Consider the following 72,089-nt stretch of genomic DNA (forward strand, 5'->3'; position numbering starts at 1 on the left):
TGTAGTCTTATTTTGAAACTTGTTCACAATGGTAACACAATACAATGAAATAAATTCCATGGATATCTTAATCTAGACCCGGTGTATTATCACAATTCTGATGAAGTAACTTTTGTCCGATTCCAATAATTTGCCCCACTGGTTCATCACTGCATTTATATGAAGATTAGATTCACAATAAAAAGGAATATTCCTCGATTTATTCATTCATTATTCATTTTTGGCCTCAAATGAATCCAACCAATCATCACTTTCTATCACACGCGTGTCTCAGTACACAGTTCTGATCAGGATGCCAAGTTCAGCAGGCCTTCATTACACAGACCAATACGATCACATTGAGAGAGCAGTTCAGATGTGTGTATTAAGCGGTTTCCATTAGGTTCAAATTAAACTTACATTCTTGGATACAAAATGATTTTGAAATAGAAATGTTATAAACTGTAAATGAGCCTTAAACATAGGTCGTAAGCACTTTAACTTTGCTTTAAGTGAGACAGCTTTAAAGTTTATCACGGCTAAATCACTTTACAGCCACAAGAGGGCAGCACAAACCCATGCTATGTATATTCATGTACTGTGAGCGCTACATGGGTTACACTGACTCCAGACTGAAGATCATACTGCCTCAATTGTTATTATGAGAATTAATGATACAACAAACTTCACATAAATGTATGACAGTTTTAAATCCGTGTATATATAGTTTATTTATGTATATATAAACATGAATGCTTCACAGTGAGTCTCAGTGATGTATGCAGTGAAAGGAAATTCAAGTAGTACATGGACTTTTTTGAATCCCTGTGATTTCTTTGTCTTTCCATCACAATATCAGTGACTTGTCTCTGGAAAAAGTCTTGAAACATGACATAGCTTTGGAAGTGAGACAGGTCACCCTACCTGACTGGCTGCATACAGAAAGAAGAGAGATCAGATTTAACACCAGAATAAATCTTGTCAGGACAGGTACTTGCTGTGGTCCTCATCAGGACACACTGTGTGGCTCTAGCTCCTGGCAGCACTCGTAGCTTTTCTTGTCAGCCTCATCCATCTGTCAGGTCCAACTGTTAAATCACTCTTTGGCTAATAAAACTCCACATCAAACTCTGAGCTTTCCTGACTCTGGACTCACATATGAATGTGTATTTGTAATGTGATAGCTGTAGTTTTAAACTGGAGATATATTATTTTATTACTGGATTTGTGTGCCTGGTTTACAATATGAAAAGATGTGTGGTTTTACAACAATGACAGCACAAAAAGATTTCCTGTACATTTGTTCTCTGGCATTAGAAGAGGAAACATCCCCACCCCTTCCTGCAAGCTACAATAGAAAATTATATCTGTACACCTGCATCTTTTAGCTTTAATACAAACTCTGTGGAGCCCTTTAAAATTCATGTTAGATAAATAATGGCTGAAAATCCCCAAACTTCCTCCCAGCTCACTGTCGATGTGTCAGAATTCAAATGAGCTCAGTTTCAAAATGTCAAAAGGGGCCTAGAGAGGAAGTTTCGGGGTCCTTATTCGGCGCCATAATAAAATCATGTGTGTGTTTCATTAAAGTGTCTTCATTCCCCACTAGCACTTTGCAGTAGCTTGGCTGAAATCAGACATCAGTACAGAAGAAATCATTTTGACAAAGCACCTGTATAATAATGAAGCTATCCACATACACACTTTTCCATCTATGTTGCACAACCATTAACTGAATTAAGTCCTGTTGTACTCTGACATGATTGAATTTAGAGTAAAAGAACTCATAAATTGGAGGGAAAAAAAAAAAAAAAAAGTCCTGTGAGATTTGTAAAAACGCAGCATCACAAATCACTTTGACAAAGTAGTGACAACATATTTTCTCCTAGAAAATTTTGGAACATTAAACAATTGTGAAATTTGTTGAGGAAGTATGGAATCATCATCATCATCATCATCATCATCATCATCGCTTTGTCAACATTTCCATCCAGCTTAGATTCTGCTGCATCAACACATGCCAAAACTGAGCCTGTGTGTGAGTGAGGAGAAGTAAGAAGTGAGGAAAATAATAAAGAAAGAAAGAAAGAACGAGAGAGAGAGAGAGAGAGAGAGAGAGAAAGAAAGAAAGAAAGAAAGAAAGAAAGAAAGAAAAAGAAAAAAAAAGAAGGGGAAAGATCTGGAGGCGTGGAGCTGTGTCTTTCAGCTTCTGTTTGAAAGGTGGATCGACAGCTCAGTTTAAATGGCTCTAATTTATGATGGCGGGGTCTCATGTGGGCTGTATGTTAACAATTGTCTGGCTGGTCGGTGGGAGAACACACTGGCTGTCTGGCCTGGGTGCCAGCCAAACGCTATTCATCACACACTCCCAGAGAGAAACACACATTCTCCTCCAGCTGAGCTCCTCACTGTAAATTTACCAGACGCTAAAGACATCCAGAATCAGCCTGTGTGTGTGTGAGTGTGTGAGTGTGTGTGAGTAGACTGCATATTTTAGTGCATGTGAGGAAGACTGTCTCTATTCTATATCTATATATATATGTTTGATGCATACATTTCAGCCTGAGCATGATGCACATATCTTGATTCGACTGAAGATTCAAAGCCACAATAACAGGGCCTTGTATTTATTTAATGTCCCAGTATCTCAAATCATACATATTTATTCATTGTTTGTGTTGTTGGGAAGTTTGTTGTCCCTAAAACGACCTCAGGAGAATGTTCTCACTATGGGAATCAAGCACCGGCTTCACTTTCTTGGATTTGTTGCTCACCCTAAAAAAAACAAAAAACAATAAAGTTTTACAATCTTGGTTTTTCTTTTTTTTTTTTTCATACAGGTAATTCTTTCAAAGGCTAAATCATGTTCAGACCAACTATATTTTCATTTCCACTCAATATAGTTTACAAGACTTGACTCTTTGACATTCTGTGCAGGACATCCAGACTTTTCCATCTGAGGTAATGGCACAGTAATAAAATGGCATCTTAGTTTTCAGTTTTAAAGTCAATATAAGCAGGTTACTGCTTCTGGGAATCATTGGAACAAGCAGATAGGGCCTACAGAAGATATGTGATATCATCATGCTGTGTGGAAAACAAGATCTTGTCTAAGTTTTTTGGGGTTTGTGAACTCCTAAAAGTAGTTTTTATTTATTTATTTATTTATCTATTTATTTTTAATAGATTTTTGCAGTCATTGCCCAGGGGTTATAATGATGATTTAATGATTGTTGGTTGCCATGAAACTGAACTGTTTAAGATTCAGAATTAAGATCATTTATATTTTCTGAACCGAATATTTTTGCAGCAAAACTAAAAGTTAATGTAACTGAAATGTTTAATTGTAAAAGTGTATGCACGCACAATTATGGAAAGTCCTGTTTTAGACCCAGGGGTAATTATACTGTACATTAGGTATGGAATTATTCATTTTCATGAGTGGTTTGGACAGTATGAGTATATAGGTCCACCTTATGATGACTCATATGAAGGATGGCTGATAAAATGAGAGAAAGATCTATGTTGTAAGATTCTTTGCATACAGATTTTCTTTTATGAAAGTGTATGCGTGTGTGTAAATCTCCAAAGCTCTAATGCTGATCCCTGCAGACGAGAACTGTTGGAGGCTGTAATGTGGATCAATACGCTGCTGGTTCTGGCTCGCTTTGCAGCTTCTGTGGATTAAGCCCAGACCTTGTGATCTTATTTTTTTTTTTCAGGATTTTAGAAAAACTATGGACTTCTAGAACTCTGGTCCTGCTGAACTTACCATAACCTTAAGAAACTAAATAAAAACAGATTGAGGATTTGATCTCAGACTTATTTTCTTGATTAGTGGCAATAATAGATTCAGATTCTCTCCTCGAGCCCTACAAATGACCCCAGTGATCCCCCGCTCAGGAACCTTGTCCACTGAGGACAGAGCTGTAGCTGGCTGTAGAAACTGCACTTGTGGTATTTCTAAGCACCAAAGATCTGTTGCCAGATTAAAAGCCAGCTCTGGAGGTCATCCAGAATGGAGGCAAATAGGAAGAAGCCCGGAGGTGCTGTTGCGTGGTCGCCATGGCGCTGGTAAAAGTTCCCCGGTTGCTTAGCATTTTGGCTTCCATCTGTTAACTCCTACGGTCTGGCTTTTAATTACAGTATTTCAGCCATGGCGAAAGGTCAGAGCAGATCAGCCACCGGGCTCTCATGGTTGAGACAAGAAGATGGCTACTTTCAGTCACCAGGTCAATAGAGCCCTCACTGATAAAATACCAGCTGATCTGTGGGTTCAATCTCGCTCTGAGTTCACAGAGATGGGTTACAGCTGTTGGATGCTGGAGCAGCCATCAGTAAACCAAAATGGGGGGGGGGGGGCTCAATCACTGGGGGAAAACTGAAAGCCACTGAGACTGTTATGTGTTCATGAAAACAGTTGTACAGCCAGATTTCTTTTAACAATGCAAAATATTGCCATTATTATATCCTCCAAAGATATATGATGAACTTGATATAATTTTTCATGAATAAACATGTGGGAAAATAGCCCAAATATGAGGCTTGTTTTGTGACAATGACCTTGACCTGAGTTTAAAACTAGAGATTTGACATTTGCAAACTTGTACAGATTTTGGTGAAAAGATGTAATTATATATATAAAATAATAAAATAATAATAATCTAAATAATAATTGTAATGTTTTAAAATGAAATTATATTTTTAAAAAACATAAAATAATGTTTAAAAACTCCTTTCATTTTTTCAATCAGTCAGTATTAAGGCCTATCACTGGGATAAGCTAACGATAGGAACTTTCATGTTGCTGCCGCCGCACCACATCGTAGACTTGTTTGCTATCTCCAGTCTGATTGCGTACTAAAAATCTAAATCCAGGGCAAAAACTGGAGCACTAAAATGGATAGCTGGTTAGCAAAACAGGGAGAGTCAAGAGATACTGTAGATAGTGAATTGACAAGTGAGCTCTCTCCCATCAAACAAAATAGAAAAACTCAGCCTCCCCCTCCTTTCAGTTCAGTCCTAAATGTTCCATCGTTATCATTAAAATAAAAAGTGGTCTGAGGCATTATTTGGCCTCTGTATTGTTACGGTTAAAACGATTATTTTCATAATGATACTTTGAGGGAAAAGTCCTTTAGCCAGATGACCCAGGATTAAACCCTGCAAACATCTGTTCTGCTGAACTCTTTTTGAGCATGGCACCAAAAAAAGGGGCATTTTTCAACATGACTTGAAACTTTTCGCTTGATGTCTCAATGCTCTCGCTGGTCTCTGCTTTGCAAGTCCAACAGGTTTAATTAAAATATGTTCTGTGGTAGAATTGCATAAAAAAGCAAACATCTAACTGGAATTTCTGGGAGGAAAAATGCCAAGAAAAAGAAAGGAAAAATTCTGTTTTTCCAAACCGGGATCCAACTTGGATCCCACCAGCCCACAATTAGGAAGTTATAATTACGTTGACAGTCACATCCTCTAATTGCTAACCAGAAACAACACAACTTCAAACTTGTGCCAAACATAAGGAAAATTTGTACTTTCGTTGATTTTGTTTAGAATCTCGCTGCACATACGCCCTGCCCACTTCACATAGTGTTTACTCAGCTAACCAACCCTGACTGAAAACCCAGCCCGAGCAAAACAACTTCTGCACGGCCTGCAATCTTCAGCTTCTCATGTGGTTTCAGCCGCACAGCTAGCCACGGGCTAACGGGGCATGCTAGGCTACAGAAGGCGCAAGGAGCGAGTGTGTGCCTGCGAGCGCTTATAATTAGAAAAATGTTCCGCTCGCTTGCAATTACAAGGCCCTCCGCAGAGTGTTATTAAAGACTCATTTTGTTTGGTTGTGCCCCTGAAATGGCTCCCATGTGGTGTTTGTTTTCCTCCGCTACACGGGCTGGTGTGGACGGCACAGTTTGCTCCTGCCAGCAAAAGAAAGCTCTCGACAAAACGTTAACCTGAGGATTAGCTTTCTTTAGCTAAGGGAGGGGAAAAGGGGTCACCGAGGGTACAGAGGCTGTCACAGCAAATTAAACATGTATACAAGTATGTGTACGCATACTCATGAAGGCAGCTCTTCTCCTTCAACACTCAAACAAAATACATTTAGTCTTTCCATCCCCTTCTAGACATAACAGCACAGATTTATCAGTGGTTTCCCTTCTTCCAATCCAACAGTCTTCCTGAGACAAATCAAACTGAGACAGTTTTCAGATGAGTTCATCATACTCCTGTGTTTAAGACCTTTGTCCCACAGCCATGTAAAAATAATCCACGTACAGTAATTTTGCACAGAACAATTACAGAGGCGAGGACTGACCTTGTTCTGAGTAAGGAGGCCAGTCCAGTCAGCCGCCATTCAGGAAAAGTAAAAATGCCGCCTTTCTCTATACACTTCTGTCAAGCGGTTACGGTAAAGACATAAGTTCATTTTCTCTGACATATTGCATCTTTCAGAAGAGACAAATTAGAGGAAGTTGTTCCACTTAACCTGTTCTACCTTTTCTATAGAGTAACATATTAAACATCCCATATAGTATCAGTCTTCTTCTATCATCTTTGATTATAAAGCAGGTCTAGGTTCTATATTAATACTGTGAAAGTATCAAAATGCTCAGTCCAAAGAGAAATGCACACAGCCTGTATTTAGAAACCAAACCTTAAAATGAGCCGTCAGGACTTCTGGAACTTTGTGATGTCACAACAAAGCAGTCACCGTTCTCAGCCATGCCCCAAGGCCCGCCCACCTGGAACCACCATCCATCCTAGCAGGATTTGGTTTTTCTGAGTGTTTACCTGAAATCTGCCATATTTTTTATTCAATCACTCAGAAAACAGTCAACCACCGACCTGTTGTTACTGGAGCTGCAGAGAGAAGCCTGAAAGACGAGATGTAAAACTACATTGAGATGGTTTTTGGTTCTTAAAACCACAAACATATTTTCGTATGGACCAACACTTCAAATAAAACACAGGAGAAGAGGGAAATATGGGCCCTTTAATAAAAAGAAGTTTACCTATCACTTGTCTTTTCCTTCAGAGGACGCCCATTGCTGTGTGGCGGATAAAAAAGGTGAGAAACAACAACATTGTAGGTCAAGACTTTATCATTTTGTTTTCAGAGAAGCCTTTCAATCTTTGTATCACACCAGTGAAGCAGGAGACATTTTATTTTCTGCAAATACGTAAAGAACTCTGGGAACAGCTTTTATTTATCATCTCCTCATCTCCTGGTACACAAAATGTGCATGGATGCTCTTTTTGAGAAACAGACAGTTGTGTTTACAACAAACTAAAGTGTGCAGGTGTAGCAAAAGCAGCAGATCAACAGCAGCTGCAGTCCTCCATCAGTATATATATATATACTCAATGTGTTCAGCCACTGTGCTACTGTGGGTTCAAGCAATCTCTGTAGTTACTCACTAAGTTGGAAGAAAATAGACTTAAAAGTCTAAAAAGCAGCAGTTGAGAGTGTCAGTAACAAGAGAGTCATTATGTGGTAAGACGACTGATTATAAGGTTATCTGTTCTGTCAGACACTGGCTGAAACGTGTCCTTTTAATAGCAAAGAGAGGCCGTTAGAACAAAGACACGCAACCACCTCAGCTAATCAATGCCACAAATTGCAACGTGGCAACTTCATAACTGATCGCTGTCCTGCCTTTTTTGGCCCCTTGCTCATAAATGTGTCACTTTTCATTCAGCACGATGCGAAGCCTCGATCTGACCCGCAGAGCAGGCCCGATGCTCTGACATTTATACACCCCGTGTGCCTGTCAGCAGTCACAGCTTAATCCAGGAAGGTGATAATGGAGCCTCCAGCTCTCAGCCTGTGAAAGGAATCACCATAAAGTGCTTTCCTCCAGGGGCCCAGAAAATTCATGGGTACGGATCCTATCATTTCCCCCTCCTGTTTAATGTCTTCAGCAGAGCAATCTGTCTTTCATTAACTCACGCACACTTGTTTATTATGGAATAAATCTGGAGTTTAAACATCTGACAGGATGTAGGATTACCCTAAAAAGAAAAAAAAAAGCGGGGCTCCCTTGCTGAGAAGGTGAAGGCAAAATTAATTTCACCACACTATAAACTTTCACGATGTGGCATTACTAGTTATTCATGGTGTGATTTTCATTTTCTGATTTCAATTATGGATAATAACCTGTGTGTAAATTGTTCCAAATCTTCAATACTGAGCTTTATCTAGAATATAACCACTAGGGGGTGCTGTATGACAATATAATGACCACAACAAAAAGTGTGTGCTCATCTTTCCTATTTTACCTCCTGTAGTTGGTGTCTGTAAACTTCTGCCTGTTGTCTCTGACCTGATGCAGACTTACAGCTGATGCAGACGTCCCACTCACTACTGACCGCCCTGACCCCTCTCCTCTCCTTAAGGGACTTAATTACACCGGATAATAGTCAGCTAACATCGCAGTCCTCTGAGTTTACATTTCTCTCCCGCCACAGCAGCAGCAGCAGCAGCAGCAGCAGCATCTGTTTCCCCGCTCCTCGCTGGCCGTCGAGGGTCACAGTCTGCACAGTGTAGGATTGTTTTTGTCCAGCTGTGGACCGTCACAGGGCAGTGGGAAAGAGTGAGTCAGTACAGTTGAGGCTGAGGTAAGTGTCGGGGCTCCCCTTGTTTCTGTGTGTTTAAGTGTGGAGTACGGGGTGTGAGCAAACTCTGCTACACTATTGTTTAAACCTTTATTGAACTAATTGTCATTTAAGAAAAAGAATGTTCTGCCCCACACTCACACAGTTACACACTTCAACACCTGAAAAGGCAACTACAGTCTGACCTTACAGCCACTAAGCAGCTTCACTGTAGCAGTTGGAGGTTAAGGGCCTGGTTCAAGGGCACCTGAGGTTTGGTAATGGTTTACCTGCAGGGAAAGCTATTTCTAATCTTAAAAGCAGTGCAATTTTATCTCTTTATCATCAACAAACATCATAAAAACACCAATAAATCCTATAAATTAAATGCTGATAGTGCCTGGTCAGAGAGCAAAATTATTTGACCATCCTCACAGTGCAGCTTATAGGCTGGAAGCCTATAAAAGTAGTTTCTGCTTGGGGCGACTTCTGTTGGTTGCAAACCTTTTTGTTTAAAATGGTTCTATAAAACTGGATGGTGTGAGGCACCCTGGTGGTTCACCTGGTAGAGCACATACCACTTAGGCCCCTTTGCTGCATTTCATCCTCTCTCCCAGCTTTCCTGTCACTCTCTCATAGTCCCTATCACAATAAAGGCAAAAAAGTAAGTTTAAAAAATTGGATGGTGTGACACAACAATCATGACAGCTTTGGATGCTCTCTATTCACTCAAAAAAGATCAGCACTGTCAGGATACTTTGGTACGGTGCAAATTCTCTATGTGAAAGCTCCAATTCACCTCTACATGAGCTAATCCACTAAGCATGGCAATTCCATTGAAATGAACCGATTTCACTGTTATAAATGCTGGTGTCAACAGGCCCTAAAAGCAAAGAGCTTTGTCTGTATCCAGGCTGTGAAGATCAGCACTTTTACATCTCAAAACCTCTAGTGGGCTTCCACTGTGGTCTCATCTGGGGTTTATAAATTAGGTCTAAATACAACCATCCAATACCTGAGACGCAGACTAAACAAATATGGCTGCACAGTTAATGAAAGAGATGAGGATCTGAACACTAAAACACTAAAACACTAAATTTGTCTCATTGCTGCTCTGATTTTTTTTAACCATAGTGTAGATTTTTTGACAGATGTAGTCTCTACTGGGTGTCACTGTAATATGCTGAGGTAGTAACACCGCATTGATACTATGATGAGAAATTCCTTTACCAGCAAAAACACCCCAAGTGATACAAAATGTAAAAAGGCAAAGGGTATTAGCATGGAAATGGATAATATACCCTCCCTCTGAGCGCCGCTGCGTCTCACACACCCCACATACCTCCACAATCCCCGTCTCCCCACTTCCCCTCTTGTTCTCCCCACCAGTCCGACTCCCTACCTGAGTCTTATTTTCATTGCCGGGCACAGCCGGCGGCCTCCGCCTCCATTAACAGCTCACTGCTGTGAAAACATAGAGAGGGGGAGAGCTAAACTGTATGTGGGACCCTGATGCTGCTGCTGTATCGGACAAAACACACATACAGGGAACGCATACAATAGGGAAAAAAAAAAAAAAAAAAAAAAAAAAGGTTGAAAATGTTAATGTGTATTTTAATGCACATTTTGTCACATCGTGTATCTAGCATAGCATAAATGAGCTTGGCTGACTTCACCATAGGAACATAGTAGTATGTAATTAAAAAGTGCAGTGACTCCACATTTGAAGCAACTGACTCATTGAAATGTCTCGAGGGCAATGCATTACACTACCAAACATCATAATGGTTACAGTGATCCTCTACAATTCTTTCCTTCAGCGTCTGTGGCTGTCTCTCGCCTACAGCTCAATCCTCCATAAGAGACCATTTGAAAAAGTCAGTGTGATCAGAGGCGTCTTGTGACTCCAGATGACAGATTTCACTTTTAAAACGATCCATACGTCAAACCCGAAGCCGTAAAAAATCTGACAAGAATTCATATAAAAGATGGGGATGATCTATGAGTGAGTGTGATGACACCTTAATAACGTTCACATTTTCTCAACTCTTCAGAAAAGAAGCAAGAAGCACTTAAGAAGATAATTCACTGTCTACTTTGTCCAAGCAATAAACTTGCCAATTACTGTGTCAAATTTTTTGCCACGAGTGACATTTGTGCACATGCAGAATGTGACCGAAGCCGGGCCAACACAAACATAAACATTCCTGACACAAACAAGCTTCTTTCAAGCTCCTTTGCTCTGTAATTTATTTAATTGTATGATTTCTCCCTCAGTTTGGGTATGTGCATATCTTCCTCTCTTTCTTCTCTTCCTTCGCCACGTTCTCATCGTGCTTGTGTTGCTTTACTTATTTTTAATCTTCCCTTTTCCCCTCTCTGTTGACATCTCTGCATCTCTCCCCACCACCCCCACCCCCACCCCCTTCCGCCATCTCTCTAAATCTCCTCTTAATCTGCAGTCGACAACTTTGCACGCCGGCAGCTCCGAGTGGCAGCGAGAAGAGAAGGATGTTTGGAAAATGTTATTCGCCGTTTCCCGAAAAATTCTGTGACGCGATCCAAGTACACTAAACTGCACACACCTCACTGATAGGAGACCCTCAAATGAATGTGGGCAGTAGATATACATGCAGCTCTGTTCATGTACTAAATAGCATGTCTGCCAACGTGAGCCACACCTGTGTCTTCTACTTCAGTCCCACTGTTTTTCTCTATTTGCGCTCTCTTCCCGCTTCTCCTATCCCATCTTTCTCTCACAGTTCCTCCCCATCGCAACCGCTCCTCTCCTCCCTCCTAATCTCCCTGCAAGGGAGCCAAATTAGTTCAGCGAAGACTCCATGATGTTCACAAGAGAAATCCCTCTATTTGGCGGTTTGGTATGTGGTACGAGGCCACGCAGCGGGACTCGCCGCAGTCGCTCGCCTCGTGAACTGCCCAGGAGAGACGAACCAATCAGGCCGGAGCTGCAGGGACCTGGTATGAAACCCGCCAGATCAGCGAGGAACTGTGGGGTTTGCCTGCTGGGAGAATGGGGAGCTTTAAGGTGGGATGGAGGCTGGTTTTAAATGGATTTGGTGCTTGCTGGGCCCATCGTGTCGGGGGCCTTGTGTTGGGTCTAGATGGGAATGTAGCTGCTGAATATACTGTGAGGTAATGTTCAAATGAAAGAAGAAGAAAAAAAAAGACAAAAATATGGGTTTTTGAAAGAAAAGCTCCAAAAGCAGATCTGCAGCATCTTGTATCTTGCGATATCCAGGGGGTGGGGGTGGTGGTGGTGGGGGGGGGGGGTACAGCTCCATTTAAATACTATGCCATAAATACTATGTGAAGCTTGGTAGCATGACAAACTGGTTTGAGGAAATGAGAACTCGGAATGATACGCCTTCAAAATGGTTTGGGGTAATTACATCAAATCAAATTATAGATGGGTCTAAAATTGGTGTCATATACAGTTTCACATTAAATACACTACGCTTTGGGAGAAACACATTTCCTCTTAGTTTTAGTCCTTTTTAATGAAATGAAACTTTGCTTTTGATCATCACAAACCAGGGATACAATGCAACACTCCCCTTATTATCATTATACATTTAGTTCTTGCTTTTGACGCACTATAAATGACATATACAGAAAAACAGCGACAGGTGTAGAGGAACAACACACCTGTCTGTTTGCCTGGAAAGTCCTCTGCATCATGGCAGGTCCTCCTTCAGTGACAGCTGGATATCAGGTGAACTCTGAAACGCACCAATTATTCATTAATCACCTTGTTCCAGAGCGATCAATTATCCATTCAGCCCTGTGGTGAGATTACTCCCCTCGGTGTTGTTAAAACCTGTAATTACAGTCGACTCACCTTTCCTCTACCAGACAGGTTTTAATGTTCAGGGACTTATCCTGCTGTGCTGAGAGAAGTTTTTTTTTTCTTTTTTCCCTTTTGCAATCATGTTAAGTAAGAAGTGTTGCAGTGGTGTTATCGTCACATTTATAAATCTCATACATATCTATCCAACAAAGAGGAATTGTTTTAGAAATCTTGATATCTCGAAACAGTTCCTCTTTAATGTGCTGCAGTGTGTTAATACAAAGAGCAACCCCCAGGATGCACGCACAATCTACTGTATCTATATCTATTACTATTTGCAGGTACCTCATACTTCTTTACATATTTGGGCGACATTGAGCGAGGGCGAGGTGCACCCTGGACAAGTCGTCGGTCCATCGCGGGGCTGACGTATAGAGACCATTCACATTCACACCTATGGGTAATTTAGAGTCACCACTTAACCTGCATGTCTTTGGACTGTGGGAGGAGGCTGGAGTACCTGGAGGAAATCCTCGCAGGCACAAGAACACGCAAAGGCCCCCGACCGGCCGGCAGGTTAGAGCCCAGAACCTTCTTGTTGTGAGGCAACAGTGTTAACCACTTCAACACCTACACAGTAAAATCAAGCAAAAAAAAAAAAACTGAAGCTCTAGTCTTTGCCCCAGATTCAGACCTTTTTGAAGTTCTTTCTCAAAGTTGGCCTCTACAAACATGGAGGAAACTTTAAATCCCCAGATAAACAAGTCAGTTCTGTTACTTCCATTTGCATTATGCCTCTTTCTATCCCTGCAACAGCAGACAAAACCATCCATTCTTTAATCTGCTCTTGGGGGACTATTTTTAGCTGCGGAGTAACACACTTCTTGACCTAGCACTAGTGTTCTGCCAGCAGGGTAGTGCATGCGGGACTGGCTGACAAAAAAAAAAAAAAATCTAATGTGTGTATGTGGTAATCAAGGAGCATATCCAGTGCAACAGTGTGAGTCATTTGTGTGTTTCTGAAGTGTTTTTTGGCCACAGTGGAACCTTTGGCACAGAAGCCTACACATACACTGTCAGGAACGTCAATTCATTTTTGGTTTTAGCCACATTTCAGGATTGTTTTTTTTTATATCCTTAATGTGTCCTTAGATTTGTTACAATGCTCTTCTCTGTCTTTGATTTCCTTTTATGGTATTCACTTGAGCTCTTTTATTGAATTGTGAAGCCCTTCGGGACTCATGTTTTGACTGTATACACAAGCTTTACTTTCTTACTAAAAGGAGTGTCACTGCGTGTTGCACGTCTTCTGAAAGAGATTGTGCATACATTTAATGAAATAAATAAGAAAAGCTAATATCGAAAGAAAAATGGCTGGAATATGTTTTTGACAGGATAAGAATGACAGACCTTACTCATCATAATTAGTAACTGTGCAGGAATTCACAGCACTCTGCAAATACAGACACAATACCTCATCCTGACATCTGTTGCTGTGTTTGGCCCTGACACGCAGCGTGTTAAGTGTCCAGCTGACAGTTGCGTACGAGCCGTAGACACAAAGTGGGGACAGAGACAGGCCAGGCCCGACGGAATCGGTCCCCGGCGCCACCGCGCTCACAGAGATGGATCCCCGTGTCACGCTCCATTTGTCGAAAGAGGGTTATGATTTGGCAGCCTCTCAGGACAGCAAGAGGACCGCTGGCACCGCGCTCCAGGCTCGCTAACCACAACTCTGCCAGCGCTGGGGTCCAAGGCCTTCATTCAGTTAGTTATTACCCTGGCACCGCTGTCGCCATGCCAACTGGCCATGGGACATATTAGGTCTCCTGAAAAGGCTGTTTATGTAGATGGTAGGGGATGATAATATGCTGCACTTTTCTGGTTATATAACTGTTTTGGCATGTAGACAGTACGACAATCAAAGCTCCCGAATGATCCGCACTCAGAAATATGTAGCAGGGAGAATTTGGCAGAACCGAACATACAGGGTGCATTTTAAAATCTGCACAGCGCAGTTCGCTATACATGTCGTTTTATTTCTGTGCACACTGTTTGAAACCTTCAGGTCAACATATATGTTTATAATAAGCATTGTAGAAATCCAACATTTGACCTGTTGGCTTGACTGGATGGATTTTACACTTTGACTATAACAGGCTCACCCAAAAACACAAGCTCTTTTCACTCTTTATCCCTCTGAGAGAAAATCCTAGCTCACCACAAAAACATTATCAGCTGTGTCTCAACTGAGAGACGGCGTCCTTCAAGAGGACACGATCCGCGAAGGCCAGGGCCCAGCTGAAGTAAGACGGACCGGTCTGCGGGGCGTTTGCTATTTATCTATTCACCACCGGCGCGCAATGAAATATCGGTATAGGTTGAGCCACGCGTTGGATCCTTTTGTTGCCTGGGGAACAGGGGATGCATTTCTTGGCTGCATTTGAAGGAGCCCCCCTAAAAAGGAGACAGCCTGGTCGCGCCGCTGTGACGCAATTAGTCTTCAGGTGCAGCCTTTGACGGACGCGGCCACAGAACTGAGACACAGCTAATCACTCAAGACTTATGTTACATTGGCATAGACTCATACAAACAACATATGGCAATAAAGGATGGCAGCATAGTTAGAAAATAGTGCAATATAAATTACATAAACGTAGTAGAAGGATTCGGATTCTGGTTGTTAACGCTAATGCTGTTAATGCCATTCTTTCTACCTCTGCTCTTCAGTTAGGTACGACCAGCGACACTGATTTTGTAACTGAGCCAGAACCAAAGTCACAGTCATTGAGAATGTGTTTACCTTGTTGTTACCATGGTGATTGGTTCAGTCTATTTGGTGGTTATTAGCAAAGAAGAGGAGAGGATTAAAAAAAAAAAAAAAAAAGTGCAAACCTACAGACTGTATATTTGTCTCCTGAAGCATCATGGCGTCAGAAAGCTTTTATCAAACACTGCCACCACGCTCCTCTGCTTCTGCCACAGCCGTTTGTTTTAGAAACCCTTTGCTGTAAGTGTGCTGTTCCACTGTACCGGGACTCTTGATGGTCGGCTGAGTTAACAAATGCATCTTTGGATGGCAGGAGACATTTCAGATAAACCTGGCCTCGGCGTAGTTCCTGTGCCACCTCGAGCCGCTCGCGGTACACAGGAAGTAGCCTGGTTTATGTCCTTCTCGGTGAGTGCCCAGCTTAGGAATGGCCACATGGAGGAAGCGCTGGGTTGTGTTTACATACCCAAGGTGACAAATGCGTCAGAGAAGGTGCATAGGAAGGTTAGAAAGATGAAGACGGGGTAATGAGTCATGCTTTGCCAGCGACTGTGTGCCAGGTTAAGTTTCAAGAAGCCAAAGAACAGATGCAGGAGATAATGAAAGACCTGGGGATGTGGATGCAACAACCAAGGTAGGAAAACATGCACTCTTAGAATAGTTCATTTCCCTCAGGCGTGAGTGAAACAATGTTTAATTAACATTATTAAAATGGGGCCAAAAAAGCAGGTATTAACCAACTTACCAACCACAAAAAAAAAAAAAAAAAAAGTATACTCGACTTCACAGCTGAGCATTTGGTTTTGCTTTTGTTTGCCAATTATTTCCATACAGTATCGAAATCAATTATCAGACTCTTGAATCCTGTTTGAGTTGTGTAATCCATCACAGTGAGATTGATGTCAGCTGCAGCTGTTTACTGTTTGCTCCCAAACATCTGAAACTGTACGGAGCCAAATATTTCCTGGTATTCTCCTTTGATAATTGATCTCTGAAGACTGATCGCTTCTGAACATGTGTACTGACACTGTGTTGTACTGTATATCTACTTTGTCTCTGTTGCCTGAGACACATGGAGCTGTGACCTTATGATAAGACAGACACATTTGTCATATTCAGACAGTTTTTCAGTGCTTTCAGACATAAAGCAGAAACACCCAAAGTTCATTTTCCTTCAGTTTGAAAGAAGGAGATTCTATTTTTGTCATGTCTGTGTTTATGAAATGGTTAATAAATAGGAAATCCCTCAAAATCCTCTTTTTATTTTGTCTCTCATGGTACCAAATGCTCAAAGATCCTGTCAATCAACATGTTTGGTCCTGTTATATAGAGGAAGTTTGCTTCTTTGTGTGGTTCTCTCCTCTTTGTTTTGTAATGAGCAATTGCTGCTGAGAATTTCAGTATTTTTAACGGCAATTATGAGTTTCAATCTCTTATTCTTGATTTTATTCTCCAATTTTGTGTAATTATTTAGATGTACATTACTTTTTTTCTTCATTTGGCAGACACTTGTCAGAGCCAACGTACAAATTCTGTTCAATCCAGGCCACAGAAGATGAAGGTGACAATTTACTAAATCAAAAAAAAGGCAACAACAAATTCACCAATGGAAGAACTGGCTATTTACATTTATAGTGATAGGATGTACAGATTTGACAGAAATGGCTCTGCTCTTCTAGGGAGCTCTCAAATGATCCAAGCTGCAGACAAAAGGGGAAGTAGGGCTAAAACAGTTACATGCATCAACAAGTGCCCCATACAAGCCATCAAAGGTTCTGCTGCTCTCTTGAACTCCAAACACACAAACTCTTCACTGCTACTAGAAACTCATCACTTCCTGTCAGAGGTGACCACTATTGTGTTGCATTACTTATTTGATCGAAAGTGGTGAAGCAGCCCTTTATCATAGTGAAATCCAACATGACAGCGCAAACAGTGTCGTCCAACTGCTCCCCTGCAGCTGAATGTATAGCGCTGACAGTCATGCATTTACTAGTAATCAAATCACTCCATGTGAATCAATGAAGTGGGGAGAAGGTCAAAGGGGAATTCTTCTGCCACATAGTTGGCCCACACAGGCTGCATTGCTGAACCCCACACACACACACACACACACGAATCACATGCCCTCATGTACAAAAGACTGACATTCAGTCATGTCTTGACACAGGCATATACATGCACACACAGAAACACACAAACAGAGGGCACACTGAGCAATAAATATCTACACACACACACACACACGCAGGCACGCACGCACGCACGCATCTCTTGAGCAACAGCAACAGCTGCTCAAGGATGTGTGTGTATGTGTGTCCACAGTGCTGTCCGCATTTCTCCCGTTTCCCAATATTAGCGCGGAGCGGGAAGTCCATCTGTTAATAATGCACTCAGCAAATGAGCGATAGCCACCGCTCGACATCCAATACGCAGGAAATGTGAACAGCTGCTGTGTGCTGAAGAGGTGCTTTCACCACGCAGACGTGTTGGGGGGCTACTCCTTCCTCTCAGCCTGTTCTCGTAATATTAGGCCGTCTGTTGCCGCGGCCGGACAGACACTCGGGGACACATGCAGGAATCCAGACGCATCATGACATATGGAACGTGCAGAAACAGGCATTTATGGATTAAAGGATCAAATTCTCTCCATATTTTTTTTAAATTTTTATCACCTTAAATAGTCAAAGATCATCCATGACGAGCGACCTATGAGGTGCTTGTTCGGCGGTCGTCTGCCTTAAGAAATCTACTTGTTTCCTCATCTGAAACTCGGTGGTGTTGATCCCCCCCACACACACACACACACACTCTAGACCGCAATCACACTTAACCGCAAAGTGCTCCACTACACATCTGAGGTTACAGACGTAAGACGCCACAGGGATATCATCATCATTACAAATAACAGAGATGCCAACACACTCTCAAAGTCCTTGAGTATGTGTTGCTTTCAGGCCCCCGTGAGTATCACAAAACAGTGACAAGGGCCAGCCGTTGCCACCTTACAGGATTACATGTTGGAGTTCGACACAGCGGAGTGAACCTGCAGATGTAGATGAGGTTTTAGTGTCTTCTCAGCCACAATGTTCCATCTTTAAACGGAAAGCATCGGCTCTCAGCTCGTCTGTCCCCAGTTCCTCTTAATTACATTTATTTCACAAAATGAAAAGGAAAAACGAAAACTTAATGAAATCAGGACGTAAAACTCAAAAATCTTATAAAATCTATCAGGAATTAGACTCCAGGCTCATTCAAGCCAGCAAAACAGCATAACATGTTAATGGACTTAAATAAAAAGAACAGGGAAATAAAATAAAATAAAATTTGCTTTTGAAACAAGAGAAGTCATGTAGGATTATGTTAACTCTTTAACTCACAGCCCACAGACTTTACGCCTCTTTCAGCTAGCTCGTGGTGGGTGATACCACTTTAAAATAACACTCCAGGGAAGAACAATGCGTCATGATTTTATGAAGTGAATGCACAATTTCAGAAACCACCAGATTTTATGTGTGTATTGATTATATTACATGCTAGTATTAGTATTCAGAACAAGAAGTACTGATATTTTGATATCTTTATCCCCAGAGGTTAGATGGCTTCTTCTTAATCTTTGCCAATAGAGGACCCCAAAATTAGCACGCATAAGCTGGTTTTTTTAAATGTGGGTAAACCCGCAAAAAAAAAAAAACTTTAGAAAAAGGCAATTTACTCCTTTTACAATGCCAGCCGAGTTTCTGATTGCAGAGGACACACACACACACATACACAACTGCAGGGAGCAATGTCATCACATGCACCTACAGAGCACAAACACACAGATGCAGGGGACAAAGAGTGAGCTGTTAGTCGCCGTTCAAATAGATCCCGTTGCATCTTGGTGTGTCGGAACTTCCGTGTGAGACGCTTAGGTCGGTGATTGTGTAAAATGTGCAGCACCGGTGTTTTTCTGGTTTAACAGAACTGCGCGTCTACTGCAGAGTCATTGGACACGGGAGTGATGCTGATTGTACCATTTTCCATTGCAGACAAAAGCCTGATGTTAGCCGGTAAAAGGGGCTAGAACGGGCGCACTGTTCTTGCTTTGCCGGACTTCCTGCGTCCCTTCAAAACCTGAGGTTGATGCAAGTGGTCGTGGGGCGGGAGCGGTGCTGCTGCAGGAAGATGTTGACCATCCAGTCTGCTTCTTTTCCAAAAAGTTTAACAGACATCAAGTAAACTATAGCACAATTGAGAAGGAAGCGTTAGCTTTACTTTTGCAGCCCTTGCAGCACTTTGAGGTTTATGTGGGCTCTACTTCTACGCCCATTATTGTGTATTCGGACCACAGTCCTTTGGTATTCTTATCTCAGGTCTCTGAGTCTCTGTTACTGCAGGACTTCGATATTGAAATTCGGCATAAGAGGGGGAAAGACAACCTTATGGCTGATGCACTTTCGCGTTCCAATGACCTGTGAAAACGAACATTTCTTTGGGGGAGAAATGAGCGATTTTTTTTTTTTGAAGGGGGGAGGTGTTATGACCCAGAGGTCATTTGGAGCACGTTTCTGCTGTGTAATTTGTGTGTGCTTTAATGTTGTGATTGATTTGTGGATATCTCTCTCTAGGGTTCTGCTGAGGTGTGTGTGTGTGTGTGTGTGTGGGGGGGGGATGCAGGGGCTGATTGAATGATTGTGACTGTGTGAGTTTGTGGGTTGTTCCAGGGAGCTGATTGGTTCCAGCCTCCAGGCATGCAGTCTTAAGGCCAGCTTCTTCCAGCTTCTGCAGGGGCTCATCTCTCTCCACTTCCAACTAACATGTTCTGATGTTGCCGTGGGGGGGGGGGGGGGGGTGGGGGTTATTTTGCTGTTAGCCCACCCTGAAGTTTAAGAAATCTTGAATAAAAACCTTACAGGCTGTAAATTCCCTGTTGCTGGTGGTTCTTGGGAGCCGGGAAGAGGGGAGTCTCTCACTTTTCATGTTGCGCCAGGGTTTCCCCTGGGCCGGGTCGTAACACCCTTCAGGAGGTACTTCAAAATAAAAGTGTTAATTAGATAAAATAAAAGCCACCTTCGCTATCCTTTAAAAAAAAAAAAAAAAAAATCATATTTGTCTAGAGGGAACCACAAGCTTTCTATCTACCCAGGACTCACCCTCTTTCTGCTTTTGAACCACTGTATTAGTTTTTTTTTTTTTTTTTTTTTTTCAAAATGCCATTGTGGTGTCTGTATTCACTTTAGTACTGAGAGGAAATGACAGCAACACACACATTTTCCTAAAGCGCAGCAAGAACTCCATGCAGAGTCACCTGCGCTGAGCAGCATGATATTTTTTTTTTTTCTTCTTTGCTCCTTTTGCTGTTGAAGCATCACTGACCGGCCAGGTAGGTAAACATCAGGGGGCTGTGTTCAGTTTACTTACACCATATGTCAGGATTTCCCAAACCTCCTGACACACACACACACACACACACAAACACACACCCACTCCATAGTGAAAGGGCAGCATAAATTCTACATCTGATGTCATACCCTCCACACACACACACACACACACACACATTCCACATTTAAAGTGGACGCGCCTCTTAGACTGGCAGCTCACAGAAAAATCCACAGCTGCCTTCTTTTCTGATGAATAACCCCACTTAGGCCTTGCCACAGCAGTGCGTGTGTGCGTGTGCGTTCACTCTAACTCTCGCTAAACACTCCTGAGTGTTTGGACCTTCACATGTAAAACTCTTCACCATCCTCTCCTCCGTGCTGCTTCTCCTCCAGCTGAAAAGATTGATGGTTGTTTGGTTTGTGGTCACACATCAGCAGGACCTGTCAGCACTGGGGATGATAAACTAATCTCTTCATCCTCCTCTCTGGGTTTCCCCTCCAGCCGTGTGCGGATGTGTGTGTGTGTGTGCTCGTGCACGGGGCCGTACCTTTGAATGTTTCAGCGTTGGCATGTTGTGTCTTTGTATGTTTTCTTGCGAGTGTGTCCTGCCTCTCTGCATGCGTTGTACTTAATCTTTGTGTGCACGTCCGGGGATGTGTGTGCATGCCCGCTCGGGTATCCGAGCCATTACCTCCCACCAACCTGGCAACCCGGTTAGCAATGCTGCCATGTAGTGAATCAGCCAGAAGGCGTGTAGTGTTTGTGGTGAACCTCAGGAAGGAAACGATACCGGAGTTGGACTTGTTGATAGAACACTTGTCTTCATAAGGGTCTCATAAGATCGGCCTGTGTGTGTGTGTGTGTGTGTGTGTCCAGCGATTTGTGGTCGAGTGTTTCCTGTGTGTGTGAATGCTCGTCTTGTGTACGAGGCTTTGCTCTGCATGTTTGTGCGTCTGTGTAAATATATATCTGTCGTTGTGTAGGTATTTGTGGTTTAGAGTTTCCTGTACATGTGAATGTGCGTGTTGTGTTTCTTCCGCATGTATACACAACTCTGCGTGTGTGCGTGTGTGTTAGCATATGTTAGCCCCTAATTCCCACACTGATCCCCTTAGCTTCCTGAATCAAACAACCCACTGGATTCCTCACATAAATCAGCCGGGTGCGTTTCAGTGAGCCTAAATAAAAATGGCTGGGTCTCGGGTGGACGTGGGGATTCGTGTGGCGTCAAGAGACGTGGAGGGTCGTGCACAGGAAGAGGAAAACAGACAGGAAAGGGAGGGGGTGACATATAGGGATGCATTCATCCACTCCCTGATTCCAGGAATTTTCAGCACAGGGGAATTTAGCAAAATGAATCTTTAGAGGGTGTGATTGTCCTGTGTGTGTGTGTGTGTGTATCTATGTGTGTGTAATCAGTTAATCAATATGTGTTTACAAGTCAAATATATTTATTAATGTGCGTACCCTAAGTTTTTTATAAGAGCGATTGTAAGGGCATTAAAGTACTTTAACATGGAGCGAACGACAACACACTCCACTGAACAACTACAAGGAAGAATTCTGCATTCATGAAGAGTTTCAGTATAAACAGAATCATGTTGAAAGAATGAAAGTGGCATTTAAAAGTCCTAATATGGAGGCAGTGTTTCCAAATAAAGTCTATCTAATTATTCCAAACCTGCGTGCATGATTGTTAAAACTGCAGCGTTGCCAAGTTCAGAACAGACTCCATGGTCCAGCCAGGTGATCTATGATGATAGCTGCTAGAAACAGGAAGCACTTTATAGGAAGAGGTTTAAAAGGAATGACAAGATGAAAAGGTGCGTTTAAATCTTCTCCCAAAGTGAGGTTCAAGCAATGAATGCACATAAACTATAATTAGTGATGAGTTTGGAGTTCCGCATTCAAAATTCGTCTAAATATAAAACTCTATAGTTATGCCTGGATAATGTCTGGTTAAAGTTAAGGCAACTTAAAATACTTGTCTAAAGAAAGATCATGATCCTGATTACACAAAACAAAAAAAAACAACAAAAAAAAAAACTTGGTAGGAAAACAGACTGTGGTCACTGGTGTGCCTGTCCAACACTAGAGACTGTCCCGCCATAAAACGACCCCATACATACATACTGCAACCATAGCTACGGTTTATTGTCAGTCAACATCTAGCGGTCATCGTTACATAAGAAAACAAGGTCGACAAAACATTGGATCGCTGTTAGATTCTTGTTTCAACCTGATAGTTGTTGTTTCCTCTAACTACGACCACTCCTTGAACGTGTTTATGACGTTAGCCGCGAATGACGAACGTCTTCTGACCTTCACAAAGTACTTCACAAACCACGCTTTTCTGCCTAAACCTAACTGAACCTTTACTACAGCATTGTCTGCCTCAGGGAAACGCTCCCATGAGTCTTATCAGAGGGTAGTGACGAGGCCCAAAGCTCATTCCCAACACGGTCAACTTGTCTCCATTCTCAGCTCACCATCTGATACAGGTCTCAAGTCAAACAATAGCACACAAAGCACAATACACCACATAAAAACAGATATAGTGCCCGAACAGTAGCCTGCTTGTCTTCCTCTGTGTTTACATGCCGGCTTCCTGTGTCCCAGTTAATCAGTGGGATCTGGGTGTCTGCCTGGCGCGATGCTGGAAAGAAGGAATAGACTAAACTCCTGGAGGAGTGAGCCTCTGTGCTATTCGTAATCACAGTCGTGCAATAACAAACTACCATCCTAAATTATACAAAGAGTCAGACTTAGCTGCTCATTATCCGGCATACAGCGAGAGGCGACATTACTGCATTCAGGAAAAATGTCTCTACTCTCAGCCTCCATTCACATTTCTCCCCAAACAGTTTCCTGCACTTTTATTTTTATTACTTTTACGCAACTTCGACACGGGTCCCAGTCTCTACTGTCGATCATCTGCCCGTCTCCTCGCACCAGCGCTGACAAATGCCATACGTTTTGAGATAATCTCCCGCATCTCAGTGACTGCTGCCTATCTTAATTTACTTTTCACCAGTGTCCAGTTGTTTCCTTCTTCCCTGATTTGTCAGGCAGATTGAAAAAAAAAAAAAATAATAATGGCTCCCCCTGATCTCAGCTCTGGGAAGAGCCGAGATTTGTCTTGCAGATTCCACGGCTGATTGTTTAGCTAGGAGGAGGTCAGGGCGTGCGTCTGCTTGCCTGCCTTCGCTAAACTGTGTGGCTTTTCTTTTTTTTTTGTTTGCTTTTGTCTTTTCCTTGTGTACGACTGTGCGTATCTCGATAAGGATCTCCCATCATTCCACACTTTGTTTATTTGAGATGAAGGCTTCCTGTGCTTGCGTGGGGGGGCATTGGGTTCCTATAGGAGAGAGAGAGAGGGACGCGGTGCCTTCCAGAGATGACCTGCAAGTCATCGTTTTCCCCCCGCTGCACTAACAACAGAGTGGGAGTAAAAGGATGGTTATCGGCAGTTGATGTAGTTGGTGTAAATCAGAGTCTTAGACAACAATAAGAAAGATGCAGTAAAAGTCTGAAAAAAAAATCTGCCATTGTTCAGTTATAATTGGAAAATTAATGTAATTAAAAAAATTCTGGAAATCCAATGGCAGTGATATGTGTCTATAAAGTGTCAGGATATAAGTACACCATAAATTTTTTCACACAACAAGCCCAGAAAATCTTTTTTTTTTTTTTTTTTTTAAACGTTTTTTAAATGTATTTAAATGATATTTGACCTTCCATGCAGCATATCTTTCTATTTTTTTTTTCTTTGCTTGTTTTATTAATATTTATTATATTTCAGAATCTTAAAAATGAAACACGTGTGACCATTAAATGCTTCAACAGCTACACCCAAAAACCGGTGATCTGCCTCAAAACACGAGCTCCTTCGTGACTGTTTGCACATTTCTGCTTAAGCTGCAAACACTTTCCAATACTTTCTGATGATGAATTTATTGTGCAATATTTCCGTAATGTTCAAACCTTTTTCATTTAACAAAGAAGTCTGAAAATTGCCTTTTACGCCATCCCACATGCTAAATTAGGTGCTGACATACATGAACACATTCCAAATATGCCGGGGTTTTTTTTTTTTTTTTGCTTGTATGCATGCAAATTTGGGCACTTGACATCAGCCGCCTCTATGAATGCATCGGAACACGATGCGTTTTATGAGTAAATGCAACATTTTGTCATGGTATTTCACTGTTCATTCTGTGCCAGCTTTTGTCGGCTGTGCAGTCGATAAGTATCTTTGAAGGTATGAGCTGAAAGCAGTTTGGTGAATTTGACCATTATATTTTTATTTTTTTTTAAAAAGAAAGAAAAAGAAGTCTAGTGCAGGCTTTTGAATAATTTTGATGAGTCTGTTTTTCACTCACTAGCACTCATTCTCACTAATACACACACACACACACACACACACCGAACACACACTCCAGCCTCTCTAAACCAACATGTTTTTGACCTGGCAGTGACATCCATTAGAGGAACGCTCAGAGTTAAAGCCTTCCTGGTTGATCCTGACATCCATTTTACTTTCAGCTCAGGTATGCGGCACTCCACATTGGGTTGTTAAAGAGGTTTTTAAGTGTGTGCGTGGGTGTGTGTGTGTGTGTGTGTGTACCGGTGTTGCTTGGTGGGGATTTGTGGTGTTTAGCTGCCCTCTCGTCCCGCTCCACTGCCTCTTTGTGTGCTGCTGCCTGAGAGGGAAGCAGCAATGGAGGGAAAACTGACAAAGAGGTGTGCTGGTGGCGGTGGTATGGGGGTCAGCTGCCGACCACTTCAACAACATCAACAGAAAGCTCTCCCTGCTGCTGCTCTCAGACAAGAATCCAGACCCACACACCTACCCCGAAACGCAATCAATAACCCACTGCTAAAAAAATATCTTAAAAGTGTCTGTGTGTGTGTGAGTGTGTGTGTGTGTGTGTTTTTATCCCACTGAGCAGTATACTGTAATTCTTATGTGCATCCCAACAGTACAAAGACGATGCTGATATCTAAAATATTGTGTTATAGAGCCTGGTGACATACTGGTGAAATACATAGGCAGGTAAACCGAAGAGGAGACAAAGCACACCATCATCTCAAACACTGACTGGCCAACCAGCTCCCGCAGAACTTCTAATCACAAATGTTCGCAAGACAAGCAGCAGTGCCTGTTCAAGTTCTGTATCATATTGACATTGGTGGTTTCTCTGCGGACACAGAGCAATGCTGGAAACTAGCTTATAGCTAGCTCATCATTTTGGTGGTGTTGTGGATGATGGTGCATGTGTATCCAACATTATCTGTCAAAAAATACATTTATCTGACACATTAGTGAATCTTGAAGTTTTTTAATGAATTTTTACAGTTTTTTTTTCTCTATTTTTTAAGTTTGAGTATCAAATATTCTCATCTTGTAAACTTGAAAGTCACTCTGAAAAGTTTGTCATCTGTATTCTCAGAAGTCGTGTTTCCATTAACCTGCTTAGTGCGCAATTTGAAATTGCAAACTTGAAAACGAGTGATTGAAAAATGTGAATTTTCAAAATCTTGCTCGCATTCCTGCGGGATCACGCCCCAGGGAGCCGGTTCCAACCGAGAGGCAGACTGCTGGAAATCCGTTTCTCAGGTTCAATTGAAACGATATTGCGAGAGGAAAAAACCCCAGCTTTACTCGCATAACATCATGTATGCAGTGTGTGTGTGTGTGTGTGTGTGTGTGTGTGTGTGTGTGTGTGTCTGTGCGCGTGCGTGCGTGCACAATGACATTGGGGTATGAGCATCAGATAACAGCACAGACTGAAAGGGAAGTCGTATTTACAGTATGATGTGATGTATGGGAGTGTGTGTAAACAGATGCACTGTGCAGCTCAGTTTTGTGTGTTTCAAGATTATAACATACATTGCAACCATGTAGATGAGCCTGTGTGTGTGTGTGTGTGTGTGTGTGTCTGCATGACAACACTGCTGCTGAAGCTTCTATCTGCCTCCCTGTGCCTGTGCGGAGCTGCTGTGTGCACGCCTTGGGCTCTGCTCGTGTCCTGTTTATCTTCCAGCAGAACCTGTTGCGAGCGGCTCACTAATTGCCATGGGACAGTGCCAAGCACTCCAGTGACAGATGTTTCAGCTGGATGGCGGCTAATGAAGATCGGCTGGAAAACATCCATTGGACTATCCTCTAGAGAACTCTCGTCATTCGTTATGCCTGCATTTATGCCAGAGGCCACTGGATCCACATTATCAGCCAGCACAGATCCCAGTAAATTTGAAGGCTTAGCCATGCAATGAGCTCAAGGCTCTTTATTTAGATGATTAGTGTGTTATTGACACATTTTGTATTCAGTGGAAGCAATATTGTCTTTTAATTAGCCGGTCATTGTTGTTAATGGTTTTCCAGTTACTACCCTTTGGCAGTTTAGCATTTAATGACATTCATCCGTAGCTGGAGGAGAGAAGAGGTTTCATTTCCAAACTGCTTTAGAAAACAAACGGCTGAGAGAAAATCTCGACTAAAAGTTCCACCCATTATGTTAATTAATTAATATATAGTTATTATGCACCAGCAGTATTGTGAATTGTGTTGAAACACTCACAAATGAGTATTTACTGTGGCTGGAGGAACCTCCCATGATCTGCTGTTGACCAAATGTTGATCAGTTCTCAGCTGTCTTATTTAATGTAAGATATTTAAATTCATCTTGCATCTCCGGCCAGCATCACCACTTATACGAAGAAGAATAAGGTGACGCACTTCATAAACACCTGGGAGACATCGGAGAGACTCAGCCACATGTTTCTTCATCTGATTCTGGGTCAGACCGAGGAACAGTCTGTTTTGCACCAAAAATGGCGACTAGCAGACGTGTCAGAAGGGTTAGAGCAGTTAGCATCTTTTTTTTTTTTTGTTTGTTTATGTTGTCTGTTAGCTTGTAACTAGCAGTAGCTGAAAGGGGTAGTTGTTGTGCTAATGCGAACTTTCACTCTTTGTAAGAACAAGGTTTTGGGTTTCTATTGCCCCGCCCTCTGTCATGCCACATGTTGAAGGGATTGGTTCCTTAGGTCTGTGATGTACGACACCCTGGCTGTCTTAATCTGTTTTTATGAGACCGTCATTGGTTCACTGCAGTTCAAAAGTGGAAATACTTAGTCATGGTGTTGACTGTATTATATAAAAACATCATATAGGCATGTTAACAGGTTTAAAAACTTTGATTTCGACTTGGTTTGCCACAGGGGTCAGACATTAGTTGGACATCTGCAAAGTTTTTGGGTTTTTTTGTATTGATTTGTGGAGCAGTTGCTTTTATTTTGAAATACTGAATTTATGCAAAAGAATGCAGCATGAGAATAATCAAAAAAAGGAAACATAATTGAGCAAGTCACCACACGGTGCATCATCAGTTGGATACTTTGCTATTTTCTGTTATGATTTAGCAAGTTACATTTAGGTGTAAATCATTATGTGCGTTACTTTCAGGAGAGAAATCGTGTTGTGATAGTATTTTGCATTTTTTCTGGCAGAAGATGCTTTATTTTGGAATGAGGCTCATCACGTCTAGACTCTTTCTCCAGGCTTTTACAAATGAACTGAGCCAAAATATTCATTCAATCTCCTCCTGAAAACGTATCTCAAGAACTCAAAATCACATCAGTAAAAACACACATTTATGACACATAGATTCATGGCTTATTCTTACATTCACCCATTTCAAACCAGCTCATTAGTCCTCATTATTATCACCCATAGTTAGCGAGGTGACGACGCAGCCGCGCAGACGGCACTCAAACCGGACAGCTTCAATAACTGTCAAAGCCCCACGAGTGGAGCATGTATGCTAATCACCCCAGAGAATACAGCCGATTGATTCTAATTGGTTTGCTTCCAATGGCGGAGAGGCGGCCAAGGGGTTACTCTCAAGGTTTGGCTGAATGGAGGCAGGTCTAATCCAGCACACAATGAGGCATATGGGACTGTGTCTTTTGCAAATCTGTGGACAGAATAAGGACTAAAGCCTGAGGTTCTCTTCTCTAAAAGGGGCTCGCACTGAATGGCTGGGAGTGGCCTTGGAGCCTGGACGCATAATTGACGCGCTGCCATCCTGCCTGTGTGTAAAACATAAATGAATTAATTATGGGGTGTTAAAAAAAAAAAAAAAAAGAGAGAGAGGAGAGTATCAGACAGATGTGGATGAATGGATGCATAGATAGACTGATAGGTAGAGTGTCAGGTTAAAAATTGGTTCAGGCTTAGATTTTTTCAAAACAGTTGCCAATGTGCTGTTGATGTGCTAACCTATACATAGACAGATTTATATTAAAACAATGCCAAGCCATCTTTATTTATATAGCCATTTACAAATCACTAATTTCACTACAGTGGCTGCTAAACAGTGGGTGTTGTATGCTCTACAATCTGTACAGCATATGACACCCACTATTCTGAGACCCTCAATTCAGGTCTAATAGTGTATTATAAAAACATAACATATATACGCAATATTGTATTGTTGGCAGCAATATTTAAACATTTCCCATTAAGGCCATGTTCAGACTGATCAAACTGGAAAACACTCAGAGGCACTGTAGAGTAGTTTACACCATCTCATTTAAGGCAGGATTTACTTAGAAGAGAGGAGGCTCAGAGCTCAGAGCCTAGGACTTTTGATTGGCTCACCGACCTGTTGTCACTAGAGCTCCAGAGAGAAGTCTGCGAGAGATGTAAAACTACATTGAGATGGTTTTTGGTTCTTAAAACCACAAACATATTTTCGTATGGACCAACACTTCAAATAAAACACAGGAGAAGAGGGAAATATGGGCCCTTTAATAAAAAGAAGTTTACCTATCACTTGTCTTTTCCTTCAGAGGACGCCCATTGCTGTGTGGCGGATAAAAAAGGTGAGAAACAACAACATTGTAGGTCAAGACTTTATCATTTTGTTTTCAGAGAAGCCTTTCAATCTTTGTATCACACCAGTGAAGCAGGAGACATTTTATTTTCTGCAAATACTTAAAGAACTCTGGGAACAGCTTTTATTTATCATCTCCTCATCTCCTGGTACACAAAATGTGCATGGATGCTCTTTTTGAGAAACAGACAGTTGTGTTTACAACAAACTAAAGTGTGCAGGTGTAGCAAAAGCAGCAGATCAACAGCAGCTGCAGTCCTCCATCAGTATATATATATATACTCAATGTGTTCAGCCACTGTGCTACTGTGGGTTCAAGCAATCTCTGTAGTTACTCACTAAGTTGGAAGAAAATAGACTTAAAAGTCTAAAAAGCAGCAGTTGAGGGTGTCAGTAACAAGAGAGTCATTATGTGGTAAGACGACTGATTATAAGGTTATCTGTTCTGTCAGACACTGGCTGAAACGTGTCCTTTTAATAGCAAAGAGAGGCCGTTAGAACAAAGACACGCAACCACCTCAGCTAATCAATGCCACAAATTGCAACGTGGCAACTTCATAACTGATCGCTGTCCTGCCTTTTTTGGCCCCTTGCTCATAAATGTGTCACTTTTCATTCAGCACGATGCGAAGCCTCGATCTGACCCGCAGAGCAGGCCCGATGCTCTGACAACACTAAGTTTTCACAGAAATGCAACTTTTGTCCCTTTTTTCTTGATGCTTTATTTAATTATTTCATTTATCTGTTGGTTATTGGGCTCTTTATTTAAATGATTAGTGTGTTATTGACACATTTTGTATTCAGTGGAAGCAACATTGTCATTTAATTAGCCGGTCACTGTCATTAATGGTTTTCCAGTTACTACCGTTTGGCAGTTCAGCATTTAATGACATTCAACCTATTAAAATTAGCCAAAAGGCTATTTTCCATGTGCAGTCATCAGAGAGATGTTACGAAGTCATTTGAAAAAAAGGATTTAAAAAATAAAAAAAAATAATACATAATGCTTGTAAGGTAAATAGAAAAATTTGCACAATGCTACACATGACATGGTACAAGGTGAAACTTAATTAGTGAGGAGGCTGGTGTTTTCTTTAGCCATGCGTGGATGTTCATATAAAAAAAGAAAAAGGTCTGGGGTTGTGCTAAATGTGCATGTGTTGCTACAGGCACTGTTTAGATTATATAGATACAGTTATCCCAGCAACAAACATTTTGTCCTTTATCTCCATGATTGCAAGGTAAACAGTGGAGTCATGATGTCACATTACAATGTAGTCTCGTCTATGATGTGCACTGGCTTGCACGGTTGCTGTGGCAGCCGGCTAAACAACGTATCCCTGACATCCATCGCCTAAATAACATCTTCCATCTCTTCTTGGTGCATCGCAAGGCTTTCCCAGGCCAGATGGGATATATGATCCGGGTTTGTTTCCTCCCAGTCTGGAATACCTACACAGGGAGGCATCCAGGAAGCATCACAATCAGATGCCTGCACCACCTCAACTGACCGCTTTTGGCACAAAAAAGGTGCAGTGGTTCTGCTCCAAGCTCCTTCCTAGCTCTACGGGCGAGCCCAGCTGCCATGCAGACGACACTCACTTATTTTCAGGAACCTTCACATCAGGACATTGAAAGGAATGGAGTGGCTGCATGTTTTGATGCAGTCCTATTGTCAATTGTAACAAAGCCACAGGGCGCCAACATGGTATGTGCAGTGACCCACGTGTGATCTCCTCTACAGTTGTGTGCCCACTGTCTGCAACAATCAATGTGTGCACACTTAGCACTCAGCTATGCTCTCACCCACACTTTCGTCTGGGATCGTTGCTGCCCCCCCGACACTGTAATACGCACTGTGTACCAGCAAACATGCGAGGTCTGTGGAATGGCTGCAATTACATAATTGCAGAGGATTAATACTGCACATGGGTGTTTGGTGGAGCCTAACGCAAGAAGCACGTAGCCCACTTTATTTTCCCGCTACCGGCCAATACCAAAAAAACAAAACAAAAAAAAAACACTTTAGTTTCTGCTTTTACTCTGGTAAAGTGTTCTGGCAAAGCAGGACCCTCATTCTGGTTTGTGCCAGCATTTCTCCCAACAAATTACACTGTAAAATGCCAGTGCTGAGGTCTAAAGAGGCTCTCAGGCTGCATTCACCAATCAATCAGACCATACCAGTGAAAAGGGCAAAGTACAAAGAAGAAGGAAGTTAAAATGCAGGACATAGTACCTTTATATATTCATACAGCTCCTTCAGTCCGTGTCCATACAGATATTATCCTTCCAACTACACAGTGAAATCCATAATGACCTCATTCATTGCAGAGTCCAAAAAGAGAGAGAAGCCAGGCTGATCTCTCCCAGTTCGCCCATTGTCAGGGGCCTATTAGTGCTCTGGTTTCCTGGTCACATTTGTAGAGACGGTGTTGGTTTTCACTGGAAGCCAGGCCTCTGCCACGCAGGTGCCCCACAGATTTAGTTTCATGCCCTTTATGCAGAGCACTTACCATCTGCTTGATCTGACTTGTAGGGCAGGTCTGATGGTTGTGAAAGGGATCTTCTGCTCCCCTTCAGATTCGTGTGTGTGTGTGTGTGTGTGTGTGTGTGTGTGTGTGTGTGTAGCATAGAAAGAAGGAAACAGTCAGCATGGGAAAAGAAAGAAAAATCAGGAAATTGTGAGTGTTTTGCTTCATTCTTGAGTGAAAAATGAAACTCTTATGTTTGCGTCGTTTTGTTCAACTACTTTGGCCCGAATATGGTCTACGGAAACAAAGTCACAGACAAACTATTTCAGACATGCACACCCTTCCTTTCACCTACTTGAAAAACACCCCCCACCCCCACCCCAAGATGACAAAACAGTCAGCACTCTGACAGTTTTCCAATCAGAAGACAGAACAAGCTTTGGAAGAAGATCACGCAAGACAGTTCTTATAGGGCGAGGAATTTAAAGCATCCAGCGATGTGTACAGCATCAAGCGGAGCGCCTGGGGGGGCGAGATGGATGCCAATCTCCCCGCTGTTTTGTCGCAGTTCTTCCTGTCAGCAGACAAAGCTGCCACAGATACAGCGTGTATATGGAGACTGACACCTCTCACTGTGGGACTTGGGTAAACACAACGCGCACCTGCGTGATTGACGCTGAAGCACTGTTGCCTGCTTGCCTCTGCGAGCCGCATGAATGTGGCAGAAGCGCGCACTGTACAGACACCTACACTGTCTGGGGAAAGAAGTGTGACTCAAAGGATGTATCACAGGGGATTGTCAGGGTCTTCATGTGCTGCAGAGACGACGACGACGGCGGCGGCGGTGATGATGATGATCAGCTCCGGTTACCCCCATGATGATCGCTGCGTGTCAGCCGATGGCTGTCGTTTTGTCTCACGTGGGTGAAAATGTAAAGAAACACCAGCTAAAGTAAAATACAGACAGAAAATCCCTTGTTACCGGTGTGGCCTGTATTGCATTCGCTGAAAACTTTCCGCAGGTTTCTACCACATCAGACAGCAAAGGATTTGTACCAGTGACAGTGGGGACTTCCCTTCTACTCCTACTTAACTAGTTTTTTCTCCAGCTGTAGTGGAGCCTTACTTTACTTGGTCTGTCTAAGATTACCAAACACTTATTAACCAATGAGTCTATAACCATCAGAGTCACTTTAATGCTTTACTCCTCAACGGCCACTGCAGAAAAGTTTGGTTTGTGATTTTACTGACAGGTGATAAAATGAAGTCGCATGTGAATATTATTAAGGTTTGGATTGGGACAGGTTCTGTTAAGTTGTACCACAGTCACCAAAAAAGATTTACTTAAATATTTTAAAAATCAAAACAAGTTAAATTTAGCATATTAGTTATATTTAAATGTTGTTATATAGACTTTTATATCAGGCGTCATTAATAGGCAGAAAGCGGTCCAGATCCAGACCCGGACGTCTAACCTATAAAACAAAGACCAAGCATTTCCGTTTTTTTAATGGCGCAGCTTTTTTACCTTTCACGGTACTGGTCACGGGACACTATGTGGGACGAAAGAGGGAGAGAAAGAGAGAAGGGCGTTAAAGCTGTTTAGTTGTCATGTTGTGTTGAGATAGTTTTTTTATAAAAATGGTTGAGACTGTTGGTGAGCTGTTGGAGTTAACCATGAAGTAGAAACATTGAAATAAAAAGTGTTGCTTGACTTTCCCTTTTGTAAAGTATAACAAAATATAAGCACTTCGTTATAACTTTTCAAAAGCCTTCCGTTGTATTTCTGACTTTTTACAGCCGTTATTTTATTGTTGCTAAGTTTGCTAACGTTTAAGATCAAAAGTAAAACGCAGGAATAGAGGATGATGAGAAAAGAGGAGTTTTGTGTTAACCTATATGCAGTGATCAGTGTTGGGAAAGTTACGTCTGAAATGTAATAGGTTACAGATTACTAATGAGCTTTGTTAGAAATGTAATAAGCAGTGTAACTTTTTGATTACTTTCCGGTACCGTTCATTTAGTCTGTTGGTATCATGTAGATATTTCACAACCTAATGACCTCGTTAATACTTAATGAAAACACAATGCTGGAAGTTAGTTTTTGTAGCTCTCATGCCTCTGACAAAATGAATGATGTACATATCAGCTCTTTGCCAAAAATAATAGATTCAGGTGTAACCCCTTCTGTAATTACAGTTTTTTGTTAAATAACTATAACAGATTACTATTACATTTATTTTCTCATTTAATTTTGTCATTTGTTACATGTTACAAGTTACTCGCAAACACCGCCAGTGATCTTTCACTGACATCAGACTCTTTTGTAGCATATTTTAAATACATATGCTAATCGTGGGGAAGGCTCTGTGAGAAGAGCTTTTAGTTCTTCTACCCGTTTGAGCATTTTGCATTCAGCAGAATCTGTTGTACTTTATATCAGTCTACACTCAGTCTTCTCACATCACTTCTTGTTTTATTCTCACAAAATCTAGGTCAGGAAATGTGGAAAGATTTTGAAATCAAGTCTGGTTAAATCAGCCACCAAGAATTCGAGCCCATGTTCATAACAAGGCTAAATAAGGCACAGAAGCAATTGCTCTATTTATTGTGAAGCTGCCGTTTAAGCGTACACAGCGTTCAGCTCTCAATTACGACAAGAAAAAGGGAGAAATGTCTTGAATGTTCAGTATGAGTCAGCTTGTGTGCGGAAAGCTAAAGTTAGTGTCGGTTTGCAGTTGTGTGCCACATTTCAGTGCATGTTGCAGAGTCAGAGAGGAGAGCATGAAGGTGCTACTCGACCATGCTTACAGCCCGGCGCATAGCAACCATGTGTTTTTCAGTTTGCATCCTTCTGGAGATGACACAAACTGTTGACCATGTGTGCGAAAGGTGTGCACATCGATAGATTTTAAACATAGCAGGCTACCGCGAAAGCAAAGGTAGCGTGGGAAACACCCAGCACAAACACACACACACACAGACACACACATATGGCTGTTCCATTTTCAGTATGAGGGAAGCAACTTGTCAACTTAGGAATGTTTGATGCTAAAACAAATGTCAGAGCTAATTGCTTCTACTGTTGGATGAAAACATCAAGATTATGGCCAGTGTGAGAGATGCAAATCAGATATGTTTTCGCTCGTCTGTGTGTAGGTGCCCAGTTCACAGTTTGCGGGGTGTCTTTACTTTACCCTACTGTATGTGTTCTGCCAGCGTCCACACTCCCCGTTGTGTTGCATCTACCGAGGATCCGCGGTAGAAAGAATTCTCAAAGTAAACACGTACTGTAGCTCAGGTGCAGGTAGGGTTCCAGCGTGGCGTCCAACAAAAACAGAGACAGAATTTATTCCAGTTACACCTGGGAACACTTCACTGTGAACCACAGGCTACTCGTAATGACTTTGTCTCAACAGCTCGCTGTGAGCCAAAAGTCTGGTTGGCTCACAAACCTGATAACCTCACAGTGTGGAGGGGTTGATGTATGAGCAGCAAATAGAGTCAGCAACAAAAAAAATCAAGCAGTTCAGACAATTTGAATGGCATTGTAATGGAAGAACACGGACATAACCAGCAAATGAAAAAAAAAAAAAAAAAAGAGAGAGAGAGAAAAAAGTTTTAGACAGAAAACTGCTGTCTGCGTGACAAGACAAACATTTTTTTGAGCCTACCATGGGCAGCCCAGTGCTCAACAGCTGCTGCAATCTTCTTGGGGTAACAACAGTTATAACTACTTAAGAAATAAAATAAAAAAGGAAATTCAAAGACAAATGGAGCTCTGACAATGCAAGACAAAGTAAAATTGAACAAATGTTCTTCATATGTTTGGCAATACGTGTCCCAGATGTCAGATTTATCACATTTAACTTAGACGTCCAAACAGCTCTTAATTTGAAAATCACCAGACCTGCAAACTGGCACGGCTCACGTTGCTGTAGCTTAAGGCCAATTTTTTACTTCCGCATTGAGTTGATGCTGTAGGTACGCCGTACGGTAGTCATGGCATAGCGGTTGTGCCATATGTCGCAGCCTCAGTAACAACACAGAAGGCAACTGTGATTGGCCTACTTGGTAACAAGTCTCGTCCATATGTCTCAGTTGCCAGACGAGAACGAAAAGTCCCTCCTGTCTCATTCAATACAATGGTCGTATACACCACACCATCTCCTCCATGTCTTAGTTATCTTATTGTGTTGCAAACATTGGCTGCAACATGATCCCTTGAGTCTCAGTTGTTGACGCTTGAAGTACAGACACCCCACCGCCAAATAGCATTTTATATATAGTATAGTATAAAACCCTCACGACGGCGTAGGCCACGGCGCAGGCTGTGCATCAATCCTACGCATTAATATAAACCAGGCTTTACAGGGTGTTGTCTTATTCCGATCCAGACACTGCCCCTCATCTGTTGCTTGCAGCTACATGCAATAAACACCACATGTCAATAGCTTTAGCTGGTGCATAATATTCTGAATGCATCCTGAGTTTTATGTGAACACAGTCCATCACAACATTTTACCCAGTATGATACTCTGGCATTATCATTTACACCCTTTATTTATAGGCCTACTGTTTAAAATGTTATTTGGTTCTGCTCACAGTGTACCCAAGGGCATATTTCTACACCGCTAGTTGAGGATCAGACCGTGGTGGTTTGCACGTCAAGACACTGGCCATGTGTTGAACGGGTGAATTATCCTCTGATCCCCAGTGGACAGCTGGGCAAAAAGTGATCCGGCCAACCAGCGCAGCCAGTTAGTGGTTAATACTCCAAACTGCTGATCCATCACATGGCAGTTTTCTAAACTGGCCAAAAGAAAACACAGAGATGCTAACTACTGCCGCTGGTGCTGCAGGGAGTTCCTGTAATGTTCTGAGGGACTATTATAGGATTTACGCAGAGAGGTTTACCACAGTATCGTCTGAACTTGGAAAGTGCTGGAGGAAGCAGTTGTGAAAGAGTTTAAACTTGCAGATGTCTTCAGTTTCAGTTGGCTCTCAGCTCCTTGATATTAGTGTGAGCAACACATTACCAGAACCTGCTATCATTTACACCGTACCCACCATCACCAGGGGAACAACCGGACTAAGCAAAAGATGGATGGATGAATGAATGAATGAATGAATGAATGAATGTTCTTGTGAATGCAAATACAACACACATAATTACACTTCACAACTTTCTACATCTGCATTTCTGCTCCATATAGAAATGTATTAATCTCATTTATTTGTGCTGTTGAACAAGAACTGTATTTTTCTCTTTTCAGTCTCCTAGCTGATAGTTTTGGTCTAAAAATGTTTCTCATGTTTAGTCCTTTATTTATGCACAACAGCTTAATATTTTCAACTTTTTTTTTTTGCATCCAACAAAAAGGCTCAAAAGATGTAAACTCTAATAAGTGAGTGAATTTTTGGCTCTAGGTAAACATGAGCATGTTTGTATTTCCAAGAATGTGCATGCAGTGTTTGTTTGTCTATCAGGGTCAAATGGATTGCAATAATAACGTCAATTCATTTTGAGCTTCCAATATTTACTGAGCATAAGTTATTTCCTGCAGAGTGTAGAACTCGGATCTAGGTTGCAGATTCGGTATCAGCTTGTGAAATGCATCTTTTCTTTACATATAGTTTAAATGTTTGCATATGATATTTTTGATGTAATGCATTAGACTCATGCACAGACAGCGAAACAGTCTGACCTTTGGCTTCCAGTGTAACCACTTTTAGATTGAAGGCTTTTATAGTAAGAAAACACTTACACAATAAGCTCTCAATAGAACAGATGCAGTCCATTATTGCTCATTCACAAAGCCTGTGACCACCTGCTATCGGCCCACTTGACCCCTCCGCCCTCTTCCTCCGCTTCACCAATACATCCACTGCTAAACTCGGCCTCATCCGTCTCAGCAGCGGGAAACGTGTTGACCTAATAAGGGGGCCCAGAGTTTACAGTATGAGTCAAATGCCGTTTCCAAGTTAATCCATCCTCAGCAAATGACTAACAAATACCACAGCGGAGGCCACTGGCCGCCCAGCTCGGGTCGAGCCAGCTGTTTTACTGCTGACAAAGAAGATTGTTAATTGTTTCTTTATTAGATTAATCCCCTACTTGTGCAGTCATGAAAAAAAAAAAAAAAAATGAGGGAAAGCGTAAACAGCTGGAAAAATATTTCCACCCAACACTCCTGCTGGCCCGAGGAGTTTGGATTAACAAACCACTTCATGGGAGATTGATGGAGTTGGATGTACATTTCTGGGCTTCATCATTCTCCAAGTGCCCAAAGTATAAAAAAAAAAAAACGCTCGCTGAGACTGAACTCATGTCAGTAATGTGGTCATATGGAAGTTACTGTGACACTAATGTATTTATTTATTACTCGTGGTTGTTACACTACCACTGTGAGGAGAGAAGAACAAGGTCTACAGCAGAGATCCAAAGCTTTCCCAACATGGCACCAGTTTTTACACAAAATAATGTAGCAGATACAAGAGTCACATTTAACTGTGCAGATATTTAAAGATGGAACATGCAGTAGGAAAAACAGCAATAAGCATCTGTTGATCTCTCATTTGTCTTTTCTCTGTGTTTTTTTTTTTCCTATGTGGTTATAAAAGTGCTGCAGTTTGACCAGAGAGATGGCAGTTGAGGTGGAGATGAGATTAAAAGTTAAAAACATAAGTTAATTAGTTAAAAACATAATCAAACATCGTTGTAGTTTTGCTTGTTTGTTTTTTTGTTTTTTTTTAAGAATTTTTGGGCATTTTTGCCCCTTTTATTAATGGGTGACAGGAAATGACGTGAGAGAAAGACGGGGAACATGCAACAAAGATCTCAAACAGGACTTGACTCAGGACAGTTACGCGTTGTGGTCAGAGAATCAACCCCTATGTGTGCAAAAGCAGACATGTTTCCTGTTTACAAGAAGTTTACAGCTCAGAAAATTCTTCTGGTAGCCCTATGTGAAAGTGCAGAGGAAAAAGTAAGGAGGCAGTTCAAATTTACAGCTGATGATGAGCCAGAGTCTTGCAAAGGTTGTAAAGTAACAGTATAGTCAGTGTCTGCACAGTAAAAAGGTGCGTTGTAATGAAGTTTAGCGTAAGCTCAGTCAGGAAGAGTATCTCTACGTCTCATTTCACTCACACTTCCCCTCTCCCTCGCTCCGCTCCTCAGGCAACCATGACCAACCATGGGCGTTATCGGTCAACCTATCACATTTCGCCACGATCCCAGTCATCCAATCATATCGTTGCTGTCATACTTTAAATCCATTCTCGCTTCTGTTTGTCAGCTGTCATTTCAGACGGAGTGCTTTGACCCTTCTCCTCCCCCTTCACATCCAGCACCCTGGTCATCTCTCGACCACCACCAGTGTCTAGACCCGGCGGGGGGGATGGGGGGGGGGGGGGTTTCCTGCACTACGCACAGCATCTCTTCCCCTCTCCAATACAATGACCCTGATCACATTGGAGTCTAATCGCCAAAGACACTCTCACCTTTCACTTTTCCTGTTTTGAACACGGCATTAAAGCTTTGCTTACTCCCAAAAAAAAATAATTCCTGATTGGAATCTGATTGAACCTTTTGTATTATTGATTTTTAATTCAAAATCAATTAAAAAATGAGTATTTAAATGTTGACTGAGCCTCAGGTAAAGAGGGAAAAAATGCTCCTTTGAACTTAGCTGAAGATAGTTAGTTTTAACCCTGACAGCCCTGTAACAGCTGAACCACATCATATTGAAATATACCAAATGTCTACACTCGCCTCTTTGGGTAGAAGTGGAATTACCCGTCTGTGTGTTGAAAATGTGTGGCGAGGAGGGGTCTTTAAAAAAAAAAAAAAAAAAAAAAAAAAAAAAACACACTGAGACTTAAAATGCCCGGGACTCTGCTTGAGGTTGAACAGGGGTGAGCAGTATACGGAAAATTACCCAAGAGGCAGACTCACGTTGAATCCTTAATTTGGACAGCAAATATACAAATATAAATAATCATAATTATAACAAAACGTGCCGCTCTGCATTCACCCTCAACTGTTATCATTTGGGCCGGCACACCTCTGGCCCATCAGAGCGGCCGCATGTTGAAAGCAGCTCCTCCAGCGTGACCCTTGTGTTTTCCAGCCTGTGACGTGCTGCATCTTGAAGCAGCCATGTGCACCAGCTAATGGAGCCAAGACAAAACATTTTGCACGGCTGATAGCGTCTGTTTGCACAAGCAGACCTAAATGGGCGTCAAGAGACCAGAGGAGAACAGGACATGCTTAAGACAGAGTGTTAAATGGAAAAGAAGTGCAGGTGTCTGAAGCCGAGAGCCGTCTCTAAAAGCATCTAATGCAAACTATATGAAGAGGATGATAAAAGGTTGTATTCACGTCCAAAAACTTTTAGCCTCAGCTAATGCACAGTGGCCCGCCAGATAATACAACATGGATTATTTGGATTAACTGTGAGAAATGGTGAAAGGTCAACGAGGAGAGCAGCATCAGGGAGAGGACCCACCAGAGTTAATCATCCGGATACGTTTGGAAAGTAGAAACCAATATTCAGCACACGGCCGGTTTCTTCACCGGTTTGGGTTGTAAAATGAATGTTTTTAAGTTTGTGTCTGTTACTAAAGCCTACAGTATTTTCCTCTCTCTGTCCCTCTGTATACAGCCATAAGGAACCCTGTATTTTGTATTAATCAAGTAGACTTACTTTATTAACGAGCGTTGAAAGTTTGAAAGACAGGCGTATTGGATAGGCTATTGTTTACGGCTTTGAAAGTTGTGCGTGGACTTGGACGCAGTTAGCAGACTGTGGTTTCTGACCGAGGAATGGGTGAGTAGATAATGCATTTTTCTTCCATTTGAACCTTTTTCACATTTAGAAGTGATTAGATTTGGTGTTCTTGTCTTTCTGAAACGGGTCGTGATATGTGCCACAGCCGTCATCCATCTGGCTTGTAGCCTACAGCTCACCCCCGAACACATTTCAGGCACAGCAATTTAACCTTGCTTTAAGCCACGTAGGTCTGATAATACAATGATTAATGCAGCCGCCAAATAATATTTATTGTTTGGATCAAGTGCAACATTCTCAGGTGTATAGAAGCAAAGCTGTGCTGCAGCATGATCAATATTTGATTCTTTATTCTCACTCAGACTTACTAAGCTGATAATTAAATTTGAATAAGATATTAAAGTCCACAGAGAAATGCACACAGCCTGTATTCAGAAACTGAGACTTAAAATGAGCCGTCAGGACTTCTGTAACTTTGTGATGTCACAGCAGAGCAGTCAGCACTCTCAAGTCCAAGCCCCACCCACCTGCACTACCATCCAACCTTGCAGGATTTGGTTCCTCTGAGAGTTTACCTGAAATCCGCTATATTTTTATTTGATCACTCAGAAGAGAGGAGGCTATTGGTTCACCGACCCATTGATAATAGAGCCCCAGAGAGAGGAGATGTGAAAACTACATAGAGATTGTGTTTGGTTCTTAAAACCACAAATATATCCTCTCATGGATCAAAACTTCAAATAAAACACAGGAAAAAGTGTCAAATATGGGACATTTAACCTCTGACCCTTAAAAGATGTTGGGAAAGTTATAAAGTTGAACTGGTTTTTAACCTTGTGTTGCATTTGTACAAAGTCTGCTTCTAATTGTTGAGTTATTGTTGGGTAGGAAAGTGCTTTACACTTCACCTCACTGTGAGAGTGTACTATTTTAGGTATTTTCTCAGGTTTTCAGAGTGGAATTTGTTAGTTAATGTTCCAACATTTTTCACTTCCTTTGGTTCCAGCTGCTGATTGTTTGTTTTTTCCTTCAAGGCCTCCAAACGAGTGTAGACACTGGTTCACTATTGAACTAGTTGCTCTGTGACCACTCAGTCAGTTGTCACATTGAAATGATCTTAGTTGCAATGCAATTAAAAACAGATTCTCCGTTATATGTTCCAAGTCAAATGTCAACAAGTACGGTTTGCACAAATAGATTAGAAAGTAAACCACTGTGGAAACAGCACTGGATTGAGGGGCCACGGGTGTAGCTAGAAATTCTGGGCCCTGGGGAGGGTATTTTTGTGTGTCCCAGTTTAAAAGGAAACACTGTTTATGAGCGCTCTTTAGTTGTGGGGAGTAGAATTTTCACCACCTTTTATCCCTCGGGCAACAACACAGCCAGGAGAGGATACTGATAAAAGATGTTTCAAACTGGAAAAAAAAAAAAAAAAAAAAAAAATAAATCATAAATAAATCCCAAATCTGAAGAGAGAACATGTTTTGCAAATTTATTAAAAAAAAATAATAAAAAAAAAAAAAAGCACACTTATGGTTATTATTCACACTTAATCATTAATGTGATAACTAGAAATTATACTGTTTTCAACGTATTCAGCTTTAGCCTGAAATGTTTATATGCAAGACAAGTAAAGGAGCAACATCATACTCATACCACCCACACTGACCGGCTACCCTGCAGCTGCCCTCCTGACCTCCAGTGATCCCTATTTGTCAGGTCACACACCATCTGGGCCAGCAGTGGCCATCGGGCAGAGGGAGTGGTGATCTCCACTCCATCAATGACAGCATCCTCCAGTGGGCTGCGTGCACTGTGTCCTGCTTCATGCTTTTTCCATTGTGCTAAATTTGCATTCATTGAATCTGTGCACACTTATCTGTCCTTACGCCCCGAAATTTGTACTCCACATTCCAATGCAGGTGTGTGTGTGTGTGTGTGTGTGCGCATTTGTGCATTTATATGTGTGATTGTCGTCATGGTGTGTGGGTGGTTGTCTGTGTCACTCAGTTCTGGCCCTGACAGATACAGAAGAGGAAGGTGTTTCTGCTGAACTAGTGGTTAGCTCATCAAAAGTTATATTCATCGCCATGGATAAAATTGTCGGAACACAACAGAAATATACAGCAACTGATGATTGCAGTAAAATGTTTCCCTGCTCATCCGTTTTCAGAGTCTAAATTAAGATGAGCTACATTCGCTGCTGTTCCCAGCCTGTGAGATATCCCAGGTGGCCCTGAAACTGACCTCATGCTGTCAGGGGCATCTGCTAATTACATGTCTTTATCCTGGGTGGACCTGCAATGGACACCGTGGTTAGGCCTGCCATTTTTCATAGCCTGTGGCAAGACTTAACTGTCTAAGTTAAAAGTCTGGCATCTTACAACACAATACCGAAGTGGAGTGAAAGATGAGACTTAATGCATGTACAGAATCTTTGTTTTGTCATCATAAATCTCCACTACTCTAAAGGTCCGACTGCTGTAAGAAACATGTTAAATTCAAGGTATACATTCTACAACACCATTATGACCTGACGTTAACCACCAAACCCAAGTTTAAATTTAACTGTTTCTGAAGACTAAAGACTAAACCCTGGCCTCAGACCCAACACAGTAAACAACGATTTTGTGATCAGGTCAAATGAAGTTCATGCTTCGAGATTAAAATCTGAGATTAAAATAATTTCTATTTCTTAATCTCAAATTCTTAGACGTATGGGTTACATTTAACTGTTGTTTCAACACATTTAAAAATGAGCGGATTCCAATGTAAAGCCTGTCATAAATACACATGAAGCTTCTACACCCACAACAGCGTCAGCCAAACACTGACATCTGCAGTGGAGATGAACGCATATGTGAAAATTAACCACCACCAATCTATCAAAGGTTGATCAGGTTATCATTACTGTCTTATAAGAAACAAACCCATGGGTCGTCAGTGCAAACTACTTATTATGACCCATAGTTACATTTCATTGATAGGCGACCTCTAGTGGCCGTTGTAATTATAACAATAACAAAAGGAGGAAGTCCGACAAAGTCCACGTTAGGAGGGGGAGGCTGGGGTGGACGGATGGGTCGACAAAACAGAGAGACTGCTGATTATCTCCCTTGACGTAACTGATAGTCAATATTGTTTTTCTTCATGACCTTTACACACAGAACACTGGTAAGATGCTGGTGTGCAGCAGGCAGGTAGGGTTGTATCAAATGGTAGCAGCCTATAAGTTGGAGAACATGTTGGGTTGGCACAGGACAGGAGATCTTGGTAAGGATTTCTAACCTTAACCTTATTAACTCTAACAGGAGTTACTCCTCTTCTGTAGCACTTCTGAGAGAGTACTTTATGTGTGTCTGTTGCCATCAGTGGGACATGCGTCGGTAAAAATGTGTTTGGTGTTGCCAAAATCAACCAGGGCAGAAACCTTAATGATTATGAGCTTTGACAAGTATAAGCCAAGAGGCTGCAGCAGCTAAAACTAGTAGCTGATGCTTTTATCTGAAAATAAAATTAATCTCTGTGTAATTAAGGATTCTCTATGGTTATACAGTAATTTTCTTAAACGACATATTTATCCAGTTTGCTCTATTGGTCTCTCTCTCTCTCTCACACACACACACACTTCTCATTCTCACACTGAGAGCCCATAACTTCATTCTTGGTCGCGCTCCAAGGGACTCATCATTGGCTTGACCGGGACCTCATGTATTCACTTAAACCAATCAAAGCTCCATTCATTCCTCCAGCCCATAGTGCCCAATTAATTTCCAGCCAATAATAGGGAATCTGTTGTAGTTTTAATGGAAAAGGCTGCTTATTTTTTTTTCTCCCCTTAAGCCACAGCAGCCGTGCTAAAAAAAGCTTGCAGTGCAAAAATATAAAAAGAAAAAAAAAAAAAAAAAACCTGAGGTAATGCTCCAATAAAAAAAAAAAATAAAAAAATCACAGCCTGTTTACTTTGGATGTGTAAAGAACACAGATATTGCACTCTGTAAATGAACCGTGCTGCTTTCTAAATTAACAGGCTTCGACTGTTCTCCCCTCCGTCCCTTTCATGGCTCCCATAGCTGCTCTGACATTTATTGGGAGAGTGAGGAAGGAGCCGATATATTGAATTCTCTTTTTTTTTCAACCTTGGAACAACCTCTAGGCTGTATACAGGCTGTAGGTCTGTCTAATTGCCAATGTGTTGTATAAGAGCCTGCTTTGTCTCCATTTTACCGGTTAATCTGTACATTCAGTGTGCCACTAAGTTATAAATGCCTCATGATGCTTTGATTAGTAAATTTAAATGGAATAACTTCAGACAAAATTATAAATTCAGTCAATATCAAACTAGATTTACATTTAGGCATTTGGCTGACCCTCACTTCCTGAATCACAAGAATAAGTAATAATACAAAGCTAAAGGGGCTTTTGTAATGCTATTGCTACACAGCCAAGATTAGCATCAATAGTTGTTTAAGTACCAATCTTGAAGAAACATTGAGAGTTCAGCATCAAACTTCATTCCTTTTCTCACCAAGAGCTGTCTCCAGTGATGGAAAGCAACCCTGTAGTTTTGCTGCTATTTCTATCACTTCTTTTCTCGCACTAAAGTTAGCATGCTAACTAGCTAGCCCCAAACTTATTGGACTGTCTCGTTACTTTCTCGTTAATTTATTTGATTAAAAAAAAAAAAAAGTAAGTGGACCTTGTGTCAAGATTTTTTGTAAGCTTCTGTTAGCTGACTATTTCCAAGGTCATGGATGAACTTAGAAATATAGTTTGACAATGAAATAATATTAAGTCAAGTATTTATCAGTCTATTTTCAGGCCTTTATATCAATCTGTATGTTTCAAAGAAGATATATCAGTATACATACTAACTCGCCAGACCATGAACTTGTGCCCTTGCCCAGTCAAAGTCTGACATGTCCCAGGTGACATTCCTTCACATTGTGCCAAACGATGCCTGACGCCTGTTTATATCAAACTATGGCTTCTGAGAGGTAACAGCCCAGTTCTTTCTCCGGTTTCAGCCCAGGTTTAACATGCTAGTTATTCAGTCTTTTGTGTTCTGACTCCATCTACATCTTGGACAGATATTTACCACACACCACTCAGAGAATTTGAGTTGACAAGTTGAGCAAAAACTGTCTCTGTCGTCCCCTTGTGCTCTATGCAGTGGAAAGTGGCAGATTTATGGGTTAAAAAAAAAAAAAAGGGAGACTTGGCGTGATGCCAAGGTCTACAATGTAAAAGAAGGTCTCAATTTTTCTGTAAATGCTACAATCAACACAGACAAGTGCAATAAATGTACAGGGATACGTCTGTGTGGTTGAGATACATGTGGACAGAATTTACAGCAGCCCCATAATATACGGTCACTAGACCTCACACACTCTATGCTATTCAAACAATGTCCATTCATTCACTGTACTTTAGAATAGTGAAGGGTTTAATATACGAGCTCTGTCTTCACCCTGTCCGTGGCATCAGTCCCTGTATCTGTGGGTTTTGGGTTCCCCCCACCCACCCACCCTCCCTCGCCTCACTGGGACTGATGCTAATGCTAGCTGATGCTGTGTGGTCAATTCTTTCACTGGCACAAATGCACAGAGACAGAAACAAAAACACCATGAAGACGTACTGACCTTGACTCTTTGACGGCATCGATCTGAAACAAGACCACCGCTCACTGAAGGCTTTCATGGACACAACATATAATCAATATGAAGCAACACAGACACTAAGTTGAAAGCACACAAGCTGAATGCAAACGGGGGGAAAAAAAACTGAACATTGTATACTCTATTTTAAAAACAAGCATCGCTCAAACTCTCCTGCAGTATATTTATCAATTTTTCAATATTTGAAATGAAAACATGAAAACATGAGTGTATAACGTGTTGAATTCTGTCATTCAGAACTGAAAACAATAGATTAAAAACGACACGCAACCACAAACACACAACTGTATACATGGTTTTGTAGTGTTTGAGGATAACTTGTCTAAGATATAAACACAGCATACGAACCAACAACACACAAACCAACAAAAGACAGCATTCACATTTTTCCCCCCAGTGTGATATCATCAGGAAAAAAACAACAATGAGGGCATCAGCATGAAACTGAACATTGGACTTTTGCATGTGTAAAAAAAAAAAAAAAATTCTGAGATTGAAACAGATGCAGCAACTGAACTTAGAAAAAAGGAACTACAAATATTTTTAAATTATTTAAATATCCATTTTTAAAATATCCATTACATGCAGCACCTCTGCAAAACAGTTCTTAAAGTGTTCACCAATTCTCAGACTGCAGACCCTCTAGAATATATCAAAGTCCTTCACAAAAAACATAGCATTCATGCTTGGCCCTGAGGCGTGCACAGACCAGCCCCTTAAACAACACCACCACCAGTTCTCCCCCCCCCAGCCCACCCTGAAATTTATTACATATAGTGAGCTGTCAGCATGGGAAGTTGCCTTGTGTGTGGAGGACAGGCTATAAAGAGGAGACACAAGGGGGTAAACAGAAGAAGCACGTTTCACTCCAACTCCAAAATATTAACGTATTGGAGAAAATGAATGAAATAAAAATAATTCTATTAGAGACTGATGTGTGTGGAGGAAGTCTGTTGGCTGAGAACACACTCTCACCTGCCACCAACTCCGGGAGGGAGAGCTGTCCAGCTAGACTCCTGTGAGGCCTGTTGTGACAGTGTACAAAGAGGTATACATTCTCAAAACACTCTTCCATGGGCATAAATTCAGTTCTTCATGACACATCAACAGTATAATACATTTTTACATTTTTCATTCATTATTTTTTTTGGGGGTTGTCCGTCTGTACGTACGTCCATCCCATTCTCAGGAACGCCTTGACGGAAGTTCTTCAAAATTTTGCAAAACCATTCATTTGGACTCAGGGATGAATTGATTAGATGTTGGTAGGCAAAGGTCAAAGGTCACGGTGGTTTTTGCCTTGTTAATGCGATATCTCAGTAACGCCTTGATGGGAATTTCTTAAAATTTGGCAGAAATGTTCTGAACGAAAAGACAAACTGCTGTATGAGTTGCTTTGACCTTTTGACCACCAAAATCTAATCAATTATGATAAAACTTTCTTACAAATGGTTAATATTTTTAGATGATTCTGGATAAACAGGGATGTAATCTGAAACTAGTCTGAGTGGCGGAGGCAGACAACTGTGAGGCAGTAACTGGAGTTTCAGTTCATTTATGTTGTGTCACCATCAGTTATCCAACATGTCCATGCTCCTAACACAGCCTTATATCCTAGCAAGAAAGAAAGAAAAGAAAACTTACTCTTAGTCCAACTTTTGGGAAGATGGTCCGTGTGATGCCAAATGCCTGAAAACCAGAACATCTGGTTACCCTGTTTGGGTCAATAAATAAACAAATAAAGAAACATTTCATTGTAGTTTTATAAGTGAGCGTGTCTTCATACCATGCGTGCTCTGGGTTTATCCAGTAGGACTGACAGAGTGTCGTAAGCCCAAGGGATTGTGTAATATTCTCTTTAAAACCAACTTCAGTCTAAGTTAAAACATGAAAACCACTTACAAAACTAATTTCTATCAAAAAAGCAGTAAAAAAAAAAAAAAAAAAAAAAAAAAAAAAACACCTCTATCACCATGGTGTTTTTTCATGTTGCAGTGCTACCAAAAAAAGGCAGAAATCAGGAAGTGGAAGCAGCCAGTCTGATGAGAGCGTGATGATGGACGATGATTGATGGCTGGGAAGCGTCCTGATCCCAGAGGAAGGTCGAACCTCAGTAATCACAATTAGCCCATCCAACACTCAATCACACCACTCAATGGCTCCCAAATGGCAGAAAACGCTCCGCAGCAGACACAGCAGCCCTGCATCCAGGGGAACATTAAGGCAGCTTTCAGGGAAAGGAATGTGCTTCGGCGAGGTTCTCTGGTTATTTATTTTGGTCTGGAGAGAGGGTGAAGGCACTTCTGTTTTTCTGGATGGTTCCGGGAAGGTTTTTTTTTTTCCTCTGACTGTGTTGACACCATGATGTGTGTGCTGGAAGCGAAAGCTTCGAAGCGGTTGTCAGCACTGCACTTGTGTCTGCCCAGCAGTGGTCACTGATGATTATTACAGACACGTCTGGAAAAAAAAGAAAAAGTCCATGTTCTGTGTGGGATTTTTATGATTTGAACATAGTGACACTTTTTTTTTTGAAATGGCTCTTTTTGAGTGGTGAAGTGGCTGAAACCTCTATAGACTGAGAGTCACTTGTGGTTCTGCCTTTTAAACTATTCATTATCGGTTCATAACCATTTATTCCTCCATGTTCTGTGGCCTGAAAGAACATCAGCTCTGCACAGTTACCAACATATTTTTAACTTTAAGTCTCCCTCCTTAACCGACCTAACAAAATGCATATTGTAGAAGCTATTAAGAATGAATAAAACATCCACTTCTCCACTTATCCTGGGAGTGGAAAAGCCAAACTGTGTGTGTGAGGTGAGAGTGGAAAAGGAAACCAATAACTTGATGCACTTCCCTCTCACGGAAAACTGACGAATGTGCCCAAAGAGTTTCATTCACTCACACGGCCGCGAGTTGCCAACAAAATGTCAAAAGGTGCCTAAAATGCAGACGCTTGCATAAGGAGCTCCCGTCTTGTTCCACTTTCCCAGGCAAAATGTTGTACCTTTGAATTACCAGCACATTTTTATGTTTACATTTTAGGCAGTATAGAAGACAACCTCATCCGGAGTGATTTACAGTGAGCGCTGCCACACAAAGCCAGGAGGCAGCAACAGTGCAAGACATGAAACCTGAGCAGAGAAACAAAACTTTACAGTTTTTCTCCGATCCCAACAAAAACACTGCTGGTACAGGGTGGTCAGTGCTTTATTCAAAAGAATTTGTAAGTATGATTAATGTTTCTATGAAATCTAATCCATTAAAACCTCTAAAACAAACAAAAAAATCTTGTAGGCTTTCACAGTTGTAGACCTGAGACTTGTACTTATGTCTCAGACTTATGTCAGGATCAGACTACTCGATGTTTTTTGTCCAGCTTGGCCGAGAGACATGGCAGACAACACGCCGGAGCCGGCCAATCATAGCTTTGCATCTTAATGACTGGCTTGCACACAAGTGTGTCGGTGAGGTGCCAGGGACTGACCCACTGTTCCACCTGACAGCACAGACAACAAAAGAGGTTTTACACATGTGATTGTGGTTTTAGGAATGAAAGTGAAACTGGAACTAGTCATCATCAACAGGCAGTGAAGGTGGGCTCCGTCAGTCTTCCTCCCTGCCGGTAGAAAGAGGTGCAGGCGTACATAAGTGTATATTTGCAGAGGTGTGGTAAATTTGGTAGTATTGCAATAGACTGCAAGATGGTTATAAGTTCAAGGAAATGAAATGTTCTACTTCTGCTATTCATTGTCATGGTTTGCCGTGACGGACGATTTATGTTTGAGCTTTTGTGTTGTTTGCACTTTGAGTTTGGTCATTTCCTGTTTTATTTTGTAGTTGCTTTCCCTGTGTCTCTTGATGTTCTTACTTCCTGTCTTTGTCCCGTTTCCCTCCTTGTTGATTATCTGCCCCGCCCTAATGTGTTTCACCTGTGTTCAATCACCCTGGCCTCCCTCGTGTCCATTTATTCTCTGTGCTCCCCTTTGTCTGGGTCAGTTCGTCTGTTCGAGCCCCGTCATGCTTCTGGTACATGTTCCTGTCCCCTGTGTTGCTCTCCATTTTGGATTTTGAGAACTTTTTCCAGCAACTCCCTTTTTCGTTGTCTGCATTTGGGTTCAGTTTTTCCCCCTACCGTGACATTCACCGAGGTCACAGCCACGCCTGGAAGAGCACTCAGTTTGAATGTTTGTGGGTCAGATTTAGAGAACAAAGTGGAGTGAGAGAAGGCAAAAAGGTAATGCTCTGTCAGTTGTCCTTCACATACTATAAAATATGTAGGTGCTCGTTTTCATCACCGAATATGCTGTGTCTGTAAAATCAGACCATTATCCGACTGGTATCGTGTAGTCCAGTGGTTCCCAGTGGTATTGCAAGTGAGCTGACAAATCATTTGCAAAACAGCACAATTTTGGTGAAAAGATGTTTTTTTTAAATGAAAAGATTAAAAAAAATTTTTTTAAAACTCTTTTTTCCCTTCTTGTTACAAGGTCTATCACTGTGATAAGCTAGTGATAGCGAGCAAGTATATGATGTGATCCGGCAGCAACAACAAAAGTTCCTATCTCAGTAAACTGGAGTATGAAAATGGCTAGCTGGTTAGCAACAGGAAGAATTAAAAAAGGAAAGTGATCGCTCCCTCCGTCAAACGAAAAAGAAAAATTGAGCTTCCCCTGCTTTCAGTTCAATCTTGAATGTTTGATCATTAAAATAAAAAAGTGCTCTGAGGCATTAACTGGACTCTGTTGTTCCAGGGTCAGATGTGTGCCGTCAACATTTGAGATTTTCGAGCGGGCCATGAGTTGGTAAAAATTGGGAACCACTGGTGTAATCTGATCTCTCCGTTAAATTGCGAAAATTAGGATTTGAGATTTAAAAAAGTGAGGAAATCTGAAGTTGTGACATGTTAAAGACCAGGTCAATTGAAAAAATGGAAAACTTTCCACAGTTTTGGATCATAAACATATAATTATAACGCCTCTGCACTGAGAAAAAAAAAAAAAAAAATAGGTCTCAGCCATTTAAACTGTTAACAGTTTGGACGTGCGCTCACAGTCTTGAGACTTGACTTGAAACTTACTGACAGACTTAAGACTCGACTTGGACTTGCCTCAAAGACCTGAAAACAGCTCTGGGCAGAAGAGAACAAGCCAAATCCTCCATCTCCAAAGTCATAAGTAAATAAAATTAAGGCCAAAACAGGACATATTCCCATGTCATTGGAACAATTTTGTATGACAGTGAAATGCCAGCTAAAGAAAAATGTTTTTACAGTCATCTATTCAAGATAAAGAGAGGGAGAGACTAACAACTTAATTTCCATGAAAATGTTATTGCAGGATTTTTCACTATGATTCAGCGTCTTAGTCAGCTGCCAAAGCTGTGGTGGTACGAATATTCAAGCTGTCAGACAATTATTATGTTAGGGGTAAAAGAGTGACAGGAGTGGGAGCTGGACCACTTTAGCCTGAATTACAAACAGGCAGGGAGAGAGAAAGGAGGGGGAAACGGAGAAAGAAGAAAAAAAAAAAAAAAAAAAAAAAAAAAAAAAAAAAAAAAGACAGGGAGGCCAGAAACTGAAAGAGCATGATTTAAACTCTCCTGTGCTCACGTCTTTACGGTAAAAACTGCCAAAAAATGTCTTGCTCATTGCCCCAGTGACTGCAAACCTTCCCTCACTGCCTGATGAAAAACTCAAACACTGAATCTAAAACACACCACCTCTATCAGAAACTTTTTTTTTTTTTTTTTTGCAGAAACTGTACCCAGCGGAGCTTGGATACGCATCCAGCTTGCCATTATGCAATCAGCCAACAATTCACAACATAATAAAAACTGCACACAGGAACAATGTATGTACGTATTCCCTCAGAGTCCAATCCAGTTACCACCTTTACACTGCGAGAGGCAATTTCCTGTGTGGCTCAGCTGATGAGGTTTCAGAGTAGAAACGGGCCAGTAATTGAATCTCGGAGCTCTTGTTAAAAGTGCAGCTGTTGATGGCAAAGCTCGGTGGAAGCGGAGTGTGAATTCTTGTGTCATGGTGCAAGCGGGGGAACTCTGGCCACATATGCCAGCCATCAGCACCGGACTGTACAGTGTGCTTTTTAGGGAAAGGCTCTGACGAGAAAGCCCTGCGGAGCCTTCTCACGCACATGTGTGAACAAATGTAAGCATGCTATGACATAAATGCGCTGTGTGAGAAGTCTCACCCTTTTATATGCATGAATGTGTCCGTCTAGCAGTGGTGGAAAGTAACTTCGATGTGCATTTGCTCAAGTATCTGCGAGTTAACATTTCCCATTTAATGTGATACTTTACTTGCCATCTGATGTATGGTGAAAAGATTAAAATGATACATAGAAATATATATATGTGAACTGTTATATGAAATATGATGCATCATCACAGATTAAACTACCTAATGTGTGTATAATAGTTCAAATAGAACCTAATTATTTTGGCTGGTTGAGATATAGCTAATTTTCATATCGATTTAATGGTAATAATCATACAACTTCCAGGTAAAATGAATGCATGTGGGTGGGGGTAAAAAAAGGAATATGAATACTTCTTGCACCACTCACTCAGTCCGTTTTGAGATTACTGTACGTCTATGGGAGTATAATGGTGACAGGCACACTACAGGCACAGCAGCGCTTTGACACTGGTACGCTAACATGCCTGCAATGACAATGCTAAAATGTTTAGCCCATGTAACATTTACCATGGTCACTACCATATTTAATGTGTTAGCTGTTATTTTTTTAGGTTCAGTGCCAACTAGATAATAAATTGGAATGCTGAGGGGAAAAGTATTAGGATGAAGTGACAGGTCAAATATTCAATTTTTCTCTGAGGGGAACATGACAATCTTTACCAAACTCCATTGCAATCCATCCAGCAGTTGTTGAGACATTTTTTTCCAAAACTACAACTGCCAACATGCCCCCCCCCCCCCGAGGAAAAGTCAGGGTCAAAAAAAGTCATTCAAATTCATCCTCTAGGGATCATTCATACATATAAATAAATATTTCAGCACTGACAAAAAAAAAAGTCGTGGACCGACTGACCAACCAACGGACATTGCCATCTGTAGGGCCACATTTTGTGGCTAAAAACGAATACAGCATCTCCGAACATAAGCCAGCCCAAGTCCTTCCACCCATCCATTAGCTATCTTATCCCCTGCTGAAGCCGGATTCAACTGACATTAGACAAGAGGCGGGGTACAGCAGGACGGGTCACCACACCTGTTTGCTTGAATTGAAACTTTATATTTTTTGGTCACTTAACCAAACTTATCTCAATATCATGTCACCCCCCCCCCAAATATCCTGTTCCATTCCTGAGATACATATAGTAAAAAAAAAAAAAGGAACAAAAACATTCATTTTGACTTTACAGCTTCCAGACTTTCACTGTGTAGCTGCTGACTCTGCCAGGTTTGCCGACTTGGATTCTTCCAGTCCCCGGTCGCAGCCGAGCTACACAACCCAAAGGGCCAGACTGTGAAAATGACATCAGTCAATCACAGTCCCGGTACAGTAAAGAGCTGTCAGATCTCCTACTCTCAGGGTGCTTTGTGGAGGTGCATATGCAGGTTAGCACATAAATTACGCCCCCCTTATAGTTGGAAATGTCCAAAAAAAAGGAGGAAAAAAATAAAGAGTTGCAGACAAGGGAGACATGCACAGTAGAGCAATGAGAGCATGTGGAGGGTGGGGAGTTTATTGTGACGTTAATACTGCAGAACTGGGCTGCTTCATATTTGCCAGATACCAAATAAATTTATATTGACATTGCCAGTATGGGTAGACTATATTGCTACAGTAAATTTTTCATGTTCCTGGATTCAAGCTTATTTTTCCATCGGAGAGTTTACTGATCATAAATGCCTCTTGCTCAGTGCGTTGCTTCATTTTCCCCACCGGATTTCAGTTAGCAACCTTTCCTTTCACAGTGCTTTTATACTGACCTGCCTAATACTGGAAATGCCCTTCAATTCATAATGGATGGCAATTATTACAACAACAGCCACCACCTGTTCCTCACCTACTGCTGGCCCAGGGAATGTAATACAGCTCCACAGTTGTATTAATGCTGAATGAACACAGTTTAACTAAAACAGAGGGGAGCTGATGCATGGTGGGAGAATATCCTGCTCCGGTTCAGGACAGCACCAACATGCTCCATGCTGTTTGAAGTGCCTTTCACATGCAATGAATATGAACAGTCTGTAAATGTACTGGTACTTTTACATATCTGTCACGTTTGAAAATAACTTGGTTCTTTTCAAAGATTTATAGAACAATTTACATTTACTCTCATTACTGTAACTAAGTCGACTACGTTTTTTGTGTTCTTGTACATTTGAGTATTTTTTTTTTTTTTTAAATCTGTAATTTCACTCACCTGTTACGTTAGTATTTTACTTTGCTACGTTTAAAGTCAAAATCGTTACAGCGCAAAAACAAAAGTCACATGATGAACTTGTGATTATCCATGTGAGAACGCAACAAATGAAAAGAGTCCAAATCAGTAGAGCCTGAGTTCTAACATGTCATTACATCACGAACCTCCCCGTGGTCACCTGCGACCTGTTCCTGTGCCATCGCGTCAGTCTGTAATTGTCAGGAGGAGGAAAAACTTTTCCTGAGAATGAAAAACACCCCCACAGTTTTTCCCTTCAGTTCTGTGCACGAGTCAACTTTCCCCTACATTGTTTCAGATACATGAGATCCACCTCGTGTTCTTTTCAATTTTGTACAGCGTCAAACAAATAATGGTGCATTTGATACTACAAACACACGATCAACAGCGGCGGTGTAGTTTGTCCTACTACTGCTCCTGCTACTGTGTTGGGAGAATCATCTGAATCAATATATCTACATCCTAATTGTTTTATATATTTATATCAAGTACGATGCAAAAACACCTGGATTTTAAATGTTATAAGTGCGACTCCAATCATGTCTGAGTGATGCTCGACAAATAAATACACTGGGACACTTCAGAACAGCGGGTGCTGGGCGCCACACAGGGAGCATGGGAATGACTGTGGATGGGGTCAGAGTTCACTGAATGAGTTGAACAGGAAATACCCAATATGGTGAACAGCATTTACCCTGTTCTGGTCAATTACAAAATTGTTTATCATCGGTCCTCGCGCTATCAATCATCCTTCCTTCAGCTCGATGCATGAAAGCCGTCACCGTAGATTCTGGAAGACCATTAAACTGAAGTTACTGTGACACGTAAGACTTTCCTGTCAGCTTCCTTTAAATAGACTTGGTTTTTATACACGGTACATGTCAAACATGCAAATGTATTTAAAGAATACTAAAAAAGGTCCTAGTTCTACATTACACATATGTGTTTTACTTTACATTTGAGAATATCTTAAGTTTGGCTGAGTCATGTTTAACTTGTATTTATAAGCATCAGATATACGGATATTAAATCTTGGAACCAACAAGTGTTTTTCCTGATTGTCCAGTCAAAGTCTGAGTTTTCTGGTAGTCTTCTGTTTTAAGATGGGGAGCCAGGAAACAATCAACGCAATTCAATAATCACCCCGGCTGTTTAAACCAAACCGGGGAGGCCCTTCTCTCTGTTTATTTTCCTTGTATCACGTTGCATTTTCTTTTTAATTTCATGGCCAAGTGGACCTCCCTGACATCCTGCCCAGCCCGCCATCCGCATGTCCCATCCACCTCCACTCTCCACCCTCCCTTCACCCTCACCCCACCTCTTCTCTTCTCTTCCTCCGTGGCCCTGAGACCCCTTCATCAAACCCCCCCCCCCAAACTGCCCCCTCATAGATTTGGCAGATGCGAGTGTACTTTCCCTCATGAATACACACTCTGAACCCACACTTTACACATCAGACCTTGTCTACATAAATACATAAGGCACATAGAGTTTGTACATATTTTTTTTGGAACTCCTCTTTTGGTCTTTGTTGGTCACTGAAACAAACTCTGTAGGATGCAAATAAATGATCATGAAAGTTATCACTCCAAAATTTGAGGCTGCACCAAAATATTTTTCATGTTACAAATGGGTTAAATGACTGTCTAATGTAAAAATACTGCTGCTTTTTAGCCTCCTTTAGCTCAATGTTTTGGTTTTATGATCAGCAACAAAAAGGGAATATTTGGACTGTAATATGACTCCAGGTGTGCTCCATTTCTGCTGGATGTTTACACAAGCAGCTGTTTGCTAACATGTTCACCACAACAACTTTACAAGGTAATAATCTATGTAGCCTATGTTGTGTTTCACTTTCTCTGCCTCCCCAAATGGCCAATAATAAATTAATTGAAACTAATTTAAAAACTACAGTTTTTTAAAGCTATTTTGGGGGGCATTTTTGCCTTTACTGTAATAGGACAGTGAGAGATAGACAGGAGGGGGGGGGGGGGGGGGTGGAAATGCAGCAAAGGCCGTGGTTTGGACCCAAACTGCCACAGTGTGGCCAAGACTAAGCCTATGTGGTACACACTCTACCAAGTGAGCCACTGAAGGTGCCCCATTTAAAACTAATGTTAAAATAAATATTTTTTCCTCTTCATCCATCCAAAACATTGCTTAAATTTTAAATGAGTAATTCACTTAATTTTTTTTGCTGGTTCCTTTAATTCAAGTGATGCGCTCTGTTTTTAGTTGGATTTTCTTTGTCAGACCATAGTCACCATCTCTGGAAACAACAGGAGAACTGGGGAGTTGTTCAAACATTCATGTAGTGGGGGATATACAGTAAAGCTATGGAGTGGCAAAAATCTGAATAAAATTTTTAAGAAAAAATGTAAAATGATACTATAAGATATGAATACTGTGCACATTGGGTCTGGTTTCTCATGAAACTTTTCCCTGTTGAGCTCTAAGTAATGAAGACATTAGAAACTGTAACGTTATTTCCTTGTGTCAGTACAAAATTTATAACAATGGTTTCTGGATTGTAACAGGGGTGTAAGAAAAATCCTGGAGAGACATTTCTGAAAACTGAGACACTGCAGTTCAATTTAAAACAGCTGTGAATTGACCACAGCTTGGACAGACACTGCACATCACAAGTGACAGACACACACACACACACACTTGATTCCCTCCCAGAGCACAATTGCGCACATTGTGTGTCAATGTTGGCAAAACTAAATATGCCCGCAGGAATGAATGCAGACAGCAGCACAATTACTGTACAGCATGTATGACAGATATGCTTAAAAACAGACAGACATGGGTCTCATACACACACCCACCAAGTAGCGCATGTACAGTACAAACAGGAGTTGCAGCGTGCTTCTGACAGCTGCTGTGTGTGTGTGTGTGTGTGTGTGTGTGTGTGTGTGTGGGTGGTTGTGTGTGTGTGTGTGTGTGTGTCTCTCTCTCCTGACATCTCCATAAGGAACGTGAGCACGGCTGTGCCTCCCAGCAGATTCTCTGCACCACATAAACATGTCATCAAACAGGCGCTGTAAATAATTCTGCTGAAGCTCTTCGTTCCAGCGATGATGATGAATGAGGCCGATTCAGGTAGAGGCCACAGTTGCATTACATGACGTCATTGTCATACTTCCTTTATCTATGGTTGAAAAAATAAATGGAGCCTCAACTTCGCGATTGCCAACAGTAGAACCATAGAAACTGAAACCACTTACATAACTGGTTCTTTGTCTTAAAGCAGTGTACCAAGTCATTTACAGAAAATGATAAATAAATAAAATGAATAAAATAAAATGCATAAAGTCAGTAAGACATTAATACTTATATCAGCATCTAAGAGAAATTCTAAGCAGTGCATAAGTGTGGAGCAAAATGCTACATTTCAGAGCTAGTTAAAGGCTAAAGGTGAAGAGATTTTTTAAAAAGAAAGCTAAACTTCTTAGTGAACTGGCTATTCCTATATGTATAGGTAGTGTGTTCTATAGCTTTGGGCTGTAATTGACAAAAGGTTGCATCCCCAAATTTTCCTACAGCTGCTGCTATAGGAACCCTCAATAAACCAGCAGTATGATCGCGATGTTCTTGGAAGGTATACAGTTCATCAGTGAGTCAGCAATGTGGCTCAGTCCTCACCTGTGAAGGGCTTTGTATATAAAAAAGGAGGAGGCCCTTAATATCAATTCCAAAATGTATCAGGAAGCCAGTGCAGAGCAGCTAGAACTGGACTAAAATACATGTTTGTTTTGCGTGGTTTTTTAGTCTCAGTCATATTTATAGCATCTCCAACTCAGTCACAAAAATAAAGATTTCATTGATTTTAAGTCAAATATTTAGTTTAAAATGATATAAAAAAACAAGACTTCAAATCCAAGCAAGGATAAGGCCTTGAATTACAGATGAGTTTCTAATGCATGGAAGCCTATCTTCCATCTATTATTTGTGTACCTTTTCTCACAGGAAGAAAACGTACTTTCATTTATTTGTCAACCTGCATACAGAGCATAGTTTATCCAGGCTCTAACAATCAGACGTTTTTGTTTTATTTTGAAGGTCTTATTTATTCAGCTGATTGATTGGTTTGCTGGGGAATCCTGTCACTTTGTCGTCTTGTCTGCAGCCAAATATATGATCTTAAAATATTGTGATTTCTACAGAACGTTTAAGTCAAGCTGCTTGAGTTCTTGCTTTCATTATGGTGATGTGAGGGATGTATACAGTCTAACTAGCTTCTTTGTATCTGGTCTGTTTTAATGATACTGTCAGCTTCCCTGAGATCCCTCAGTGGAAGACTGAATCGTGCACATGAATCTTGTGTCAGTGAAGAAAAGACAAAAAAAGTAAGATTAACGACAATTTGAAAATTTCAAGTGTCTTTTGAGTGTCACTCGAACTGTGACAGCCATCACTCACTCATCCACATCCACTCCGCAGGGTGCAGCCCACAGCAAAGCAGCAGCAGATGTTTGTAGAATCACAAACACACTCCTGTTTCTATAAACAAGAGCATTCGTCACCGACAGGTAGGTACCTGCTGCCAAAGTCAGAGAGGGGCCGGGGCCGCCAGGTTGGACTTTGTTTGTGTATGAATGCACTGCAGGTACATGCAGGAAGTTTTGATTGTGCTGCTGTTCGCTTCAGATAACATCAGCTGAGGTTTCAAAGGCTTGGACCACCGTAGATGAAGCTTCTTTTAACTTCTTCCAGATTTTAACAAAGTTTTAAAGTCTGCAGACCTTAATGTTTTAAAAAAAATATTGTATAAAGTGAGATTTCCATGTCTTTATTATCAAGCAGGTCTAGGTTCTATATTAAATAACACCAAAGTATCAAATTGTTTAGTCCAGAGATTTGCCCACAGCCTGTATTCAGAAACTGAGCCTTAAAATGAGCCGTCAGGACTTCTGTAACTTTGTGATGTCATAGCAAAGCAGTCACTGCCTTCAGCCATTCCCCATCCACCACTACTACCAACCAACCTTGCAGGATTTGGTTTTCACTGATATTTTTAATTCGATTACTCAGAAAACAGTCAGCCAATCAGAGGAGAGGCTCAGAGAACAAATGGAGATAGTATTTAATTGGTAGAAACTCTAATTTATTCCAATTAATTGTTAGCATAACAAAGTGTCCTAGTCAAGAATAAAGTTTCCTATAATAAATTAGCAATGACTGAATATTTACTTAGGTTTAAATTGAGCAGTTCCTGTGAAAAATAATTGGCTATGCACGCAACACGAACTGAACTCAAGTACAGATTCTTTGAAAGCTGCTTGAGTCACATTAAAAATGATTTATCATTTATTATTATTATGCATCTAGAAAGTTGGCTTGTTTTATTGCAGCAAAGCCTCTATAGGTCAAACTCCAAGAATGCTGGATCCGACATTTCCCATAACACTTGATAGAAATATTTGTCAGACCCTTCATGGCGAATAAACACAGACGTCTTTCAAACTCCAAGCCGAGATAACCCTGATAACATCGCCTTTCCTCAGACATGAGAGACCTCCTCCACAAGCACTGACTAGTAAACTGACTTTGATGTGTAAAATTGTCGGAGTTCCCCTTTAAAATAAGCGAACCGAGTGAATTATCCACATTTCCTTCTACCTCAACAGGACACGCAGCTGCTTAAACTTTCTGTGGAGTTTCTCACTGGTCAGCGTTAAACTGCAGCTGGTTCGGACGACTGTTGCTGAAAATAAGCACACGGTTCACGCTGAGAAAACCCTGGATGAACAATAATAAAGAAAAAAAAAAGGTTAAATTAAAAAGTAATTATTAGCAGAATTGTCCCTGAGATTGCAAAGGTCGTCATGGCTTTGACACTCAGATTACAGTTTCATAGCTCAGCATTTCACACATCGTATGACTCGGGGGGGAATTTACAGCACTCTGCATGTTTAAATGAATAAAAATAGCTGGGACCACTCGAGCCGTGACCAATGGGAATTTTTCTTTTTAGTGCAACAGTTATAAAAATATTCTGGCTGTTAGTCCAACCAAAGCAAAGCTAAGAAAAATATCCATCAACACACATTTCACGTGCCAAGCAGTTTAAATAATCCAAGCTTTTGTGTTTTTAATAATTGGTGAGTGATACAGACATCACACTCTTAACAAAAGAGTATGCAGTTGTTTTTTTTCCATATATATATCCATTTAACCATCGTTTATCCAGAGTTTTGTCTAGAATGAATCATTATCACAGACATGTGAATATCTACAATAACCGTTTGCTTGGGTTATGAGCCATACCCAAGTTCCATACTTATGTTATGCGATGGCATAAGAAGGACATAGGATAAAAATCAAAAGCTCTAGTAAAAGCTTTTAAATGAAGCTTGAGTTTAGGATAGTTTACCACAGATTAACTGATATGTATTGGAAAATATCAGCAAGTAAAACACAGGTTTGATCCAAATTCAGTGTTGTCAAGCATTTCAATGTAGTTTTTACATCTCCTCTCTCAGGCTTCTCTCTGGAGCTCTAATGTCAACAGGTCAGTGAGCCAATCAGAAGAGAGAAGGCTCTGAGCCTCTCTTCTGATTGTTTACTGAGTGATCAAATAAAAAATATCAGATTTCAGGTAAACACTCAGAGAAACCAAATCCTGCAAGGTTGGATGGTGGGCGGGGCTTGAGGCAATTCCAAGAGTGGTGACTGCTTTATTGTGACATCACAAAGTGTTTTCACAGTATTAATATAAAACCTAGACCTGCTTATAATTAGAAAAGACATGGACATCTACCTTTATACAATATGGGAGCTTTAAGTGCAACAAACTTGCTTTGAACTGGAGTATTTTATTACCATCTCATATCAGCTCATAGATCATAAAATGCATGAATGAATCATTTGACTGGGACATATACACTCCCTTCATATTAAGTAATTACATAAGTGTCACCGCCATTCACTTATTTTTTTTCTATACTTTGCTTCCCTGTGTCAAAAACCCCCAAAGTATATAAGCTGGTGAGTGAATCATACCTCCTTCAAACAGCAGAAAGAATACCTCTAGTTCCTCTCTAATCATTTTTTCCCCTCCGTTTGCCTTCTCCCTGGGTGTTCACACAGAGTTTGTTGGTTGACTGGTCTGGAAACGGTCAAGTCTGTTGAACTAGAGCATCGCTTTGAGCCAACATAAGCACAGACACTTTCCTCCAGGACCCTCCGTAGCAAATTGGCCCTCAGCAGAAAGCGGTTATGCTCTGGCTGCATGCTGCCCTCCTGCTAGCATGCTTAGCTTTAGCATGTGCAGCCAAGAGAAACTGTCGCCATTTAGGTCTAAGGGTGGCGTAGAAAAAGACATATGTGAACTTGAAATGGGTTGATTTTCTGTGCAAAAAAAAACACACACACACAGTCCATTATTTGGGTTTCAAGCTGTAAGGTTGCCAGTTTGTGCGCTGGTCCAATAGAAAACAGAACAGCTATGTGGAGCACAGATGGCATGGCATATGGGTGAGTTTAAGTATGAAATGACTCAAAAAAAAAAAAAAAAATCATATTCCATTTGTCCAAACCCTATTATTCAACTAACAAAAGGGAAATCCACAAAAAATAAAAAAATAAATAAATATTTAAACATCTGTGTGACTCAATTTGGATTCCATATGCTGTAATTGAGCTGCTTTTCAACACAGCATCTCTAGTATCAAAGATATATTTGAGGACATTTACATTTCGAAAGTGACATCAGTTTTTATGGGTTTTCATAGTGCGGCAAACAGGAGTTATTTTCAAGGTTCAGTCCTATCAATTTTCAGGATAGACCACAGACCAGTTGGAGAATTTCCAAGGCGCCAATAGCCATGAAACTCCTGGTTGAAATCATCATTATAAAATATGGTACATTATACTATGACAAACATTTAAAAAAAAAACAACAAACCTCTTAACAAAATTAGGCGGTATTAAAACCGAAATATATATTTTGTAGATAGGAGGTTTTCACCCAACAGTGGTGCTGTCTTGTGTTAAAGTGTTGGTTGTGTCATACTGCTGTACAAAAGTGTTGCAACCACTTGAAATGGTGAGCCTAATTCAAACCTGGCCTTTCCTTTGAATTCTACAGGCGGCAGAGAGTTGAAAAGCAGTATGTCAGTATTGTATGTACACAGATAGTGAGAGCACAGAATGAACAAGAAAATGCCAGAATGACAGCGTGAGACTGGTGGCTGAACATGGATAGGTGGTTTCTTATCTTAATACGTAGAGGCTATTTGATCTTACCTCAAAGCCTTCCGAACCACTTCAAGTGAAGACATTTCAGATTACATTAAAGGAGGTGTCAGGACATGTACCCATTCTGCATGGAAATTGTTTTATTGATGTTTCAGAGTCAGACTGATTTCTTTCTGCCAGAGTTATGCACAGGATTTTAGCCAATTTTTTTTAATTTTACATTGCAGGACATTGACAAAAAAAAAAAAAAAAGTCATTCTCCTATAGGAAACTTCTGTGGTGCAAAACCTGAGACTCTTCATATGTATTAACAGCTCTGCTGAAAATCAAACTGAATTTTTTTTGGCAATTGAAAGCTACGTTCATTCTAACTTGTGCTCCAGCTGCTGGTTAGCATTAGCAGGACAGAATGTAATAGCTCTGCACACATTGAAAGCCATTAGGACTCCAACCTCAGTATATTTATATTACAGTATATTTTTGATCTGGATGAGTTCCTTATTTGAGGACTATACATTTGCTGTGGTAGTTCAGTGAACCAGATGCAGTGATTTTGTGGCAGTTGAAGCAGAATATGTGGCTTCCTATTTAAAAATCACCCCAGTATCAAAGAGCAGCTCCAGATTTTACACCTTAGTGAAGCCTTGGGCCCCATTCCCACTTTCAATTTAAGGGTCACATATGCTTGTCCCTACCCTAGGATAGAACCTTAGGGAGCACACCAGTGGCAGGCGTACCAGGCCTTCGTCTTCATGGTAATAAACAGACTGTGGTTGTGGAATGGTCACACAAAAAGATGATAATGATAAAGATAAAAAGGATGGTAATGGTTCCAATAACACACACACACAGTTGTGAAACCGTCACGGATAAAATACTGACCATCAGTTTGACATAGCAAACAAACAAACAGCGGCCTACTTTACGAGGGCTGCGTTTTGTCAAAACATCCATCCATGACAGTTGCATTTACAGTTGTTGGATGTCTGTCCCATCTGCCCGAGACACAAAGTGATGGAGTGTACAAAACATGAAGTCTTTGTCCTTGATCAAAGTTACCAATTATTGATCTGTTTAGTTTAAAAATTGTAAAAAATAAAATTTGCAATGTGTAAAAATCCTATCTGCTTCACTACCTCACTCTTTCCCTTTTTGACTTTCTAATCACCCATGCTGCTTCTTCTTAACCCCCCCCCCCCCCGACAGAGGGGGGGGGTGGGGGGGTTTATACCCAGGCAGATGGCTTCAAACACCAGGTATCCCTCATGGGAGCCCCACGAGGAGGTCCTGGACACTCCAGGACTGCCTGAACTGCAGGGTGGGGGGGTGCGGAAAAGAAGGGACAAAATATATTTATACATTACTGAAATTCCAGTCTTAATGCACAGAGTGGCTCAAAGCAAACGGAGCGCAGCGCGAGGGGGATGGGGGGGTGGTGGAGGAGAGCGTTGGGGGGCGTTTGCTGGGGCGAGCGAGGGACAGGCAAGTTGGTGCGAAGGAGTGAAGGGAAAAGGGAGAGGGGCAGATACCAGGAGAGCTGGTTTCTCACAGATCTCGTCGCATTTGTGTGATAAGAAAAGGAAATAACAGCTTCAGATGAGGGAAATTGCAAAGGGACACGTATCACCTTCCTTTACATTGTGAGAGGCGGATCACAGGAAGCGCAGAAGAGAGGGAATGAGAGGCAAGTTCTTGCGAGGATGTGAGCAGACGTCTTGAAATGTACTCCGGATAACCTGCCTCAGAAGTGTATTTGTATAAAATCCTATTGAACGTTAACACTTTCATACTTGAGAAAAATTAATAAAAAAAATAAAAAATAAAAAAAAGTTCACGTCAACACTTGCTTCTGCAGTGTGTGAATCAATTTTATTTACGGGCGCAGTAACCGTGCAGGAGTTCGTCTTGATGACACTGACGCAGAGACAAACTGACAGTTCACAGCGTTTGGAAGTACATTCTGAGATTCACGCTACTGAGCAAACAGGCCCTGAGGCAGAAGAGGTGTGCAGAAAAAGACCGCCCTGCGACTACAAGTTCACAAGCTTGATCCCCGCAATCAGCACGCGTGCTCATCAGGACCATAACAAGTGGATTCGCATATTTTTAGCCTGTTGCCTTGTTTTGGTTTTATTTCCTTACCACCCCCCCCCCTCATCTTTTTAGGCGCTGCCAATCCAAACCTCTGTAGAGGTTTACATTCTGCTTTTATTTATTTATTTATTTTTTTTTTTAATCACCCGTCATGTAGAAACTGTGGAGTTTAACTGAAAAACAAATCTTAAATCTATGCAAAAATAAAATTAGGAAAAGAGTGTGTAATACTGTTGCGCACAAACGTCACCTCCGCCGAGGTTCCAAATGAGCTGAGATGATACCAAAAGGTGAAGTGAAAACAGCAGACTGCTCATTGGTCAAGCCAGGCAACTGTACACTGCTCGCTGTAACCCTTCACATTTGTTAGTTATTCTATTGTTAGTACAGCAACAAGCAAAACCGCACTGTGGTCAATTAAGGAGCCGTTCGATATCCCGTCAATATCCAGCATTGTTCGTGAGTGTGGAGATGACGTCACAATAGCTTCGTGCATTGTTACTATAGTAATGGCGCCGCATTTAGCATGTACCAGCTGCAGTGGAAAAACAAGTATGAGATACCATAAGCGAGTGCAGTTGAGTCGAGACCCTGAGCTGGAAAAAAAACGCAAATAGAATTCAATCAATAGATCAATCTTGTAGCTCTGGTTTGATCTCAAAGTCCTGACACATATACTCGCCTCTCCATGCAATATTTTAAATCACTTCATCCCCAGCTTCTGGGTTTTCTTCAGCTCTGCTGTTTGGTGCGGGTTGAGAGCCATGAGACTCAACTATAAAAGGCTATGTGATGATGCTAAAATCTGCAGATCTGTAGAATAGATGGGAATTCTCAGTGGGCTCAACATGACAAGTGAAACTCTGCTGCGTCAGTTTTGGCTGTTTAATTCTGAGGATGAGATTTTTCTTTTTATTGTACAATTTTGTAATTTGGCTGATGTGTCCAAGGTCCGTCATATCACAGGTTATGGGCTGCAGAATAGACGCTTCCATGTTTGGGAAATATTCACCGATACATTTCAGAGGAGTCTTTCAGTATGAATGGAACCCTGTGAGAGACAGAACAGGCCCTTTATATTTGCAACCAAGTAGTGCTGATAAATTTCACTCCTCACCCTGCCTTCACTGTTTGAATAGTTGCTCCTCTATAAAAAAAAAATAAAAAAAAAAAAGTTAGGCCAGCCAATTGCCTCACAGATTTGTCTCCTCAAGCTCTCGCCTCCATCCCAGTGCCTCTGCGCTCCTTTCACAGCCACAGCTGTGCAAAAGCAAATTTATTATCAGCCTTAGTATTTCTGACAGGCTATCCGACAGACGCTCGGGGTCCTTGAAGTGCAGAAAGGCCTTCCCATCGCTGCGCTCCCCTGCCTCCCAGCAGGTCTGCAAAGTGAATTTACTGCCACTGTCAAAACTTCTGTCAGTCCTCAAAGGAAGAGAGAGAGAGAGAGAGAGAGAGAGAGAGAGAGAGAGAGAGAGACGAGAGGAGAGAACGAGAATGAGAGAGAGAGAGAGAGAGAGAGAGAGAGAGAGAGGAGACAGAGAGAGAGAGAGCGAGAGAGCAATATGGAACTTTTTTTTTCTGCCACAGATGCCCGGGCATGCCGTCTCTCTCCAACCCAGAGGGGCCTTTGAAATCAGCCTGCTCGTTAATAGTTGTCTCATGGAGGCACGGAGAGAGGAGAGCTTGACAGAGTCTGAATTGAAACACCAAAGCTCAGTTTTGTCAAGTACTGAGATTCTCATTTTCACCTTCTTGCTGTGTTGTAAGAAGAAGCCTTCCTTCCCATTTTTTTTTTTTTAATTTGTTGTTGCAAATTCAAATCTAGTCAAGTTACAGAGCTCATCTTCAGCTGCTGATGAGAAATGGAAAATCAAATGTTCCATGTTTGATTTGGGTGGGGGTGGGAGGGGGGGGGGCAAAAACAAAAAGCACACAGGATTTATTATGTTTTGGGTCCAAGTATTTTAATGTGTATTGTTCCGTCTTAGGTTTCACTTGGCTACTGTACTTTGACGTTGGAATAATCCTAAATTTGTGTATTTGTGTTCAACATATGATACACCGTAATTTAGCATTTTCTCCCAATCCTAGATCCAGCTGCAGATGGATCTCCTGAACTGATGATTGTCGTTATCGTTTCATTTAATCCACCCTTTTATCAGAAATGGTCAGATGCCCATCACAGTCTCCCCTGGAGCCAAGGTGACATTTTCAAATTGTGAAATCGTGTGTCCGACCAACAAACCGGAAGATTCAATTTAAGATTATACAAAAAATAAAAAAACAACAGAAATAAAGCAGCTGCTCATTAACTGTCAATCCACAAATTGTTCAAGATTCATCCATATACCTGACAATATATCTGCAGTTCTTCATGTGTCTCCATCCTAATTCCCCAATGTACAGACCAATAGGATGCGTCTATAATTAATCCACACACAGCCACAGAGCAGTGCTGCTGCTCTGCTTTGGGGCGTCCTGGAGGGGAGGACATACCGGGCTGAAAACAACCCTGTACTTTAACAAAAAAAAAAAAAAAAAAAAAAAAAAAAAACACAACTCAAAAAACGTGAAGCCATTCATCCCTGAGATTGCCCTCTCCCAGCCGCATACCTTCACGTCCCGTCTCAAAAGGCATCCAAACATAAAGGCGGAGACAGAGAGACGGGGCAGCGCCAACAAAGGGCCCCCGAGCAGCCTCCCCTTTCACACAGGCCAATATAAAACCCATCAGGTTCCCAGTCCGAGGAGGGAAAAAAATAAAAACAAAAACAAATACCCTCTCCACCTCCTCACCTCAGCCCTTATTTTTGTTGAGTGTTTTCTTTTATTTTATCTACATGAACATCCCAGGGTGACAGCCATATTTTGTTGCATCCTGTGCTTCTTTGCAGTTAAGGATGAAGTAAACAAAAGACAACTGAAATATTTTCTCCTTACTTTTCTTTCATTTTTAGAAGTATTTTCAGGATTCTGGGGGCGTTTATTACTGAACTATGTATACGAGTATAAATTGAATATTTGCATTACCCACTGGAAGGTAAATATTCAATATTTTAGGCGTCACTGGGAACAACTTAAGTGGAAAATGGCAGCAGGGTGCAGATACATGGTTCCATCTCTTTCGGCATCTTTAAACCTCCATCCTTTTTTGGGAAGTTAATGATGGTTTGTGTTCAACTGCTCCATGTTACGTGTTCTACTGCTTTACTGGTCCAGTCACCAGAAGCTGGTACAGCGAAGTGCATTAGCACATCTGTGCTAAAGGATTGGTGATGTAGCTAATCGGTGTACTAGTCCTACAAGTATAAACTTTAGTTTGTTCTGTATTGTGCCATTTACTCCCCCGCTGTTGGATTCTGTCAAATAAAAAAAAAGGTAAAGAAAGGTTCTCAAAGCACTGTCAAAAATAATGTGGTATTTGTCACTTCAATTTCCTTCATCAAAGTTGAACTTTATGTGGAAGTCATAGGTTCATCCCCCTGGACAAAATCAACTGAAATAACTTTTCACCATAAATTGTTGCCTTGTTTTAAATGCTGGTGTGACCAGCATTGCTTGGTTGTTTGATCGATCAATCAATCAATCAACTTGATTTTGCATGACCTAGAAGCAGCCAGGTTCCCAGACATTACATGTACTAGTTCATGATGCAGAAGTGATTAAAAAAAATAAAGCAAATATGATCAGGGTCAATGCAAACCAGGCTTTTTTTTTTTTCTTCAAATATACACTTTTCAAAATGCCTGTTAACACTGTTACAATATAGTTTTGAATTTTTAGATAAACATTTTTCTCCCTGTGTATTGTATAAACTGTCCAAGTGCCTCATCCTTGAAACAGGGAACATGAATGTTTCAATCTCTACTAGATGATTTAGGACTTAATCTTATTTTGCTGCTGAATTTATTCTAAATGCTGGTTATGTTCCCTTTAAAAATACCACTGATGTGGAATAGTAGGTATAAAGTATGTTTGGGGGAGGACGGGGGTGGGGTCTTTAAGGCGAGCCTGAGAACTGACTACCACAACACCTAGAGCCCATTCAACGTCAATAACACTCCAACCCCTGCTCACAATGTCAAGGTCAGCAATAAAACTCTTAATATCAAAAGCCTGGACAAAGGGGACTTCACAGGGGTCACAATTTACGGTTGTTTTTAAAGCGAGTTCTCAGACTCTGTTGTTGCTTGTGAAGAACGAGAGCTTTTATCACTCGACGTGAGAAAAAAATAAAAAAACTTAGAGACATACATTTGTTATTTCAATGAGTATTTGTAGTGCAAGGGGAAAAACACATGTAACATCTGGTGGACGGTTGATAAAACGTTTGCATTTCCTAACTCAGAATTAAGAGTTACTGGATTTGACATAAATATACACATTTGTCTACCCCCCCCCCGGTGCTTTTTCGTCAAACTTCTGATATCTTGATCACTGCACAATGGATGAAAGTCAATTACCAGTGAGCATTGCTAACAAAGTTTTTTTTAATCTTTTCATAAGCAAAACACTGAAATCCCACATCAGCAGTTTGTTAAGTATCACTGGTTTGGAGAAGTGAGGAGCCGACGCCTGCAGGCACGTAGGCTGTACAAAATGAAGTGTAATATAGAAATATGAGGTTTCAAGTGTGGCATCCCGCCTCTCGTCTCCGCTGTCTTCAAAATACACTTAACAGCTATTTCACCATATTTTTCCAGTGTCGTGTGACTCGCCATTTTTCTTTTTTTGGCCCGTGTTTCTAAAAACACTAATTTCACCAACAGATGTTAAACTTTAGCTATGAAGGAGTAGGAAATGTGAGAGAAATGCTAATCTGTCACAACTCTGAAGGAGGAAGTGAGAATGCTGTGGCCAGCGCAAGAGGTCCGACTTCGTATTTCACGCTCCTCGCCGTGTGAAAGTTGCACTTAATTCCTCCATAAACCACGAGGAAGTGTTCGACCCTCCTTTGCTTCACGTTTGTCAGCTTTTTGTCAAAATAAGGGCAAAGAATGGTGAGCCTGGCTGATTTAAGAGAAATCTCAGTGCCAGCATGTTATGTAATCATCAAACTGCCCACTCGATTAGGAGAAGACTGATTTGCTGCGGAGTTACGGAGTTGTGCTTTTGTTTGCATACAATGCAAAAAAAGAAAAAAAAAAACCCAAAAAACAGGCAGATAATACACTTTAAAGATAGAAACAAAAGACATTTTGCATCAGAGGGAACTCCATCATGATTGCTAAAGTGGTTTGTAAAAGTTTCCAAGTCAAATAAAAAGTACTTGTGTGAGTGTTGTTGGTTTGAATCTAATGAACCGGTTTGTGATCTACTGTTGCTCTGATGCCTCAAACATGAAAACCCTGCCATCCTGCTGCTGAAGAAGAGCTGACTGAAAATGACCCACCTTTGTAACTTTGTGATTGAAGGCCCCGCCCACTCACACAGGTGTTTTCAGTTATCCTGCCTGATTAGGCCTCTGCTCGGGTGGGTTACAGGTTACTTGGGGTCAACAAAGCTTATATAAAGTTTTACTTACAGCAAACCAAATAATGTGATAAGGATAAAATGAAAAAAAAACACACAATGTGTCAAAAACTGTCCAATCATCTTTTTTTCACTTAAGATATATCACAAAAATTCTACTTCTCCTGTCACTTTATGCCATTGGGAAAGTCATTCATTCTTATATATTATATAGAGCATACATACAATTTTAAAAAGTTGCACATATGCACTTTATACTGTAATATGTGGTTTCCCTCTGTCCAACTTTTATTTGTTTTATTCATGTTTTGATAGTTATCTCCTGTTTTTTTTACTAAGTATTTTCTTAAATGTTTCCACCTTGTCACCCAGGTTTCAAAAAGGTGCTCTATGAATAAAGTTTACTTTCATACTTATTAACTTACTTACTTACTTACTATATTCCTAGTTTAGATACGAATGCACTTTTACTTGCAGAAATGAAATTGTCTCCGACTTCAGAACTCAAACACCAAACAATCAGATCAAATTAAAGTTTGGCTTGATTAAACTGACATCCCTTTTATGTCATTCTTTTTCAATACATTTTGAAAATATTCTTCTAAAACCTTTCAAGCGAAATATATAAAGGGGAAGAAAAACATCATAGACCTACCCCTAACCTAACTCACACAGGTGTTTTCACTTAAGCCTGCTGATTAGACCTCTCCTCAGGACTACAGGCTTTTACATTTCAAAAGCAGTAGTCTGATCCTGCTTCCTTAAGCTCAGAATTATCACTAGCACATCCCATCTATCAATTTATTCATCAAAGCTTTTTGTTAATTTCCTTGGTAGAATAATATTAATGTCATTTTTACTCCTTATTGTCTTCTATTAACTTGTTCAAAACTCTGCTGCAAGACTCCTTTCAAACACCAACCAGGCTGCTCATATTGCTCAAAGTTTAGGTTCAGAATTGATTTTAAAATTATTATAACAATGTGAAAAACTAACAAAAGACTAAGTAAAGAGATTGTCAATCAAGCACAGTCCGGACACACCCACATGGTCCTGAGCAGCTCGAGTGAAAACACCTGTGTGAGAGGACCACAGCCAGAATGTGTCTTTCTCACTGTTTCAGTGGTTTAACAGGGACAGTGCACACTGATAACTATTATTACTGTAAATACGTCACAGTGGATAGTGGAAGCATGGTCACTGAGCCGTGCACATTATGTTGCCTGGACATGCAGGATGCATGCATTAGGTGGGATTACAATGGCTACCACTGCACTTTATATGCAATTTTAGGAGTGATTAAAAAGCAAAAATACCCCCTTTTGTGTCATTTATTAAAGAATTAGCCACTTCTGCCCCTGCTTGTGTGACCACTTCAAAGGTCCGACAGCTTAAACAAGCCATATTCATGCACGTTAACGTCTCAGAGAAAGGAAGGTCTGTATACACCCCACGCACAAAAGTGTTTCAGATGGCAACGCTGAGGGAAAACAAACAAACAAACACGCAGTTCAGTGTT

The sequence above is a fragment of the Seriola dumerili genome, unplaced genomic scaffold (assembly GCF_002260705.1).
Source record: "Seriola dumerili isolate Sdu_G_001 unplaced genomic scaffold, Sdu_1.0 BDQW01000432.1, whole genome shotgun sequence".
Taxonomy (NCBI): domain Eukaryota; kingdom Metazoa; phylum Chordata; class Actinopteri; order Carangiformes; family Carangidae; genus Seriola; species Seriola dumerili.